Source organism: Mustelus asterias, chromosome 4 (genome assembly GCF_964213995.1).
Source record: "Mustelus asterias chromosome 4, sMusAst1.hap1.1, whole genome shotgun sequence".
NCBI lineage: Eukaryota > Metazoa > Chordata > Chondrichthyes > Carcharhiniformes > Triakidae > Mustelus > Mustelus asterias.
In genome coordinates, this window is record NC_135804.1 from 38,619,092 (window position 1) to 38,691,180 (window position 72,089).

At 44.7% G+C, this 72,089-nt stretch overlaps 1 protein-coding gene across 5 annotated transcripts; it reads left to right on the top strand.

Annotated features, from left to right (window-relative positions):
• The first annotated feature begins 2,782 nt into the window (after positions 1-2,782).
• Positions 2,783-54,030, top strand: heatr3 (HEAT repeat containing 3). Of its 5 annotated transcripts, none has more exons than XM_078210862.1 (17): positions 2,804-2,861; positions 2,995-3,324; positions 3,417-3,613; positions 9,448-9,620; positions 10,743-10,830; positions 12,685-12,797; positions 13,726-13,835; positions 23,620-23,760; positions 24,588-24,880; positions 26,984-27,074; positions 36,354-36,499; positions 47,399-47,481; positions 47,574-47,710; positions 51,319-51,407; positions 51,616-51,762; positions 52,279-52,455; positions 53,663-54,030. In XM_078210862.1, the coding sequence occupies exons 3-17, from the start codon at positions 3,482-3,484 to the stop codon at positions 53,774-53,776; spliced, it is 2,034 nt and encodes a 677-aa protein (XP_078066988.1). In that variant the 5' UTR covers positions 2,804-2,861; positions 2,995-3,324; positions 3,417-3,481; the 3' UTR covers positions 53,777-54,030. The 5 variants fall into 5 exon arrangements, with proteins under 5 accessions (XP_078066985.1, XP_078066986.1, XP_078066988.1 ...); XM_078210861.1 differs by having other exon boundaries at positions 2,813-2,861; positions 2,973-3,324; XM_078210859.1 differs by having other exon boundaries at positions 2,783-3,613.
• The last annotated feature ends 18,059 nt before the right edge of the window (positions 54,031-72,089 follow it).

Below are 72,089 nucleotides of genomic sequence, written 5' to 3' on the forward strand. Positions count from 1 at the left end.
CTTGAACAACATCTTTTTCTTCAGCATTTTGTATCTGTGTATGGTGATGGGTCCATGCAGACGCTACGACAACGGATGAATGAACACCGCTTGACAATCACCAGGCAAGAGTGTTTTCTTCTTGTTGGGGAACACTTCAGCGGTCACAGGCATTCGGCCTCTGATCATCAGGTAAGCGTTCTCCAAGGCGGCCTTCATGACACACGACAGCGCAGAGTCGCTGAGCAGAGACTGATAGCCAAGTTCCGCACACATGAGGACGGCCTCAACCTGGATCTTGGGTTCATGTCACACTATCTGTAACCCCCACGACTTGCTGGGCTTGCAAAATCTCACTAACTGTCCTGTCTGGAGACAATACACATCTCTTTAACCTGTGCTTAACGCTCTCTCCACTCACATTGTCTGTACCTTTAAGACTTGATTACCTGTAAAGACTCGCATTCCAACCATTATTTTGTAAATTGAGTTTGTGTCTTTATATGCCCTGTTTGTGAACAGAACTCCCACTCACCTGACGAAGGAGCAGCAAGCGCTCCGAAAGCTAGTGGCTTTTGCTACCAAATAAACCTGTTGGACTTTAACCTGGTGTTGTGAGACTTCTTACTATGGTGATGGGTGTCAGGGTGTAGGTCTGATGAGAACAATACTATGCTCTTTTTCATAGGCACTCATTGACCGCAAAATGATTTCTAATGACTGATATCATTATTAGCTAGTGAGGCTGAGAGGACAGCATGGCATAATGTTGAGGGCAGCATCATAATAGGCACAGGTCAGATCCAATAGGACACTTCAAATGGCATACTCTCCAACTAGAATCCCTATAGTGCTGAAGAGGTTATTTGATGCATCTAGTCTGCACCAACTTTTTGGCAGAGTATCTTACCCAGTCCCTCTCCTCATCCTTGTAACCCCATGCATTTCCCATGGCTAATCCATCTAACTTACACATCTTGGGATACTAAAGGGCAATTTAGCATAGCCAATCTACCTAACCTGCATATCTTTGTGGCGGGGAGAAACCAGAGCACCCGGAGAACACCTACGCAGAAATGGGGAGAACGTGCAAACTCCATACAGACCGTCACCCAAGGCTGGAATTGAACCCGGATTCCTGGTGCAGTGAGGCAGCAGTGCTAACCACTGTGCTGCCCCGACTGACAAGTAACCAATGGTAGGGTGACCATTTGGATCTGGCAAGCCTCGAATTGGTTGATTTTGATATCATTCAAACTGGTCGGGGAACGCCCATAAATGAATGAACTGTCTTTCAGGCTGGCTCTCAGCCTTGTGAACAGTGTGAGGTTCAGAATACCGCACCTAAGGGTGTCTGGTATTCGAACAGGGCTAAATGCACTGAAATCCAAACCGTCCATTACAAAACTGAACATCTGGGCACCCCAGATTGGTAGCTGCAGACTTTCTGTGGCAAATGGAGGGCAAAAAGTTAGACAGTTAGAGTTTCGAAAGCTGTAAGTGAATTGAGAAAGAGTTCTTTTCTCAGGGGCATACACACAAAAGGAATCAGGTTTGGGAGGGAGAAAGGAGAATATGAACTTAGCCTGATACAAAGCCTGATCTAAAATAGGCACCAACTCTAATGAAGCATCACGCTGACTTGAAATGTTGGCTCTATTCCCTCTCCACACATGCTGTCAGACCTGCTGAGATTTTCCAGCATTTTCTGTTTTGGGATTAATAATAGGTCTGTCTGTGATTGATAAAACATGAGTAGTGAGGCCACGTGTTATGATAAGGAGGTAACTGTGGAAATGGGTTGGGGGGTTTATATGAGGGACATATTAAGACAAGATAGGAGGGCAGTGAAAAGAGAGAGAGAGAGCGTGATGAATTAAGATGGAAATTACCCAGGATATTTCTATTTATTTCACATGTAAACTTGTGATTGGTGCCTTGGTCATAAAATACATCCATCCAGACCAGTGAAGATTTTGAGAGTGAATCAACCAACCAGTTTTTCTTGGTGCATCTTTATTCACATGTCTTACCAGGGTTCGAATTAGGAAAAAGCTAATTTCGCTGTTTTAGTCTTTGAAAGTCACTCTTGGGAATAGTCACCTCGAGATCCTAAAAATGTGCAGGGCTGTGGGGAGAAGAGTGGCACTCGGTGAATTGCTCCTTCAGAGAGCCGGCACAGACACTATGGGCCGAATGTACTGCACTCACACTGCAATGTGATAGAATTTCCTACTTAGATTTGCGCTAACTTTGCAATTTCCATTTCCCATGGTGGGATTTGAGTCAGTGACCCCAGAGTATTAGCCTATATTTGTAGTTTACCGGTTCAGTGGCCAATCCAGCCACAGGAGGAACCGGCACAGTGTTTAACGGTGGGATTGGGAATCTTCTCGCTGTCACATCACATCCGGATCGTGTTAACTCAGCGGAATGGTATTTCCCCCTCTCCTAACAAGGGCAGTAAGAGTCCCCCACTCAGTGAGGGCGCAGAGCCCCCAACTCAGTGAGGGTCCCCACAGTGAGTTTGCAGGCTCCCCTCTCGGTGAGGGTGCAGAGTCTGCCCTCTCAGACAGGTTACTCTCTGTGTTGCATTTTGAATATTCGCACGGTGTCAGCATGATAAACATGAAGCCGGGACCAGCTTCCCCCTGCCTCTGCCCCTCATTCTCTGCCTGTCCCTCAATCACTCCCTCAGCCCCTCACCTCCCACTCTCACCCTCTCCCTCACTCACCCTCTCCCACTCTCAGTATCTCCTCCCCATTCATTCTGTCTCCTCCCCGGTTGTGACGTTCCTGTGATTCCTGGAGCTGCGGCACAGAGACCGAGTCCACATGGTGTAGCCCAGCCCGGCCGCCCCGTGTCTGCCTCCCGCTGCCCAGTCTCTCCCTTCCCGCTGCCCAGTCTCTCCCTCCCCGCTGCCCAGTCTCTCCCTCCCCGCTGCCCAGTCTCTCCCTCCCCGCTGCCCAGTCTCTCCCTCCCCGCTGCCCAGTCTCTCCCTCCCCGCTGCCCAGTCTCTCCCTCCCCGCTGCCCAGTCTCTCCCTCCCCGCTGCCCAGTCTCTCCCTCCCCGCTGCCCAGTCTCTCCCTCCCCGCTGCCCAGTCTCTCCCTCCCCGCTGCCCAGTCTCTCCCTCCCCGCTGCCCAGTCTCTCCCTCCCCGCTGCCCAGTCTCTCCCTCCCCGCTGCCCAGTCTCTCTCCCCCCGCTGCCCAGTCTCTCCCTCCCCGCTGCCCAGTCTCTCTTCCCCCCGCTGCCCAGTCTCTCCCTCCCCGCTGCCCAGTCTCTCCCTCCCCGCTGCCCAGTCTCTCTCCCCCCGCTGCCCAGTCTCTCCCTCCCCGCTGCCCAGTCTCTCTCCCCCCGCTGCCCAGTCTCTCTTCCCCCCGCTGCCCAGTCTCTCTTCCCCCCGCTGCCCAGTCTCTCTTCCCCCCGCTGCCCAGTCTCTCTTCCCCCCGCTGCCCAGTCTCTCCCTCCCCGCTGCCCAGTCTCTCTCTGCCCAGCAGTGATGGGCAAGAAGAAAACCAGCAAATTCCCCCGCTCGCAGTTCTCCCCAATCGGGCCACCGAATGACACCCACCAGGAAGAGGAGGAGGAGGCTGGAGAAATTTGCTCGCCGGCCCGGGATTTACTGGAGAAAGTAAATTTAAAACTGTTCACTCTTGGTTTGTGTTGGTCCCAGCTGCTCCCTTTTGGACTGAAGGTGGAACTAACTTTATCCCCTGCCTCATTCCTTTTCTGTCCCATCCCTTTTTAAAAACTCATTCGTGTATTCAATTCTCTCTCCCACAAGCTCTTCAGGCGCCAACAGTTAGAAAGTAACTTTTAAAGTTAGTTTCTTACAGTTTTAGATGGTAAATAAGATATCCAGTACTGATGGGAGAAGGGGTTATATAGAAGTAGGCATCATCAAACATGTCAGTTTTGTGGAGGGGTGATGGGGTACAGGCATTCAGAGCGGGCATGCCAGCATGTGGCCTGAGTACGACTAACAACTTTGTGAATAGCATGTTTTTTAATTTGATTTATTACTGTCACATGTATTAGTGTACAGTGAAAAGTGTTGTTTCTTGTATGCTATACAGACAAACCATACCGTTCATAGAGAAGGAAAGGAGAGGGTGCAGAATGTAGTGTTACAGTCATAGCTAGGGTGTAGAGAAAGATCAACTTAATATCAGGTAGGTCCATTCAAAGGCTTGATGGCAGCAGGGAAGAAGCTGTTCTTGAGTCGGTTGGTATATGTCCTCAGACTGTTGTATCTTTTTCCCCGATGGAAGAAAGTGGAAGAGAGTATGCCTGGGGTCCTTGTTTATGCTGGCTGCATCCTTGGCCTGCAGGATATTGCTGCGGTTCATGGGCGACATGGTGGCACAGTGCTTAGCACTGCGGCCTCTCAGCGCCAGGGACCCGGGTTCAATTCCGACCCTGGGTGATTGTCTGTGTGGAGTCTGCACATTCTCGCCATGTCTGTGTGGGTTTTCTCCGGGTGCTCCGGTTTCCTCCCACAGTCCAAAGATGTGCAGGTTCGGTGTATTGGTCATGCTCAATTGCCCCTTAGTGTCAGGAGGATTAGCAGGGTAAATACATGGATTAAGGGGATAGGGCCTGGGAGGGACTGTTGTCGGTGCAGGCTCGATGGGCTGAGTGGCCTCCTTCTGCACTGCAGGGATTCTAGGATAATCTGGCCATTGAACAGAAGGTACATTGGCTCAAATCTCTCAATCAGTGTTCAAACCCTCATTTCCAGCCCTGAGTAGGCAAAAAAGTTCCCACTTACTTTCCTCCAATTTTTCTGGCCAATCATCCAATGGAGGATCCTGCAGAACTCCCAGTCAGCACGGAAACCTCGCAGACATCAGTGAAGGGAATCCATGCAGAAACCATGGCCCCTTTACACAGCAGTAGCTGCGATATTCTGATAAGTGCTCACTAATACACTGAAAAACTTTAGGACAGTTAAACAGGCCTTCAGTGTGTTAGTGAATGAGTGTTGTCGGGCGGGTGTGGTAAGGGGGGGATAGGGTAGCAGCTGGATAAGGTGGGGAGTCAAGGGACAGGGAGGTGGGATGTGTGTGTCGGGGGAGTCGGGTGATGGGGGAATAGTCATGTCACGTCAGGGATAGCTGGGCAGTCGAGGAGGTGTCGGGGGAGTCAGTTGTATAGTTACCCAGAAGTTACACTTGGATTTTTTTGTCCAACATTTCCTCGGTAACTATTCAGGTAAGTAAGTTGGAACCATCCAAAGTTTCTGCCTCTAACTCAGAGTTGGAAACTTTTTCAGAGAGACCCCGGGAGGAGGGGAATTGCTCGTCGTGAGTTCAAATTTCTCAGGCAATTCACATGGAGTCGGGAACACATTCTGGGAGATACGTCTGGTCTCTGATGATCTGGAGACCGGAAGATCTGGACCAATATCAATTAAGGTCTTCTATCTGCATCTGACAGTGAATCACTAGGCCAGTTGTACAGTCTCAGTGGCATAGTGGTTAGCACTACTGCCTCACAGTGCCAGGGACCCAGGTTCAATTCCTGGCTTGGGCCACTGTCTATGTGGAGTTTGCATGTTCTCCCTGTGTCTGCATGGGTTTCCTCCCAGTCCAAAGACGTGCTGGTTAGGTGCATTGGCCATGCTAAATTCTCCCTCAGTGCACTCGAACAGGCACCGGAGCGTGGTGACTAGGGAGTTTTCCACAGTAACTTCATTGCAGTGTTAATGTAAGCCTACTTGTGACACCAATAGATAAACTTAAAAAAAACTTTTATCCTCGACATTCTTATAAGGTTGCAGGCCTCAAGTTTAGGAATGCAAGGATAGAATTGCCCAAGGTAGAACTGTGAGGGAGTTAAAAAGGATACGGAAAATGAGGGAGGTGTTAAGGGAGGTGAACAGAAGCTGCAGTGTAATGGTTTGTAGAAGGCCAGAGAAGAGGATGCTTGATAGATTTTTCAGAATAAAGCTTTGGAAATGGGTGGTGAGCTGTCGATGCTGAAGCAAAGAAATGTGATTTGGGGTAAAACAAACGTGTATTTATGTGTTGCTTTTCACATCCTCAGGATGTTGCAATGGACACACCCATTTACCCAGGTTTAATAGGCTTCGGGGCAGATTGGCATAGCCAATTTTTAGGAAGCCTCGATTGTGTTGGGGGTACTCCTGGAGTTTAGCAATTGCATAACTGTCACTGAAGTACTTTTGAAGTCTAGTCATTGTTATAATGTAGGAAATGTCGCAGCTATTTAGAACGCAGTATGTTCCCAGAAACCGCAATGTAATAATGACCAGATAATCTGTCTTTTTAGGTGCTTGAGGATAAATATTGGCCTGGACAGCAGGGATAATCTCACCACAGAGGGTAGACCAGTCCTCAGTTTAATATCTCATCTGTAAGATGCCATCTTGATGGAGATCACTATACTGCGTTGGAGTGTTGGACTAGATTTTTGTATTCAGGTTTCTAGAGTCAGACTTGAACCCACAATCTTGTAATTCAAGCAAGATTGCTACCAACTGAGCTACAGCTCAAAACCTTCTCAACAATAGAAAAATGAAAGGTGGCAAGATCTTGCAAGGTGGCAAAAGTGGTTGCAGAAGTTAATCTATAGTCTTCGGTTTGTGTGAGGAGAATGCAGATTAATTGGAGGAGAAGAGATGGGAAGTGTTTAAATTGAAATCGTCAAAGACAAATTGTTGCTGTATCAGAGAGTATAATGAGACGAGTTTCAGCAAGGAAATAGCTATGAAATTTGGAAGAAGTATTAAGTGGTGCTCAAAGGGCCTGTGGAATATTAGAGGGAGATGTGGACCTCTGTTACAGAGCAACTGTTCTATTTGGATCAGTTTGCGTTAAATTCATACAATTTGTCTTTGCATAATAACACAAAATGACAAGTAAGTTATGTTTCACCACATTAGTTGTCTGTCTCGACTTAAGCAAGTTGATTTTTAAACTTTGGTTCCAAAGAAGCGTCATATCCGACTCAAAACATTAACTTGGTTTCTCTCTCCACAGATGCTGCCGGACCTACTGGGTTTTTCCATTATTTTCTGTTTTTAATTCCTAAATACCCTCCTGCATCATAGTCTTACGAACCTGAGAATGTGAAACAAAAACAGAAAATGCTGGAAAATCTCAGCAGGTCTGACAGCATCTGTGGAGAGGAATAGAGCCAACATTTCGGAGCTGGATGACCCTTCGTCAGAGCTCTGGCGCTATGTGTCTCTGTTTCTGTTCATCTCCCTATGTTCATCAGAGAGCCAATGCCAGACTACCCCTAAAAAGCACCTGATACCAGAGAGTTCCAAACAAAATGGGTGTGTGTGATATGATTATCCATTATTGAAACCAGTGAACCAATTGATTATTGTTTTTGATCTTTGGAGAAAATTCTTCAATGTGTACCTCAGGAACATGTTTGTTTAACATGTTTTTTAACATCAATTGCTCTGTAACCCTACAATGGAGGTCTGAGGGTCACAGAAAATAGTTTACACTTTTATGTGTTCATCAAACCATCACAATGTGTAGATGATCCTGAAACAATACTTGCTGTAATTTTCTATGGTTCTATAAGTGCAGGTCAGTGGGACTAGGCATAAAATGGTTCGGCACAGACAAGAAGGGCCAAAAGGCCTGTTTCTGAGCTGTAATTTTCTATGGTTCTAATACTCAAAATCATTTTTAATGTCATCTAAATCTTCTGCTGTAATTCTTTCTCAACACATTTCTTGGTGTCTTGTACCTGCTAAGTGGAGTTCATTTTTGTTACCCCCTAGTCTAATTTGTCTGAGCTGAGGGGGATTACTTAACTTACCCAAGTTTAAAGGGCTTAGGTGCAGATTGGCATTGACCGTGAAGGGGGTACTCCTGGAGTCTAGCCAGCTAAAACTGCGTGACTCACCAGTGCAGAGCATTGCTGCCAGCCAGTACCATCCCATACTATTTTCTGGTCGTCTACGAATGACAGCTTCATTTTTAGTTCTGGCTTTGTCTGAAGTATAAGCAGTTTGCATACTGTACGACAAACACACGTGAGAGCAAGTGCAAAAATACACAATATCCATCTTTCCAGGGGACATGTTGTTTCTCCTAAGTTAAGCTATCGTATATGAAAATATTGGGCTGAACCTGGCAGTTCAGGATGGTAAACAACAGTTACAGGAGGGGCTGTAACACTGAACCTAAAAGGTATCAGTGGCAGGTTCAAAGTGATAATGGACACATCTATTTAAGGGCTTAGGCACAGATTGGCAGAGCTGAGCTTTAGGAACTTTTGACTGTTAAGGAGGTACTGCTGGAGTCTCGCCAGCTAAAACTGCATAGCTTACCAGTACAGGGCTTGGTATGCTTGTTCAGCCTGTGCCATCCTAGCCAAGAAGCCATTGGAGTAAAGGAGTTAAGTGAAAAGTTCCTGGGAGGAGGTCTATCTCCTCAGTTTGGAGCCCAATTGGCAGAACGGTGATCAACAGTGCTCTGGAGTATTGTGGATCTGTCTAAATATCTGTTACAAAAGATCACAAAAGAATGACATGGTTATGAGTTTACTTCACTAGTTACGTCACCTTTTAGCCACCTTGACTAAAGAGCTTACCAGACTTTGTCTAAATTACAGTAGTTACTTACATTTATGTAGCACTTTTAGCATAATAAAAACCCCCAAGCGCTGCACAGGAGCATTATCTAACGAGGAATGACACCAAGCCACGTCAGCAGATATTGGGTCAGATGACCAAAATGCATGTTCAAGGAGATATATTTTAAGGAGTGTCTTAAAGGAGGAATGCAAAGTAGAGAAGTGGAGAGGTGTTGGGAGTGTATTCCAGAACAGGGCACTTAGGCAACAGAAGGCACAGCCACCAATAGTGGAGCCATTGTAAATCAGACAGAAAACAAGAGGAGAAAAATGATGTGCATCAGCAAGTTGAAGAAGGCTGGATGATAATCCATTTAATAGAATTGGTGATGTCAGCGTAATCCTTGTCTATATCCAGGTCTTAATTGTAGTCCTAACATTTCCACCAATCATATCAAAACCAAGAATTTCTCACATGAATAATAATTGCAGGGGAATTTTTAACTTTGATTTTTGATGCATCTTTTGTGAAAGTTACTTCAGAAATTAAATGTGCACTGACCAGTACAATGTGAAAGGTGTTCTCTGTGTAAAACATTAATCAACATTAAGCTTTAATTGGATGAACTTGTTGTCAGCAATATCCTTATCTTGGATCCACAACTGCTTCCAGAAATAAAGAAATGTGGAATACCCTGTACCACAAAAGGCTTGTATCAATGTAAACGCACTTTACCATCATAGCCTGCATACTCCTAGAATGTTGGATCAGAAATAAATTACACTAAAATCTCACAGCATTTCCACAAGTTATATTAAATGAGAATCGATTGTACAAGCATGTGTAAGTCGGGTACATGACTGTCCACTGTGATGAACTAAAATCCTATTCTCTGGTAGTTACAGAGCGCGTCTCCTGATGTCCGAGAATTTGCATGTGCGAATATTTCAAAACTTGTCCAGGAGAAAAAGGTGATCCCTTCCTTTCTGCAGAAAGACGCCGTTCGGTGTTTGGGGCCAATGCTACTTGATCCAAGTGTGGGTGTCAGGGAAACAGCTGCTGGTGCACTCAGGTGAGTGGCAAATGTTTTAAACAACATTGACCATGCATCAAATCAGAAACATAGAAGCCCTACAGTGCAGAAGGAGGCCATTCGGCCCATAGAGTCTGAGCTGACTCAGCATATTACCCAGTCAACCCAGTCATCTCTCTCTCTCTCTCTCTCTCTCAGAAAGGTGATGGAAGCAACATCAATTGTGGCTTAGCACCTGAGGGAAAGCATTTGAGGGGCTGTGGGGTAAGGGTAGGGGAGTAAGGCTAACTCAATTGCTCTTGTAGAGAGCTGGTATGGGCTGTATTTTAACAGTGCCTGTCCTTTCCTACCTACTCCTAACCTGTCTCCCATTTTATGGTGTATGGAGGAGGCGTCAGGCAGTCAACTTGCCCTTAGGCTTATTGAGGCCCTTCAGTAGCCAATTAATGACCACTTAAGTGCCTCATTCTGCCTCTGCTACTATTTTACACACAGCAGGGGAAGTCTGAGTGGGTAGCCCAGCAGTTTTCACTGCCAAGGATGTTGTTGGACAAGAAGGAGTGAGTGAATGTCCTTTGGGGCAACCCCTGTGACTACTGGAGGCCCTCTTCCCTTGCTGGAGCCTAACAGCCAATCCCTGCCTATACCCTGGACATAGCTGTCAGCCTGGCCTCCATAACCTCCTCTTCAGGAGTACCTGTGGTCCCATCAGCGGCAGGTTTGAGTGGTAGCCACACCTGGACTTCAGAGCTGCCAATCAATCAGGCTGACCAGTGGCTCTCTAAGGTGGAAGACTTAGAAGAAGAATCATGGAAACCCTACAGTGCACAAGGAGGCCATTTGGCCCATCAAGTCAGCACCGCCAACAATCCCACCTAGGCCCTATCCCCCAGGTGGGACGGAAGTCTCATCCTGGAGCCAATTAACACTGCTTCCAGGGTAAGATGAATGCAGAGCAGGCGGTTTTTAGGTGGGTGGGCTCAAGATCGACTTTTCACTTGGTGGATTGGGAATGGGGGGGTTAGAATGCGGCATTGTGTAAGATCCGCTAGACTTGACAGGTGACTGGCCTTTTCTTGTGTTGTAACCTTTGTATGATATGCTGAGAGGAGGGGATTGTAAAGATGCAAATAAACAATATGAATTGCTTGTTTTGAACAGAAACCTTAGTGCTTGTGGGGGATACGATGTTTGTGATGAGATGGTGAAACAGGATGTTCTGACTCCACTTACTGCATTGTTGCGGGAGGTAAGCTCTTTGTGTAAAATTGAAATCCATCTGCTCTTGTTTCACTTTTTCCATAACTTCCCTCCTTTGGCCTTTTCGTCCGTAAAAAATGTAAATAGGAGCAGGAGTAGGCCATTCTGTCCATTAAGCCTGTCCTGTCATTTAATACATCATGGCTCATCACCTGCCTCAGTTACACTTTCCCACGCAATCCCCACATCCCTTAATTTCCATAAATCCGTCAATCTCTTACTTGAACAGCACTCTGCCATTGAGAATTCTAAATATTCACAACCCTTTGAAGAAATTTCTCCTCATCTCAGTGCTAAGTGGCTGACTTTTTATTCTGAGACTGTGGTCCCTAGTTTTTGACTCGTCAACTGCAAAGCATCCTCCCAGTATCGAGCCTGCTGAGTCCCTTTTAACATGCCTGAGTGAGCTCTCATTCTCTGAGATGCACACAGTACTCGAGGTGCTGTCTCACCAAGGTTCTATATAATTGCAAGAACATTGCTTCCGTCTTATACTCTAAATTCTTTAATAAAGGCTAACATACCATTTGTTTTCCTAATTGTTTGCTGTACCTGTATGTTAACTTTGCGTTTTATGTATCTAAGGACACATAAGCCCCTCTGAATACAATGTTTTCCAGTCTCTCACCAATTTAAAAACTATTCTGTTTTTCTAATTTCCCTACCAAAGTGGATAAGTTCACATTTCTTCATTCTGCTGTGTTTGTGCCCACTCATTTAATCTATCGAAATCCTTTCTGCAGCCGCTTTGCATCCTCCTCACAGTTTACTTGCCCACTTAACTTTATATTGCTCGCAAACTTAGATACATTACCTTGGGTTACCCCATGTGTTGTGTTGGTAATGATTTGATTTGATTTGATTTATTATTGTTACGTGTATTGGTATACAGTGAAAAGTATTGTTTCTTGCGCTATACAGGCAAAGCATACTGTTCACAGAGAAAGAAAGGAGAGGGGGCAGAATGTAGTGTTACAGTCATAGCTAGGGCGTAGAGAAAGATCAACTTAGTGAGAGGTAGGTCCATTCAAAAGTCTGATGGCAGCAGGGAAGAAGCTGTTCTTGAGTCGGTTGGTACTTGATCTCAGACTTTTGTATCTTTTTCCCGACAGAAGAGAGAATGTCCAGGGTGTGTGGGGTCCTTAATTATGCTGGCTGCTTTTCTGAGGCAGCGGGAAGTGTAGACAGAGTCATTGGATAGGAGGCTGGTTTGTGTGATGGATTGGGCTTCATTCACAACCCTTTGTAGCTTCTTGTCGGCTTGGACAGAGCAGGAGCCATACCAAGCAGTGATACAACCAGAGAGGATGTTTTCTATGGTGCATCTGTAAAGGTTGCGGACATGCCAAATTTCCTTAGCCTCCTGAGAAAGTAGAGGCATTGGTGGGCTTTCTTAACTATAGCGTCGGCATAGGGGGATCAGGACAGGTTGTTGATGATCTGGACACCTAAAAACTTGAAGCTCTCAACCATTTCTACTTCATTCCTGTTGAAGCCACTATGCTTTCTGAAGTCGATGACGAAGTCCATGTTTTACTGACATTGGGGGAGAGATTATTGAGCGGTTATTGATCTCTAATTTGTTATTATGGAACGTTGCTCTTTAACCTCTAGCAATTCTGTCAAATTGACAACCATTGAGAGAAGCAATTGGGGTAGCCTCCCTCTATTGGGGGGGGTGTAACTGGCACAATCCTTGTGGGGAATTATTTGAATGGAGCGCTCTATGGCTCAGATGTTTGAATTTTATAGCATACTACTTTTTAAATTGATGCTCTTTAAGTACATGCTGAGAAAAGCATTGCTAACTTCAATCTCAGTTTCTGTTGCTCCTTGATTGCAGTGTTGTACGGAATTAGATGCAAATGTGGTCATTCCACGAAAACAGAAAGGTACAGATAAAACCTACGTGGAAGACATAGCTAATGAAGCCATCAACCTTCTCTGGAATTTATGGTAAGTTTATTTTTCACCAAGCTCAAACACTTTCAGAGTAGCTAACTGCAGGTTTTCATGAATCTGTGAGTACTGTCAGTGCCAATTTTCCTTAACAAAGTAGGCGCTGCAGAATCATTGATGGCGTTTAAGATGAACAGTTTATTTTATGGAAAATGTCCATGATGGCATTTGGTAAGAAATGAAGCGGAAGTCTTCACTTTATCTCCTGCAGTTCCTCTAATAAATTCTTTAATCGTTCTTGGCAAAATGCTGCAGGTAGAATTCCTCAGCCCTTTCACTGGGTGCACTGCTTACTGCTCCCGTTCATTGATTTCAACGGGATAAAGGTTTGTGGGTGGCACACTTGTAGTTTTCAGATCTCCACCCACAGACAAGGCACCTTAGTCACCGAAGATTCGGAACATCTGCCCTAGGAATTTTGGATTCTGTCCATGCTTCTGCTCAAAACAGCCTAATGGAACTAGGAGACTTTCGCAGTAGCTTCATTGCAGTGTTAATGTAAGCCTACTTGTGACAAATGAATGAACTTTAAACTTTTGGAATAGTCAAGTAATGCCTAAATTTAGACATTGATGAATTGCTACTTTCTTTCACGTTACCCACTAATATAATTGTCCTGTAAGCGTCCGGCAGGATTTGTTGCTTCTGATAAAATAGTTGCTGTCAAAGTGACTTCCATTTTCACCAATTAATGTAACCATCACCTTGTTGCTTACTGTTTTCCACTGACTGCCCTGTCGTTAGTGCGTGTGCATTGTTTCTCAGAGAAATGTGCCTGGTGATGAGGTGTCTGCTTCTGTAAGCTTAGATTGTAATGGTGAATCGCTAGTATATAGACATGAATGGGTCTCAGCATTGTAAACATTGTACGGACAGTAATTGTTTGAAGAGAAGGGCTAATCAGCTTTTTTTCTCATTTTCTTAGTGAAAGCAGCAGCACGGCAGTGTCTGTCTTTAACAAAGAAGGTTTATTGGACGTCTGCATTCAGTGTCTGAGACGGTTTAACGTTAATGTTGAACTAGCTATTTCTGCAGGTGAGTAATCTCAATTAAAATGATTCAGAATGTGGTACTTGTGCTGGATTTCTGGTCAAATTGTAAAATCTGACTCGTTCGTACCATAGTTCAAACTAAAAGAATTCTTTAGATGAGTTCCATCAACAACCTGCAGTAAATTTTGGACCATTTTAATGTTGAACCCAGTTTAATTATTCTCTAAGATAATAAGATGCTGGAATCTGACAAAGGGTCATCCAGACCCCAAACGTTGGCTCCATTCCCTCCCCACAGATGCTGTCAGACCTGTTGAGATTTTCCAGCATTTTCTGCTTTTGTTGTTAATTATTTTCTATCTTTTTTTTAATGTTTCAATGATGCGTCCTGATAACTGCTTTAGAAATATAGACAATGAGAGTTTAATGATTGGATGGCACCAATCTGATTGGGACGTTGGAACGTCTCGCACTGGAAAAGACAAGTTTGGTCCGTCCTGCAGCCTCAGTCTTCAAAATTAGGCTATTCTTCTGCCACTTAAGTCCCTCCATTGATTTTATCACCAACTCCCTCTTGAAACTTATGTTATCAACTTCATTTCTTTCCCTGAGGAGTCCATTCTAAATGCTAGCATGCTGTTATATGGTAGGGTGGCAGGGTGACAGTGGTTAGCACTGCTGCCTCACAGCACCAGGGGTCCGGGTTCAATTCTTGGCTCAGATCACTGCCTGTGTGGAGTTTGCACATTCTCCCCATGCCTGCGTGGGTTTCCTCCGGATGCTCCGGTTTCCTTCCACAATCTGAAAGATGTGCTGGTTAGGTGGATTGGCCATGCTAAAGTCTCCCTCAGTGTACCCTGAACAGTCCCTAGTGTGGTGACTAGGGAATTTTCACAGTAACTGCAGTGTTAATGTAAGCCTACTTGTGACACTAATAAATCAACTTTATCTTATCTATTCAGTTTTTATTTCTTCTGAATGTCATCCTTCTCCACTTGGTGTCAACCATGGGGCCTTGGTAAACAGTTTCTAAGTATCAACTTGTCAATATTCTTAAGGATCTTGACTGCTGCAATAATATTCATTCTCATTTTTGTCAGAAACAAACTCAGCTTTTGGAATCTCAATCAGCTGGATAGCTTTTTGCTGAACCCTTTGCAGTCTTAATGTTTGCTCCTGCAGTACAGCGACAAGAATGACACAACAGTGCGGTTATGTGTGTCAGCATCTATATTGTGCTTTGCATTTTCTAAAATTAAAGACTATGATCTGTATGTATCTTACTGCGTAACCTCATGGAACCACCTCTTTTGTTCTTCACACGATTCAATTCAATTACTGTATTTTCTAATGCCAATTCTGTTCATGCTCTTAAGTGCCTGCACATGCTTGCTTTGTTTAATTGAGACCAGGAAACTATAAGTCAAGGCTGCTGACCGTAAAGTGCAGTGTGAGTAATTGTGAAGTTGCAACATATATTTCAGTGTTCTGCATGTGGTCATTTAGTGCAACAGGTCATGGCTTCTTTGGAACACTGATTACATGAGTAACTCGCTACATTAATGTAGTTATATTTAATTGTGCAAGGTGACAGGTGAGACTAGCATTTTTACAATGCGTTTTCATGTATTGTCGAAAGCGCCTAAAGCATTTTGCATTCAATTGATTGCCTGTGAAAAAATCCTTATTTATGTTAGACAAATGTGGGTAGCAAAAGATCCCCAACACAGCAGCGAGATAAATGGTCAGTTCATCTGTTTTCAATGGTTGAGGGAAGAGTGTAGGTCCACTCACTTGGGTGAGCTCACTGTTATACAGATAATGCTGAACCACTGGAATTGGTAGCTTCAGTTATATTTCTGCTTCAAAGAACACTGTGACAAGGCAGCACTCCCTCAGTACTGCACTAAAGTGTTAACCCCTTAACCTTCTGACTCAGGCAAAAATACTCCCAGTGGAGTCAAGCTGACACTTAATATATGCAAAGGAGAGAGATTTTAATTTCCCTAATGGGAGGACTGCCTACACCAAATGTGTAGATAGGGTTTCTGTACTCGAGTCAAATTTGCATTTGAATGCTGGATGAATGAATTTTAGGATGATTTGCAAGAGGGAAGCTCCTTACTGGAACTACGCTGGGGAATATTACTCGCGTATCTTCCTAGGTAGCTGTTTGATTGCCTGATTACAGTGTGCCAAATGGCCTCATCTGAATAGTCAGTGCCTGATGACAGGAGTAATACATCTTACAAATTGTCCACACTGAAAAAGGAGGTGGTTGGTTTAACAAGTGACAGTGCACTTGCATTTCACTTTAGTTATTTTAGCAGCAGTAGAACCTAGAAGAGAAATTGTGTTCAAGCAAAGGTATTTGTTGAAAAGATGAAAAATGTCGAATGGGAGTATTGGTTCAGACTATACACTAACCAGTTAACACCATGACTGTTTTGCAGTTATGAACGTTTAGTGTCAACCGGGGCTCAGTTGCTTACATTCTGACTTCTGAGTCGTAAAATGGCGGGTTTGAGTTGGTTTCCAGAGGCTTGAGCCATAATCCAAGCCAACGTTTCAGTGCAGGCCTGAGACACTGCTGCGTCGTCAGAGGTGCCATTTTTTCTGGGAGAGGATCCCTCTCCCCTCTCTTGGGTGGAAATAATGGCATGGCTTTACTCAAAGGTGACCGGGCAGACATTTATCCCTCAACCAACATCATTGAAACAAAATATCTGGTCATAAACACACTGTTGTTTGTGGAACTTTGCTATGAGCAATTTAGCTGTCATGTATCCAAAAAAGACCTAGTTGGCTGTAAAATACTTTGAGATATCGTGGGGTCATGAAACGTGCTGTATAAATACAAGCCTTCCTTTATCCTTCACAGCTTACTGTGCTAGACACACTGTGCACATGACCATCATCAGACTAGATGTATTTAGAGTCTTGTTTAAAACCCTGTCCAAATGCACATTCAATATTTGAGGTGGTCAGAGAAGTATTGTGATTTCTTTCAGTATTTCAATCTGATTCATGAGATTGCATTTTTAATGGTTGTTGCAAGTTCCAATTCTTGAATTTCAAACATGATTGAGAAGGAAGTATTGACACTACCTTTAAATCACACCTTCATTGATTTTTTTCCAAAAATCAGTCTTGTTTTATATTTTACCTTTTACATTCTGCCTCCTCTTCCTCCTAGCCTAATCTTAGTATCAGCTAGTATCTCGGATAGCCTTATATAGATAGGCAACGCAGTGGCACAGTGGTTAGCACTGCTGTTTCACAGCGCCAGGGACCTGGGTTCAACTTCTGGCTTGGGTCACTGTCTGTGTGGAGTTTGCGCGTTCTCCCCGTGTCTTCATGAGTTTCCTCCGGGCGCTCTGCTTTCCTCCCAAAGACATGCTGGTTAGGAGCATTGGCCATGCTCAATTCTCCCTCAGTGTACCCGAACAGGCGCCGGAGTGTGGCGACTGGGGGATTTTCACAGTAACTTCATTGCAATGTTAATGTTAGCTGACCTGTGACACTAATAAATAAACTTCCTTTAGATTCTTGCTGATCTTTGGCTTGAGGGGAACTGCTCTGTAGTACTGGAAAAAGAAATCTGCTGCTTGCATTGACCATTCAACTATTCCCACAAGCCTAGAGCGTGAGAGTTGAGCTGCTTTTGTAACCAATACAGGCATCTAGAGACTGAAGGAGAAATGTTGATTAGCAAAAAATTTGTGACCTTGAGTTGTAGCTGAAAATTTGAAAGCCAAGTTGTCAAACAGACCTGTAGGCAGATGAGTGTCATGGTTTGTATTTTAAATATTTTCAGCATTGGAGTGCTAGTAAGTAGTTGAATTATTGGGTAAGTTATTTTGAAATAGTTACCGCTGCCAAAGCTTGCGCAGTTGACTACAGGGGTTTCTGTCTATTGATGGCTGCTAAGCTACTTTTAGAACTGGGGCAGTTGCTTTCCAAACTGGGTTGCACCTGCAACACTCCAGACATTATCCAAAGCAATTTAGCTCTTTGCATACCTTCAAATCCATTCTTCAGTGACTTGCACTTTTGAGTTAGGCACTTTGGAAAATGGGATTATTTTTAGACTGAAGATGTTAAATTCAGGTCTGAAATATAAAGTTAACAGCAGATGCCCCATGACGTGACACCTGGGTAGTCTGATCCTGGGGAATATTTGCAATAACTGCTAACCTGTCCTAACCTTGTAAGGCCACTGTTCAAACGCTCGCTGAGTAAACCCAGATAATTTTAGGCACTTGTTAATTCCTCATGTATATTTTTCAAATATCAAGCTGTGAATTGGATTTGCTTTAAAGTTATGTATCTGCAACAGAGTATCACAGATGCATGATAGATGCAAGACTTTGAAACCCTACAGTACAGAAAGAGGCCACTCGACCCATCAAGTCTGCACTGACCACAATCCCACCCAGGCCCTATTCCGTAACCCCACACATTTACCCTTGCTAATCGCCCTGACACTAAGGGTCAATTTAACATGGCCAGTCAACCTTACCCATACATCTTTGGAATGTTGGAGGAAACCGGAGCACCCGGAGGAAACCCATGCAGACACGAGGAGAATGTGCAAACTCCACACAGACCGTGACCGGAGGCCGGAATCGAACCCGCGTCCCTGGCGCTGTGAGGCAGCAGTGCTAACCACTGTGCTGACTTTTAGTTACACATGCTAGGTGTGCTGTGAGACTGCTGACTTATGAAAATAAACCATTCAGCCTTCAAGGTGAAATGATAAATTCCATGATAGATCTTGCTGTTTCTCCTTGAATACAATGGGTTTTATTTAGGAATGAGGTGCAAAGTGCAGTGTAAGGAATTGAAATTTGACCTGATCGGCTTTGGTGCCATCTAGTGGTTCAAAGCATAATACATTTACCAAAAGTTGTTTATACCTGAAAATCTAGTGGAAAGAATAAATGCAGAAAACCTGAATGATGGCATAAGTCCTGGTGAATTGAGTTCAGGTGATTATTTAAAATAAGACGATCCTATATTGGTTTGAAGTTACCAGGACTCTAGTATATGCTTATGACATCACAGCAAGGATACTGTGGACCTGATGATATGCTAGCCTCGGTAACCCCCTTAAGAGCATATCTGCTGTTTTCATTGGTGTCTGTGAAACCTGTCTATTTTGACACTAATTGGTGAATGTTTATTTGCTTGGTCTCTGCTGGGTGCCATATCTTAACAAATAATTGTGTGGAAGGAACGTTGTGTGTTTAAATAGAAAAGCAGCAACGGTTCTCAGGGTGAGGGGTTTGGGATGTGTGGGTAGAATCAACAGCCAAAGTAAGGAGAGAATGCTTTATTTTGCTGGTGATGCTTCTATTAAATGCATGGTGGGGAGTGGAGGGGTAGGGAGGCAGTAGTTGATCAGTAGATTAGTGTTTATCTGTTTCCTTCTATTAATCATAAATTATATGCAGTCTCAACTCAGTTGTGTATTCAATAGCTTTCATGTGTTGTTGTGACGATTAATGAACCAGTTGTTTGGATTGCGTTTCTAGGTCGACCTGAATCAGAATTCCCAAGTGAAGCTGTCTAAAATACACGGCAGCATTTTTATTACAATCGTTTCAGAAGCTCATTGTAGAATAAGTTCCATCTCCTTCTCTTAATTATAAGCCTGTTAATTCATTACGTGCTGCACAAACCCCTGATAAAAATCTTCAAAGTATCCATTACTGGTTGTTATGCGACAGAATCATAGAATCCCTACAGTGCAGAAGGATTTGGCCCATTGAGACTGCACTGACAAAATCCCACCCAGGCCCTATCCCTTAACCCCAAGCATTTACCCTGCCAGTCCCCCTGACACTAAGGGGCAATTTAGTATGGCCAATCAACCTAACCAAGAACAGCCGCCGGACTATGGCGACTAGGGGATTTCACAGTAACTTCATTGCAGTGTTAATGTAAGCCTACTTGTGACACTAATAAATAAATAAAACTAAACTCTTTGGAGTGTGGGAGGAAACCCATGCAGACACGGGGAGAACATACAGACTCCACACAGACCGTGACCCAAGCCAGGAATCGAACCTGGGTTCCTGACGCTGTGAGGCAGCAGTGCTAACCACTGTGCCACCCCATACTGTTAACTTTCAGGCCCACTATTGCCGTTACCAGTAATGCTTTGGTTTGACAAAGCTCTGCTGGCTAAAAAGCTTTTAAAAATGGAAATGTCCATATAGATGTTTAATAGGATTCTGTACAATGTAATAGAGAACCTGGGAGTGAGATCAGTAATATAATTCAGTGTGTAGGCACAGATGACATTTGCAAACAGTTGGAGCTACATTCTTGTGATTTGCCTTGCTTGAGCCAGCATTATAATTCTTTAGATAAAGGCAAAACACCGCGGATGCTGGAATCTGAAACAAAAATAGAAAATGCTGGAGAAACTCTTTGATTTGATTTATTATTGTCACATGTATTAACATACAGTGAAAAGCATTGTTTCTTGCGCACTATACAGACAAAACACCGTTCATAGAGAAGGAAACGAGAGAGTGCAGAATGTAATGTTACAGTCATAGCTAGGGTGTAGAGAAAGATCAACTTAATGCAAAGTAAGTCCATTCAAAAGTCTGGCAACAGCAGGGAAGAAGCTGTTCTTGAGTTGGTTGGTACGTGACCTCAGACTTTTATATCTCTTTCCCGAAGGAAGAAGGTGGAAGAGAGAATGTCCGGGGTGCGTGGGGTCCTTAATTATGCCGGCTGCTTTGTCGAGGCAGCGGGAACTGTAGGTCTAAACAACATCTGTGGAGAGCGATAGAGCCAATGTTTCAAGTCAGGATGACCCTTCATCAGAGCTGAAGAGAAGGAAACTCGGACAAGATTTATACTATAGGGGAGGGGGAGGGGCTTGTAATTGGACAAAGGAAATGTCAATGGTGATGATAAAGGCTGAGAAAGGTGCTAAAAGCGTCCATTAAGAGATCGGAATGTGTGAATGGCAGAACAAGGTTATAATTCTTGAAATGTTTAGCCTTGTGGTCGAAAGAAACGACTAGCTTTAAACTTGTAAATTTCAGAAGTGATACAATAATTTTACCTCCAGTATCCTCCATACGTATTCTTTCTGAACCTGCATGTTTATAGAACATTTTTTATCTGCTGAATCGAATATGAATGGTTAATGATTGAACATCCGTTGTATTCTGGAGCTTAGATACCTCTCCTTTTCCCTTTTGAAGGATATTGAAAATATATTTCTCATGAATCTAGTCAAAGGATTGCAAACGTAGATTATTTGTATTGGTGGACTTTTGCTTTCAGCTGCTCCCAATGATTAGCTTCCTGGGATCTAGGTTTCACCTCTTCTCACTTGCCGATCAATAGGATGATGCATCTTCAAGTCTATCTATCTTGTCTTGATCTTGGATGTGCTTTTGAATATTATTAATGACAACAGAAGGGAAGGAATTCACAGGCTACCTTGCTGTGAAATAGGCCCAGGTTCAGATGATTTACATCGTTCCAAATTGCCAGATTCTGCCCATCAAGCAATAAACGAATTTAAATGACCACCAATATTCCATCGGCCTCGCTCGTCCCAAAACCGTAAAATCCCGCCCGAGGTCAACGGACCTTCCCGTGCTCCACCCCTCTCCCACTCCGATTCCTGTGGCGTGTGGGCTGGTAAAATTCTGGCTATTGTCTCTAATGCTGGTTTGAAATACAGTAGATTTCTTTTCACTTGACTCGAAACCCCCTCCCCGAGAGGTGCCTGTCATTTTATTAATTTGTGATGACTGAGAAATGGCTGCCCTAGCATGGGCAAGGTGCAGTGTGGGGTTGGTAGTCAACAACATTGAGTGTCTGTGACTGCCCCATGCGGATGACACAGTGGTTAGCACTGCTGCCTCATGGCGTCAGGGACCCGGGTTCAATTCCGACCTCGGGTCACTGTCTGGAGTCTGCACATTCTCCCATGGGATTTCCTCCGAGTGCTCCGGTTTCCTCCCACACTCCAAAAGTGTGCGGGTTAGGTTGATTAGCCATGCTAAATTGACCCTAGTGTCAGGGGGATTGCTCAGGGGGATTAGCAGGGTAAATGTGTGGGGTTACGGGGATAGGGTCTGGTTGGGATTGTGGTTAGTGCAGATTCGATGGGCCGAATGGCCTCCGGCACTGTAGGGATTCTGTGACTACTGGACAGAGTGCACTCCCTGTGAGCCTTTTCAAAAGCCCTCTTGGCGAGGGTGAGGAGTGATTACCAAGTGGAACTCTGTCCCGTAAATATTGCAAATGCTGGAAATCTGAAATAACAACAGAAAATGCTGGATAAACTCAGCAGGCCTGTCATCATCTGTGGAGAGAGAAACAAAGTTAATGTTTTGCTGGATAAATGGAATGTTAACATTTATTGCAAAAGGACTGGTGTATAAAAGTAGAGAAGTGTTGTTGCAATTGTATAGGGCGTTGGTGAGTCCACATCTGGAGTATTGTGTCCAGTTTTGGTCTCCTTATCTGAGGAAGGATGTGGTGGCACTGGAGGCAGTTCAGAGGAGGTTCACCAGATTGATTCCAGGGATGAAAGGGTTGACGTATGAGGAGAGGTTAAACAGTTTGGGCTTATACCTGCTGGAGTTTAGAAGAATGAGAGAAGATCTGATCGAGGTATATAAAATTTTAAAAGGGATTGATAAAGTAAACTTAAACCAAATGTTTCCCCTTGTGGGCGATCTAGAACAAGAGATCACAGATATAGGTTGAGAGGTGGTTTATTTAACACTGAGATGAGGAGGAATTACTTCTCGCAGAGGGTGATGAATTTGTGGAACTCGCTGCCCCATAGCACGGTGGAGTCTGAATCATTAAATGGTTTCAAGAAGGAGATAGATATATTTCGAATAAACAAGGGGATATGGGGAACAGGTGGGGAGGTGGATTTGAGACCAAGGAGAGAGATCAGCCATGATCTGATTGAATGGCAGGGCCGGCCAGAAGAGTTGAATTGCCTACTTTGCTCCTAGTTACTATGGTTCCATGTGACCCTTCTACTGAACTCTTTCTAGTCCTGCTTAGTTTGCACAATGTGAGCTCTCCTGGACAGTTAGGTAGTGAGTGAATTTTGGTAACACAGCTCTGCACACCTCTGCTGGTTTAGCTGCAAGCACATTAAACTCCTGCCTGGAGGCAGCCTGGCTCAGTGTCTCCGGGTGGATAGAAATCTCTGATGAAGTATAATGGAAGCAACATCTGCCGCAGCTACTGCCAATGACTTGGCAGTCGATGGGCTTCCTCTCCCAGCTTTGACCTCGTTTTTAAGTAGGTTATGCAGAACTTCCTCATTTAGATCAAATGATGCAGTTGGTAAAATGTTCGTTTCACATGAGCCCAATTTTGTCCTCTGCCACATTGTACACCAGTGTGTTGGCAGCAATGGAATCCACTGGATGGCAGTCAGCTTGGGCTCAATTCCTTTCTTTAATCCCAGAGCATTGAGACTAAATTGCAGCATCCCTATTGCCATCTGCCTGATACCAGCACAGACTGGGACTGAACCTGGATCCTTACTGGTGGTGGGTAGCTCTGATACTGACCGCATACGTTTGCCAAGGTGCAGAGCTAATTTTATAGCACGAGCCTTCAAGATTGGTGTTACAGGAACTGTGTGTGTGTGCATCGAAATGCAGAGTCTGACAGTTAACAAACCACACTTCCAATTCACATAAACTGGCTATAATGATGCATAAATTAGCCACAGCATTTTATTCTTGGTTTAGGCGTTGACTTTTTATGCATGAAACTGACTGTGACTGAGGTGGATTTGATGCTTCCACCCACAGCTTATTGTTTGCAGACGATCACCGAAGACAACATCGAGCTTTTGCCTTCTTTAATCCCATCAGCCCTCCAAGTGTTGGAAATGTTGCTTCTGTCCTCGGAAGATACCACAGAACATCTGCTGCTGAGGACACTTGTAGCAGGTAAAATGTACAATGGAAAAGGAAGTTGCAATCCTCTCGAGGCCTTCCATCCGAGATGAGGAAACATTCATTTTGCTTTATTTGATTGAACATTTATCTACACGGTGCGATATTTGGATATGGATTTACTCCCAAAAGCCTGTTTTTATTAGATACTGCAGGTCAGAATAAGTCAGTACAATAGTTGAGAAGTGGTCTTATCTGTAAATGGCTGTGGGGTACAGAAAGGTGGGGAAATTAATGGCTGCTTCAGCGTGACACCTTCTTTGATTTGGAACCTAATTTTATTTTTTTATCCTAAAAAGCTGTCGGCAAAGGATCATGTTCAACCAATAAAATCTAGAAAAGTCATTTCCTTAGTTCAGCCAAGCGGAGAAATAAATGACTAGCACCAATTCAGGATGTAAAGGAGATTTTAAAATCCGTGCAGAAATTATGAATTTCTAAGCGATATGCTTCCTTTAATTTCAGGAAATCTGGTGGAAATGCTTTTGAAATAATCGCAGCTTCTGGCAAATTCTGTTTTCCGTCATTGCTGAGTATTGCTAAGTGGTTGAGAAATCTGTGCACCTCATTCTCTGCATTCATTTGTGTCAGTGCAGTTTGTCAATGTGGTCCACAAATGGTAAATTGTTATTATAGGAAGTAAAGAAGGCGCTATAGGGTGCAGTGCATTGCTATAGGCAATGTAACTGTTATGCTGCACCAATTGTGGGTGGTGAGGGACAATGGTATCGAGTGGTTTGAGGAGTTTCAAATCTGCAGTCGCTGGAGTGCCTTGGTTTACTGTATACATTTTTATGATTGTAAATGACACTTGCCTTTAGGTACTGTGTGGAATGTGAAGAGTGTTGTACCTGCCAGCAGTCAGGCAGACACAATAAATGCCGTGATAAGGATTCTTTCAGAGACTTTGGAGAGGAACGCCAACCAGGTCATTCAGAGACTCAGGGAGGCTGCCTGCGCAACGCCCACGGCTGAGACGGAGACTGAAATGGAGGAAGACATGGTTGATGCAGAAGAGGATGGTGCTTCCAATCTGGAGGATGGGGTGCAGGAGGCTGCACACAAAGGAAAAGCAGAGAATGTGAAAAATGATGACATTTCAGACCTTCTACCAGTAAGCATAGAGTGAAGCTCGTCCTAAAATGCTTTGAGCCAGGCTTCATCTAAGAATCAAGCTCTGCTACACCCCTCTGATGTTTGTCAGCCCCCTTTCTCACATCCTTTTTGTTACATAACACGAGGTAGTCCGCATAGCTTCAGCTCATCTCATGGGCAAAATCTAACACGTCTGAAAAATACATTTGCTTTTATTTAAGGGTGGTTGTATTCCCATAAGCCCTATTAGGTTTCTTTATGTTTTTCGTGTTTTGTTTTGGGAAAAGAAGGTTGGGGGGGAAACCAAACACAATCTGCTCCTCTTAACATTTTTTCACCTTTTTCTTACTTTTAGGATACTTACTTTAGGCTCTTTTTTGTTTGCACCCTAAACGGTTTTAACCTTTTAGTGTTTATAACTTGTCATGCTTTTGGTAACTGTTGAAATGATGGAACACATTACATGGAGGTTAATTAGAATTAGTGCTGCAGACACAGTGGAATATCTAATCCAGTAGAGCGTTGGTCTGGGAACAGTTGACGGGATTTTATGGCCTCTCTCGTCCCGAAGCTGTAAAATCCCACCTGAGGTCAACAGATCTTTCCATGGCCTGCCCCTCGCCCAGCTCCGATTCCCGTCGCAGACGGGACGGTAACATTCCGGCAAATGGGTCTTGTAAATTCAAATAGGATTTATCCTTTACCATGCTGCAGGAACGGGAAACTTTCTGACTTGCAGTAACAAACACTTTGCAGGTCAGTTGGCCTTTTTAAAATTCCTCCTATCCTGAAATAATTGAAGTAGAATTGTATAATTGTCACTCTAGTTAGTTTGAAGTACAAATGTTTGACAGTATAAATGTATCCATCAGCATTGTCTTCCTTCAACAGAAGAGCAGTGAGGTAGATTTCAGCATGCTTTACAATGCCAGGGACTCGGGTTCAATTCTGGCCTTGGGTCACTGTGTGGAGTTTGCATGTTCTCCCCGTGTCTGCGTGGGTTTCCTCTGGGTGCTCTGGTTTCCTCCCACAGTCTAAAGATGTGCAAGTTAGGTGGATTGGCCATGCTGAATTTCCCCTTGGTGTTCCAAGATGTGCAAATTAGGTGGATTAGCCACAGTAAATGCATGGAGTTACTGTGTGTGTGCGCGTGTGTATGTTCGTTTGTGTTCGTGTGTGTGTGTGTGTGTTCTGCACTGTAGGGATTCTATGGGTCTTAATTCTGCTCTGTCAGCAGGCAGAAAGTGGAACGATAAACTCCTTGTTGGTATAGCTCCCTTTGCATCTTCTCTCCCTTCACCCCCTCAGTGGCAAGCTGAGAACCTGCACTGACATTCACTCGTCTCACAGATCATACTTTGTCCTCATTTGCCACAAGTTGCAGCACGGCTGGAATAACCATTCTTAATATTTTTTATAGTAAAAGGGTGTAAACAGTTAAATGTTGTGATAGATAGGAAACCGATATAATTTTATTATATAACTGGACAGATGCTCGAGTTATCAGAAGTTAGTCATGCAGAACAAGTGACTTCTGATGACTATTAACATCTGCTCAGTTAGGGCGTTAACAAACCCACTCATTTGTGCTGCATCTTCGCAAGCCTTTCGAAGCCATTAGCTTTTCTATGTAAACCAGGCATGGGTGTTTTTTAAAAATCAATTTTATGAAATATAAAATATTGACATACATCTACTCGGTGATGTTCACCGACTTTATAAACGTCTGTGTAGAATTTCCTCTGGCATCTTTACGACAATTACTGATGCACGGGGGATTGAACTTGGCACAGACTATTGCAAGGTGAAGACCAAACTTGTTTGTTTTGAGATTTACTCTGGTGCAATGCATTATTTTCAGGCTGAGAAATTAAAGGGCAGAATTACTTTGAATTACTTCTCTGGTGCAGATCTATTCCGACCTGACGATTTTCACTTTGAAGTGACAGACCCAAATCTGTGGTGGACATTTGTGTAACGATATTGCATGTGCTGCACAGAACGCTGATGAAATTGTCCTTGGCCCACTCAGTATTGGACAGTTGCAAAGCGTGCAGTCTCATTTGGTTTTCAGTAGCATATCTGCAATGTGTTGATTTTTAATATGATTATTTATTGACAGGTCCGGAGTGAGGAGCTAAGGCATGCCACTGCTCTGCTTGCTGCCCAACAGACAGCCTTAGAGATTATTGTAAACATGTGCTGTTCGGAAGGTACGAACTGAAATCTCACTGTTTCCAAAGTTGCTTTTCTTTACAATTTCTTACCCATTTGGGATGACTGTCCTGATTTTTTTGGATTTGATTTATTATTGTCACATGTATCGGGATACAGTGAACAGTATTGTTTCTTGTGGGCTATGCAGACAAATCAGACTGTTCAGAGTACATAAGGGAGAAGGAAAGGAGAGGGTGCAGAATGTAGGGTTACAGTCATAGCTAGGGCGTAAAGAAAGATTGGCTAACTATTCGGTAGGTCCACTCAAAAGTCTGACGGCAGCAGGGAAGAAACTGTTCTCGAGTCGGTTGGTACGTGACCTCAGACTTTTGTATTTTTTTCCCGTTGGAAGAGAGAATGTCCGGGGGGTGTGGGGTCCTTGATTACGCTGGCTGCTTTTCCGAGGCAGCGGGAAGTGTAGACAGAGTCAGTGGGTGGGAGGCTGGTTTGTGTGATGGACTGGGCTACGTTCACAATCAATTAAGAGAGAGAAGATCAATTAGAGGTTTACAGCATGGAAACAGGCCCTTCGGCCCAACTTGTCCGTGTCACCCTTATTTTTTTTAAAAACCCCTAAGCTAATCCCAATTGCCCGCATTTGGCCCATATCCCTCGATACCCATTGTACCCATGTAACTATCTAAATGCTTTTTAAAAGATAAAATTGTACCTGCCTCTACTACTACCTCTGGCAGCTTGCTCCAGACACTCACCACCCTCTGTGTGAAAAAATTGCCTCTCTGGACACTTTTGTATCTCTCCCCTCTCACCTTAAACCTATGCCCTCTAGTTTTAGACTCCCCTATCTTGGGGAAAAGATATTGACTATCTACCTTGTCTATGCCCCTCATTATTTTATAGACTTCTATATGGTCACCCCTCAGCCTCCTACGCTCCAGAGAAAAAAGTCCCAGTCTATTCAGCCTTTCCTTCTAACTCAGTCCATCAAGTCCCGGGAACATCCTAGTAAATCTTTTCTGCACTCTTTCTAGTTTAATAATATCCTTTCTATAATAGGGTGACCAGAATTGCACACAGTACTCCAAGTGTGGCCTTACCAATGTCTTTTGTACAACTTCTACAAGACGTCCCAACTCCTGTATCAATGTTCTGACCGATGAAACCAAGCATGCCGAATGCCTTCTTCATCACTCTGCCCACCTGTGACTCCAATTTCAAGGAGCTATGAACATGTACCCCTAGATCTCTTGGTTCTGTAACTCTCCCCAGCGCCCTACCATTAACTGAGTAAGTCCTGCCCTGGTTCAATCTACCAAAATGCATCACCTCGCATTTGTCTAAATTAACCTCCATCTGCCATTCGTCAGCCCACTGGCCCAATTGATCAAGATCCCGCTGCAATTGGAGATAACCTTCCTCACTGTCCACCATGCCACCAATCTTGGTGTCATCTGCAAACTTGCTAACCATGCCCCCTATATTCTCATCCAAATCATTAATATAAATGACAAATAACAGTGGGCCCAGCACTGATCCCTGTGGCACACTGCTGGTCACAGGCCTCCAGTTTGAAAAACAACTCTGAAGCCAATTTTGTATCCATTTAGATACCTCACCCTGGATCCCGTGAGATTTAACTTTATGCAACAACCTACCATGCGGTACCTTGTCAAAGGCCTTGCTAAAGTCCATGTAGACAACATCAACTGCACTGCCCTCACCTACCTTCTTGGTTACTCCTTCCAAAAACTCAATTAAATTTGTGAGACATGATTTTCCACTCACAAAGCCATGCTGACTGTCCCTAATCAGTCCTTGCATCTCTAAATGCCTGTTGATCCTGTCTCTCAAAATACCTTCCAACAATTTACCCACCACAGATGTGAGGCTAACTGGCCTGTAGTTCCCAGGCTTTTCCCTGCAGCCCTTTTTAAACAAAGGCACAACATTTGCCACTCTCCAATATTCAGGTACCTCACCCGTGACTATCGATGATTCAAATATCTCGGCGAGGGGACCCGCAATTTCCTCCCTAGCCTCACACAACATCCTGGGATATACCTCATCAGGTCCCGCAGATTTATCTACCTTGATGCGCATTAAGACTTCCAGCACCTCCTCCTCTGTAATATGTACACTCCTCAAGACCCCAATATTTAATTCCCCAAGTTCCCTAACATAAGCTGCTTTTCTCAATAGTAAATACTGATGAGAAATATTCATTTAGGATCTCACCCATCTCTTGTGGATCCGCACATAGATTATCTTTTTGATCCTTAAGAGGCCCTATTCTCTCCCTTGTTACTCTTTTGCCCTTTATGTATTTGTAGAAGCTCTTTGGATTCTCCTTTGCCTTATCTGTCAAAACAATTTTGTGTCCCCTTTTCGCCCTCCTGATTTCTCTCTTAACTCTACTCCTACACCCCCTATACTCTTCAAGGGATTCACTTGATCCCAGCTGCCTATGCACGTCATGTGCCCCTTTCTTCTTCTTGACCAGGGCCTCAATATCCCGAGTCATCCAGGGTTCCTGACTTCTGCCAGCCTTGCCCTTCACTCTAAGAGGAATGTGTTTACCCTGAACCCTGGTTAACACACTTTTGAAAGCCTGCCACTTACCAGACGTCCCTTTTCCTTCCCACAGACTGCCCCAATTAACTTTTGAAAGTTCCTGCCTGATACCATCAACATCGGTAATTTTGCCTGATACCATCGAAATCCTTTGTAGTTTCTTGATGCCTTGGTCAGAGCAGGAGCCATACCAAACTGTGATACAACCGGAAAGGAGGCTTTCTCTGGTGCATCTGTAAAACTTTGGTGAGAGTCGTGGCTGACATGCCAAATTTCCTTAGTCTCTTGAGAAAGTAGAGGCATTAGTGGGCTTTCTTAACTACGATGTGGAGATGCTGGTATTGGACTGGGGTGGACAAGGTGAGAGGTTACACCCAACAGGTTATAGTCTAGTGGGTTTATTTGAAATCACAAGTTTTGGAGCGCTGCTCCTTCATTAGGTGAAGTCATTGTGTTGATCGTTTTTATTAAGTGTGAGCCAGTTTTGAACTTTAACTGAAGTATTTCTTTTACACTGAATAGAAGATGTGATTAAGCACTGAATTGTATGGTTTACACTGGGGAATTTTGCTTGGTTAAGTCTTTGAAGAGCGGCCATCCAGTAAATATGAATTTAGGGAGCATTCTTTTCATAGTCAAAATATTGCTCCCCATTTTTATTCTGAAATGATACTGCTCCCCAGTGGACAGATTGTTTATCGCATCCAGAAGCTCAAAGCGAAATTATTTAGTCAGAAAATAATTAAACATTTATGCTTTAAAGTAGATCCATTTTTTTTCCACAAAGTTTAATCTAAATTTTCTTGTGGATTTCACTTCCTTAATCATTTTGCCTGCTCTGGTAGAGATTGTGTAATGTCATGTTCATGACTGCAGCATTTAAACTTTTTTGCAACATTTCCGTTTTCACATTTATCACTAAATTCTTACCGATATGAATGAGGACATGTCTGTGTAGAACTATTCAAAAGCAAAAAGGCCATCTCAGCTACTTAAATGAGCTAATTTTAAAAATTGCATCTTGGGATGGGGAGAATAAATTAGTTGTCAGTCAGAATCTCAAGTCAATCGTTTGCATATAATCCAGGAGACACAATTTTCCAATATTATTTTCCTTTTTTAGGCATATTTTTCCTTCCCACGTATCATGATATGTAATAGAGTTCTTCTCTTGGCTTCAACCTGGTGACTACCAGAAAGAGTGTTTTATGAATTGTATTTTTTTTGTTGCATATAAGGTATCTTGTGTCTATTCAATCTTTGAATTAAGAGACATCAGAGGATTGTTTGCATGCATTGTCTTTTAAACATGAAAGCAGAATCTGAGATGTGTTTCTTTTTCATTCTTCTTTGAAATTGGTTGTGCACAATATGCTTGGAGGATTGTAGCTCTTCCAACATTGTCCCAGTCCGTACTTCAGAATAGTCCAACCCTTTGAGGGAGCAAATTGAAACAAAACTGATTTTACCTTGAGTTTTCACAGCTTTTGAGTTTATACTGATGCCTCTCGTAGGCAGTTCAGTCATGTGTTTCTGGACCTTTGGATACACTATGTCTTGAGATTTATCATTATACAATCCAATGTGCCACCCTCTGCTCCAGAAAGTCAATAAAGTTGATCAGGCAAAATCACTCCCTGTGAAACCATGTTGTTTCCTTGAATCTACAGCCCCGACATTCGGCCTGACTAGTCTTAATGCTGCTGCACATGAGGGTTCCACCTCGTGCCCCTCTGTCTAACCCTATCAGCAAATCCTTCTAATACTTTCTTCATCATGTGTTTATCTAACTGCCCTTAAATACATCTATGCCAGTCACCACAGCTACCTTGTGTGGTAACAAATTTCATGCACTTTATAATCCTTTGGGTAAGCCTGAGTTCCCTATTGGATTTGTTGAGAGTAACTTTTATTGACGCCACTGACTTTTAGTCTCCCCGCAAGTGGAAACATCATTTTGATTTGGGTTTAACAGCCACAGTGTCAAAGTTTACAGATGACATGATTCTCAGAAATGTAATGAACAACAAAGAGGATGGTAGTAACTGACTTCAGGAGGGCATAGATTGGGGAAATGGGCAGGCACATGGCAGACAAAGTCCATTGCAGAGAGGGTGAAGTGATACATTTTGTTAGGAAGAATGAGGAGAAGCAGCATGAACAAAATTGTACAATTTTAAAGGGGGTACAGGAACATAGTGACCCGGAGATGTGTATGCACAAATGTTTGGTGGCAGGACAAGTTGAGAAGTCTATTTTTTTAAAAAGCATGTTAGATCCCGGGCTTTATTAATAGAGGAATGGAGTGCAAAAGCAACAAAGTTGAGCTAAACCTTTTATAAAACACTATTTGTGCCTCAGTATTGTGCACTTCAGAAAGAATGTCAAGATTCCAGAATGAATGCAGAGAAGATTTACTAGAACTGTACTAGGGATGACAAACTTCAGCTATCGGGAGAGACTGGAGAAAGCTGGAGCTTTCTGCTTTGAGCAGAGAAAGTTCGGAAGCAATTTCAAAATTATGCACGGTTTTAGAGCAAATAAGGAGAAACTGTTTCCAGTGGCAGAGAAGGATCAGGAGGCACAGAACACAGGTTTAAGCTGATTGATGTAACTATTGGAAGCGACATGAGGAAACATTTTTTATACTGTGACTTGTCATGTTCTGGAACTCTCTGTCTGAGGTGTGATAGAATTCGATTCAAATAGTAACGAGAATAAAATTAGATAAATACCCGAAGGAGAAAATTCACAGAACTGTGTGGAGAGAGCACAGGAATGGGACCAATTGGACAATTCTCCCAAAGAGACACGATGGACCATGTGACTTTTTTTTTGCTCTGTATCCTTCTATGATCTTCTCCACATTACTTCATGTAACTTCAAAGACCTCTGTTAAGTGTTGAACTATGAGGTTTATAAGATTATTAGGTTTTCAGGTGGTATCTTTAAATTTAGGGTAAATTAAGGGGTTGTGTGACCTGTTCTGGAATCCCAAGAGATGACCTGTTCTGGAATCTGACAGTAAGCCTTGGTGATTTCATAGAATCATAGAACCCTACAGTGCAGAAAGAGGCCATTCGGCCCATCGAGTCTGCAGATAGCAGCAGAATTTACAGGGAATAGACTCTGAGTCTCCCAAAGTCCCAGAATGGTTTGTGGGTATTGGGTTGTGAACAGTTATGCTGTAAAACTGGCAATTGATTTCTAAGATGAAAGAGAGTTGGGATCAAGGATAGCTAGTCAGCAGTTCTACCTGGATGCAAATTTAACATGTTTCATGTTGCCATGGGAAAGAAGGCAGAGGAAGCCATTTTTGAGATCAGCTAATCGAAGAGACACAATCTGCAGCTGTCTATGCATTGCGGGAGATTTGTCTTGTCAAAAAGAACAAAGAAAATTACAGCACAGTATTAGGCCCTTCGGTCCTCCAAGCCTGCACCGACCATGCTGCCCGACTGAACTAAAACCCCCTACCCTTCCGGGGACCATATCCCTCTATTCCCACCCTACTCATGTATTTGTCAAAAGAACAAATCTTCTTATCCCTGGTCTTGGTCTGACCAGGGATAAGAAGAATCACAGGAACAGGCTTTACTGCTGTTGGTGGATTTTAAAAAACCTCCTGAAACTGAGGAAGGTGCTCGGAGACAGTCGGGCAAAGTTACTACTTGTGAAATAGGGGTAAAGGAACCCACTGGAAGCTGAGAGAAATTATGGGCCATTTCCTAAAAGGGCTGCAGTTACATGGAGAGTGTGATAGATGACACGTATAAAAGGGGAATGTTCCTTTCCGTAGTTTAAAGTATAAGTTGCCTACTAAATGAAATTTGTGTCCAGTCAATTGTGCTTTTAGTCATTTGTTACAGGACAAATTTTAAAATGGCAAATCTTGTCATCTCTATGGAGATTTTAACACAAGTAATTCTTCAATCTTCTCTTTTCTATAAAATCGAGCCCATGACCTATTCAGCTTGATAGATATAACCTTTCAGTTCTGTTATCACCTTTGTGATTTTTTTTTAACCTCCTTCAGTGCCTCTATATCCTGTTTATAATTCATTAAATCACAGAACTGAAACCTGAATTAATGATCTTCTATACTTGAGAATTATTTGTGTATTGATACTGTTAGGATTCCTGTAGAGACCAGTAAATTTAAAAAGACATTTGAATTCCCAGTGGAATTCCCAGTTTGAAGAATTGCACAAGATTTCAAGTTTTAAGACTTACTGTAAAAGCAAATGAAAAGCTACATCCACTAAACATTACCTAGTTGGCTACTCTAAATTACAGAAAAGATGACCATTATTAATGTTTTAACGCGACCGATTCCCTCACGCCGCATACGTAAACATTACAACAAAAGAAAATAAATTACTCCCTCATTTGTGTTGTATTCAATTTGAAAGTAGTCAGTGTACGATATGGGTTGGATGGATGTAAGTAATATTGTAGTAAAGGAATCCAACTGACATAAACAAGAATGAAACTGTTAACACATCAGCTCCCCTTTAAAGACAAACATATTCAACCTCTTTGTCGTTGCCAACTGCAACCTCTTCCTCGCCAAAGTCCTTGAACATGTTTGTGCCTCCTAAATCCATGCCCAATTTTTCCAGAACTCCAGGTCCATTTTTGTTTTTCTATAGTCAAGCTTCTGCTCTACCATGCCACCAAAACAGCCCTAAGCAAAGGCGCAAATTATATCCATGGTGTCCATTGTGCATTATTCTGTTTTGCAGTCTTTGCAGTGGTCAACTGGACCATCCCCTTCAGCTCATAGGAATTGCCCTGGATTGATTTCAGCCTTATTTATCCAAACATAGCCAGATCATCTCAAGCTATGCCTTTGATTCCCTCATCTCCCCCTCCAATTCTACCCCTAACTCCTAAACATCCCCTCCAAAACACTGGCTGTCTCTTCCCAATCCTTCTGGACAATTGCTGGGATTAATCCTTCCCCCAACCCCTTCACCTTCTTCCATTTATATGCTGATATCATCTGCACAGATGGGAGTCAGTCTCCACATGTGTAGTAACAATATCTAGATCTAACTCTCCATCACCTCTTGACCCTTCTATTGCCTCTATGTTGTTAGTTCATCTTGGATAAGCGACAGTTTTTTTCCATTCCACAACAATGACGTGCACCTATATCATTGGCACTTCACAAGAGTCAAATTCAAATAAAATTTGACACCATGTCACAAAGAGATATTACAACAAAGGTTAGTTGCAGAGGTTAGTTTGAAGGAGTGTCTTAAAGAAGGAAAGAGAACTGGAGAGGCATTCCAGAGGTTGCGACTTAGACAACTGAAGACATGGCTGTCAATGGTGAAGCAAAGAAAAACAGGGATGTGCAAGAAACCAACGCCACAATTTTCAGTCAACATTAACTCACCACTAACTCCACACCCTGGCCACTGGTTCATGCTACTGCCTTCAGCTGGATCAAGCTATTTGCAGCTCCTCTATTCTATTCAACCTCGAGCTGAAATTCTGATCCCACATCCTGTCCAAGAACAAAAGAACCGGAACTTTCCAGCTGTTCACGTTGGCGGGATCTTCTGGTCCCACCAATGGTGTACCCTTGCCGTGGGTTTCCCAGTGGCGTGGGGTGGAGTCAGTGGGAGATTCCATTGACAGCAGCAGGACCAGAAGATCCCACCATTGGCCAATGGCGAGCTGCCTTCTACCGTGAGAAACTGCTGGAGAGGCCAGAGAGTCCCGCCTGACTACTTCTAACCAATGTCAGATGGACTGCTTCAGCCCCACTCATCCTGGCTGCTGCTGAAATCCTCATCTATACATTTGTCAGCTCAATACTGAACCATTTCATTTATCAGTTGGCTGGTTTCCCATCCTGTAATTGTGATTTATGCCAAAGAGAAGAGACATTAACTGCCCTCCTCCTTGATAATTCCGTCACCAGAGATCACAACCTTGTGAATAGTCCAACTTGTAAACTAATGTACATTTACATTTGAGAGTAGGCCCTAGCTATCGGGTAATATTTGGTCTAATTAATTTCTGAATTAAGAATGTTGACCAAATATGTGGATAAATCTTGAGAGGTTAATGTGTGTTAGCAAGAAAGAAATGTTTTCATCGATACATTTAGATGAAAACATTCCAAAATTATAATCATCCTACCTGATGCTACATGGATGGCATGGTAGCACAGTGGTTAGCACTGTTACTTCACAGCACCAGGGACCCGGGTTCGATTCCCGGCTTGGGTCACTATCTGTGTGGAGTTTGCACGTTCTCCCCTTGTCTGTGTGGGTTTCCTCCGGGTGCTCCGGTTTCCTCCCACATTCTGAAAGACACGCTGGTTAGGAGCATTGACCCGAACAGGCACCAGACTGTGGCGACTAGGGGAATTTCACAATAACTTCATTGCAGTGTTAATGTGACCCTAACTTGAGACGAATAAATAAACTTCATAAAATAAATATAGAAATCTCCCAAAATATCCCTACATTGTAGACATGAAACCAACTTGTTACGCATTTAAATTTGAATCAATCACAAGTGAATGTAATGAAAACATGAATGTAATTGTCTTCTGTCAAGTATCCAACAAGAATAAGTGCAACAAAATGTTGCATGTTCAATAAGTATGCACTTGATTGATTAGAGTGTTAAACAGCTTTGCTGTTCCTGATTTTTATCAGTGGCACCAAAGCCCTCTCTGTTAACTTTATAGTTTTGGCACTTTTATCCCTGTTTGCACGCAGATCCTTCAGATGATGAATGGGAGGAAATGTCAAGCAGTGATGAAAGTGATAACTCTATGGCTGAAGGGTCTGGGACACTCTTTTCTCCCCTCTGCCTGTCTGCGGAGGTCCTCTCTGGACTTGTGAACTACCTTATTCCAAAAAAGGTAAACACACAAATTGTTTGATCATGATGTTAGAATAATATTTCATTTTCCTTTGGCAGTGCTTCCTCACAGTAAACATGAATAATGGTTCTTGTTGTGGAATGTTTGGAATTCCTCATGATTTAATCTTTTACTGTACGGTATGTTTTACTTGTTGACCATAATTCTTTTTGTATTGCCTGCCACAACTGATTTGTGGCCATTTTGTTAGAAAAGAAGCTTCCCTCCATATTTGGTGCTAAGAATCTTGGTGGGAGCATGGGGCTCAGATTTCACTTGAAGCCAGTGAGCTGAATGTTGACACAAATATTGGATAAATGCTGAAAATAATAGGTTTGTGTCAATTAAAGCAGGAGCGTATCTGACAACGGGATGTGTAAATTAGAGGGATTAATGGGTAAATGTAGGGGGTTATGGGGATCGGGCCTGGGTGGGATTGTTGTCGGTGCAGACTCGTTGGGCCGAATGGCCTCCTTCTGCACTGTAGGGTCTCTATGACACACAAATGGTCTTCTTAAAGACTACTGCAAGTCACATTTGAAGATGTTCTTGATCACGCATGATGAGAAGAAATTATTTACAGAAAGGAATTGAACCAATTTCAGTTAACCCAATCATTGGCTATAAAGTCGAGAAGTTTAAAGTTTATTTATTAGTGTCACAAGTTACATTAACACTGCAATAAAGTTACTGTGAAAATCCCCCAGTGGCCACACTCTGGCACCTGTTTGGGTACGCCGAGGGAGAATTTAGCATGGCCAATGCATCTAACCAGCATGTCTTTCGGACTGTGGGAGGAGACCAGAGCACCCGGAGGAAACCCACGCAGACATGGAAACATAGAAGATAGGAGCAAGAGGAGGCCATTTGGCCCTTTGAGTCTGCTCTGCCATTCATTACGATCATGACTGATTGTCCAAGTCAATAGCCTAATCCTGCTTCCTCCCCATAACCTTTGATCCCATTCACCCCAAGTGCTATATCTGGAAGCCTCTTGAATACATTCAATGTTTTGGCATCAACTACTTCCTGTGATAATGAATTCCACAGGCTCACCACTCTTTGGGTGAAGAAATGTCTCCTCACCTCCGTCCTAAATGGTCTATCCCAAACCCTCAGACTGTGACTCCCCCACCATCGGGAACATGCTCCCTGCATACTTGACATACTGGATACTTGACAGAAGACAATTACATTAATGGTTTCGTTACATTCACTTGTGATTGATTCAAATTTAAATATATACAACAGACATGGGGAGAACCTGCAGACTCAGCACAGATGGCCAGGAATCGAACCTGGGTCCCTGGCGCTGTGAGGCAGCAGTGCTAACCACTGAACTGCTTTCGATTGAGAGTTGACCTCACAGTATTATGCTATTTATCCCATTTTAAGTAGCAAGAACTTGTTTTGTGATTGCATCATGGCTACCTGACAGAGTAATATTTTCTTTCAGTGAGGTGGAGGAAATGCCTCCCTGGTTATTGCTGATAAGGGTGACAGTGGTACAATAGTGAGGGAGATGACCTTAGTTCTGGAGATCATGGTGTAGAATGGATTGAAGATTGACCAACTAACAGGAAACTGAGAGTTGGCATAAATGGGTCTTTTTTCTGATTGGCAGGAATTGATGAGTGGTGCGCCACAGGGATCAGTGCTGCAGCCTCAACATTTTATCATTTTATATAAATGACTTGAATAAAGGGATGAAGGACTGGTTGCTAAATTTACTGACGACACAAAGATAGGTGGCAAAGAAGGCTGTGAAGAAAATGCAAGGAGGCTGCAAAGGAACATAGATTAAGTGAGTGGGCAAAAATCTGGCAAATGGAGAATAATGTGGGCAAATATGAAATTGTCCATTTTGGCAGGAAGAATTTAAAAAAAGCTTATTATCTAAATCAGTGGTTCCCAAAGGGTGCGGCGCGCCACGCTGGTGCGGCGAGAGAGGATGGCAAGTGTGGCGGGAAGATTCAAGGACAATCAAGGAGACATTTAAACATGGTTTAAACAAGCATTGTTTTATACTTTCTGGATGTCCCATGATCATATTATAAAATAGTTGTGTTCTATGTTATGAATCGAGCACTGTTTTTTTTTGTTTTTGAATGTATTTCTTATTAATAAAAAATTCGGTGTGGCGCGAGCAAATTTTTATTCCGAAAGTGTGGCCCAGTGAAAAAAGTTTGGGAACCACTGATCTAAATGGTGAGAGATTGCAGAGCTTTGATGGTTGACGAGGGAAGGGCCGTGGATGTCGTCAATATGGACTTTAGTAAAGCATTTGACAAAGTCCCTCATGGTAGGCTGGTGAAAAAGGTTGGATCTCATGGGATAAAGGGGGAGGTGGCTAGATGGGTGGAGAACTGGCTTGGTCACAGAAGACAGAGGGTGGTAGTGGAAGGGTCTTTTTCCGGCTGGAGGCCTGTGACTAGTGGTGTTCCGCAGGGCTCTGTATTGGGACCTCTGCTGGTTGTGATTTATATAAATGATCTGGAAGAAGGTGTAACTGGGGTGATCAGTAAGTTTGCGGACGACACAAAATTGGCAGGACTTGCAGATAGTGAGGAGCATTATCAGAAGCTACAGAAGGATATAGATAGGCTGGAAATTTGGGCAAAGAAATGGCAGATGGAGTTCAATCCTGATAAATGCGAAGTGATGCATTTTGGTAGAAGTAATGTAGGGAGGAGCTATACGATAAATGGCAGAACCATAAAGGGTGTAGATACGCAGAGGGACCTGGGTGTGCAAGTCCACAGATCCTTGAAAGTGACGTCACAGGTGGAGAAGGTGGTGAAGAAGGCATATGGCATGCTTGCCTTTATAGGACGGGGCATAGAGTATAAAAGTTGGGGTCTGATGTTGCAGATGTATAGAACGTTGGTTCGGCCGCATTTGGAATACTGCGTCCAGTTCTGGTCGCCACACTACCAGAAGGACGTGGAGGCTTTGGAGAGAGTACAGAGGAGGTTTACCAGGATGTTGCCTTGTATGGAGGGGCTTAGTTATGAGGAGAGATTGGGTAAACTGGGGTTGTTCTCCCTGGAAAGACGGAGGATGAGGGGAGACTTAATAGAGGTGTATAAAATTATGAAAGGCATAGATAGGGTGAACGGTGGGAAGCTTTTCCCCAGGTCGGTGGTGACGTTCACGAGGGGTCATAGGTTCAAGGTGAAGGGGGGGAGGTTTAACACAGATATCAGAAGGACATATTTTACACAGAGGGTGGTGGGGGCCTGGAATGCGCTGCCAGGCAAGGTGGTGGAGGCGGACACACTGGGAACGTTTAAGACTTATCTAGATAGCCATATGAACGGCGTGGGAATGGAGGGATACAAAAGAATGGTCTAGTTTGGACCAGTGAGCGGCTCGGGCTTGGAGGGCCGAAGGGCCTGTTCCTGTGCTGTATTGTTCTTTGTTCTTTGAGGTGCAGAGGGATCTGGGTGTCCTAGCACATGAATCTCAAAAGGCTAGTATACAGGTACACCAAGTAATTATGAAAGCTAATAGAATGTTATCATTTATTGTGAGGAAGTTGATTACAAAAGTAGGGAGATTATGCTTCAGTTATGTAGGACACTGGCGATACCACATCTGGAGTATTGTGTACAGTATTGGTCTCCTTATTTAAGGGAAGATGTAAATACATTAGAAGCAGTTCAGAGAAGGTAGATTCGATTAATATCACGAATGGATGAGTTGTCTTATGAGGAAATATTGGAGAGATTAGTTTTAGTATCCACAATTATTTAGAAGAGTAAGGAGCGACTTGATCAAAAGCTTTAAGACCCTGAGGGTTATTGACAGGGCGGATATGGAGAGGATGTCTCCTCTTGCTGGATAATCCAGAACTAGGTGTCACTATTTAAGACTGAGATGAGGAGAATTTTTTTTTCTGAGGGTCACAAGTCTCTGGAACTCTCTTCCTCAAAAGGTAGTGGAAACAGACTCTTTGAATATTTTAAGGGAAAGCGAGATAGATTCTTGGTTAACAAGAGGGTGAAAGGTTATTGGAGGTAGGCAGGAACATGGGGTTGAAGTTTCAATCAGATCAGCCATGTTCTTACTAAATGGTGCAGCAGGCTTGAGGGGCCGAGTGGTCTACTCCTCCTAATTCGTTTGTTCATATGAGTCAGTTTGAGTGGAGATGCGAAAAGTAAAAGCAAGAAATCACTTGTGGGAATGATTTATCTAACCCCTAACAGTAACTACACTGTAGAGTAGGTATACAGGAAAGAAAATGGGGGCTTGCGGGAAAGGTATGTTTGTAATCAGAGTTTACAGAGTACTGGGCTCATCATAGAAACCCTACAGTACAGAGAGAGGCCATTCGGCCCATCGAGTCTGCACCGACCCCAATCCCCCCCAGGCCCTACCCCCATATCCCTACATATTTACCCACTAATCCCTCTAATCTATGCTTCTCAAGACACTAAGGGGCAATTTTAACATGGCCAATCAACCTAACCCGCACATCTTTGGACCGTGGGAGGAAACCGGAGCACCCGGAGGAAACCCACGCAGACACGAGGAGAATGTGCAAACTCCACACAGACAGTGACCCAAGCCGGGAATCGAACCCAGGTCCCTGGAGTTGTGAAGCAGCAGTGCTAACCACTGTGCTACCGTGCCGCCATGGGTTGATTTTAGTCTACATATAGATTGGACAAACCAGATTGGCAAAGGTAGCCTGGATGATGAATTCATAGAGTGTTTCAGGGACAGTTTCTTCATGCAGCATATTCTAGAGCCACCCAGAGAGCAGGCTATACAAGATGTGGTAATGTGCAATGAAACAGGATTAATTGATGACCTCAGAGGAAGCAATGATCATAATATGATTAAATTTCACATTCAATTTGAAGGAGAGAGGAGTAGATCTAAGACTAGTGTATTAAACTTAAATAAGGGCAATTATGGGGTCATGAAGACAGAATTGGCTAAAGTGAATTGAAAATTAGGCTGAGGGTTAGGTCAGTAGAAATGCAATGGTTGACATTTAAGGAGATATTTCAGAATACTCAAAAAATATATATTCCAATGAGCAAGAAAAACACTGTCAGTGGCTAACTGAAGAAGTTAAAGATAATATCAAACTGAAAGAGAAGACGTATAATTCCACAAAGTTGAGTGGCAGGTCTGAAGATTGGACAGGATATAAAGAATAGCAAAAAGTGACTAAAATATTAATAAGGAGGGAGAAATTGGAGCACAGGAGCAATCGAGCGAGAAATACAAAAAGCAGATAGTTAGAGTTTCTGCGGGTATTTCAGGAAATGGGTATGTAAAGTGAGCATTGGTCCTCGAGAGAGTTTGGGGAATTGAGAGTGGAAAATAAGGAGATGGTGGATGAATATTTTGCATCTGTCTTCATTATACAGGATATAAATAACATCCCAGAAATAATTGTGAATCAAGAGGTGAATGGGAAGGAGGAACTTGAATCAATTACAATCATGAGGGAAAGGATACTAAGAAAATTATTATGACTAAAAGCTGACAAGTCTGGAGATCTTGATGGATTTCATTCCAGAGTATTAAAAGAAGCGGCTGCTGAGATAGTTGATGCATCAGTTTTAATTTTTTATTAAATGTTCTAGGTTTCATCAGATTGGAAAATAGCAAATGTGACTCCACTATTCAAGAAAGGAGGGAGACAGAGTGGGAACCTACAGGCCAGTTAGCTTGACATCTGTCAACAGAAAATTGCTGGAATCTTATTAAGGAGGTTATAGCGGGGCATCTAGAAAATGTTAATGCAGTCAGGCAGAGTGAACATGGTTTTGTGAAAGGGAAATCATGTCTGACTAATTTATTGGAATTCTTGGAGGAAATAACAAGCAAAATGGATAAAGGGGGACCTGTAGATGCACCGTACTTTGATTTCCAGAATGCATTTAACAAGGTGCTGCACCAAAGGTTACTGACAGAAATAAGAGTTCATAGGAGGTAACTTGTTAGCATGGATAGAGGATAAGAGAGTAGGCATAAATAGGTCATTTTCAGGTTGGCAAGATGTGATACAGAGATAAGTGCTCGGCCCTCAACTATTTACAATTTATATCAATGGCTTCGATGAAGGGACTGAATGTACAGTTGCTAAATTTGCTGGAGACAAAAATAGAAGGTTATAGAACATTACAGCGCAGTGCAGGCCCTTCGGCCCTTGATGTTGCACCGACCTGTGAAACCAATCTAAAGCCCATCTAACCTACACTATTCCAATATCATCCATATGTTTATCCAATGACCATTTAAATGCCCTTAATGTTGGCGAGTCCACTACTGTTGCAGGCAGGGCATTCCACGCTCTTACTATTCTGAGTAAAGAACCTACCTCTGACATCTGTCCTATACCTATCACCCCTCAATTTAAAGCTATGTCCCCTTGTGCTAGCCATCACCATCCGAGGAAAAAGGTTCTCATTGTCCACCCTATCTAATCCTCTGATCATCTTGTATGCCTCTATTAAGTCACCTCTTGACCTTCTCTCTAACGAAAACAGCCTCAAGTCCCTCAGCCTTTTCTCATAAGACCTTCTCACCATACCAGGCAACATCCTGGTAAATCTCCTCTGCACTCTTTCCAATGCTTCCACATCCTTCCTATAATGCGGCGACCAGAACTGTACGCAATACTCCAAGTGCGGCCACACCAGAGTTTTGTACAGCTACAACATGACTTCATGGCTCCAAAACTCAATCCCTCTACCAATAAAAGCTAACACGCCTTCTTAACAACCCTATCAACCTGGGTGCCAACTTTCAGGGATCTATGCACATGGACACCGAGATCTCTCTGCTCATCCTCACTACAAGTATCTTACCATTAGCCCAGTACTCTGTATTCCTGTTACTCCTTCCAAAGTGAATCACCTCACACTTTTCCGCATTAAACTCCATTTGCCACCTCTCAGCCCAGCTCTGCAGCTTATCTGTGTCCCTCTATAACCTGCAACATCCTTCCGCACTGTCCACAACTCCACCGACTTTAGTGTCATCCGCAAATTTACTAACCCATCCTTCTACGCCTTCATCCAGGTCATTTATAAAAATGACAAGCAGCAGTGGCCCCAAAACAGATCCTTGTGGTACACCACTAGCAACTGAACTCCAGGATGAACATTTCCCATCAACCACCACCCTCTGTCTTCTTACAGCTAGCCAATTTCTGGTCCAAACCGCTAAATCACCCTCAATCCCATGCCTCCGTATTTTCTGCAATAGCCTACCGTGGGGAACCTTATCAAACACTTTACTGAAATCCATATACACCACATCTTTACCCTCATCCACCTCTTTGGTCACCTTCTCAAATAACTCAATAAGGTTTGTGAGGCACGACCTACCCTTCACAAAACCGTATTGACTATCCCTAATCAAATTATTCCTTTCTAGATGATTATAAATCCTATCTCTTATAATACTTTCCAAAACTTTGCCCAAAACAGAAGTAAGGCTCGTTGGTCTATAATTACCAGGGTTGTCTCTACTCCCCTTCTTGAACAAGGGGACAACATTTGCTATCCTCCAGTCTTCTGCCACTATTCCTGTAGACAATGACGACATAAAGATCAAAGCCAAAGGCTCTGCAATCTCCTCCCTAGCCTCCCAGAGAATCCTAGGATAAATCCCATCCGGCGCAGGGGACTTATCTATTTTCACACTTTCCAGAATTGCTAACACCTCCTTCTTATGAACCTCAATCCTGTCTAGTCTAATAGCCTGTATCTCAGTATTCTCCTCAACAACATTGTCTTTTTCGTGTGTGTATACTGACGAAAAATATTCATTTAGCGCCTCTCCTATCTCTTCGGACTCCACGCACAACTTCCCACTACTGTCCTTGACTGGCCCTAATCTTACCCTAGTCATTATTTTATTTCTGACATACCTATAGAAAGCTTTAGGGTTTTCCTTGATCCTACCTGCCAAAGACTTCTCATGTCCCCTCCTGGCTCCTCTTAGCTCTCTCTTTCGGCCCTTCCTGGCTAACTTGTAACTCTCAAGCACCCTAACTGAGCCTTCACGTCTCATCTTTACATAAGTCTCCTTCTTCCTCTTCACAAGAGATTCAACTTCTTTAGTAAACCACGGTTCCCTCGCTCGACCACTTCCTCCCTGCCCGACAGGTACATACTTATCAAGGACATGCAGTAGCTGTTCCTTGAACAAGCTCCACATTTCAATTGTGCCCATCCCCTGCAGTTTCCTTCCACATCCTATGCATCCTAAATCTCGCCTAATCGCATCATAATTTCCTTTCCCCCAGCTATAACTCTTGCCCTGCGGTATATACCTATCCCTTTCCATCGCTAAAGTAAGCGTAACCGAATTGTGGTCACTATCACCAAAGTGCTCACCTACCTCCAAATCTAACACCTGGCCTGGTTCATTACCCAGTACCAAATCCAATGTGGCCTCGCCTCTTGTTGGCCTATCTACATACTGTGTCAGGAAATAGGTAGGAAAGTAAGTTGTGAAGTGGACATAAGGAGTCTGCAAAGGAGTCCCATATTGGCCCTGGGGTTTTCACTCTGGGTTTTCGCCTCTCCCTGGAGATCACATGGTCTGGAATGGGGGGGTGGGGGTGAGTTAATAGGTTGTGATGAACAAAGCATCGTAGCTGTGAGGGACAGCTCGGTGGATAGGATATTAGGATGTAGATAGGCTGGAAAATTGGGTGGGGATCCTGGATTCAGGATTCAGTCCTGGACCGGGGAGTGGCGCGGGCTTGGAGGGCCGAAGGGCCTGTTCCTGTGCTGTATTGTTCTTTGTTCTTTGTTTGTTCTTTGTACATGGATAGGTTAAGTGAGTGGTCAGAAATTTAGCAGATGGAGTATGATGTGGGAAAGAATAGAAAACGATTTAAATGGAAAGATATTGCACAACTCGATGATACAGAGGGATCTGGGTGTCCTGGTACTTGTATCGCAAAAAGTTGGTATGCAGGTACAGCAAGTGATTAGGAAGATAAATTGAATGTTGTTTATTGCAAGGGGAGTGGGATATAAAAATAGGGATGTTTTTCTTCAGTTATAGAGGATGTTGGTGAGGCCACATATGGAGCACTGTGTGCAGTTTTGGCCTCCTTATTTAAGAAGGTACATAATTGAATTGGAAGCAGTTCAACTGATACTTGGTTGGGGGAGAGGCTACCCTATGAGAAAAGGTTAGGCAGGCTGGGCCAATATTCATTAAAGTTTAGAAGAATGAAATTCACAGTAACTTCATTGCAGTGTTAATGTAAGCCTTCTTGTGACTAATAAACTTAAACTTAGAAGTGATCTTATTGAAATGTATAAGGTCCTGAGGAGTTTTGACAGGATGGATGCTGAAAGGATGTTTTCCCTTGTGGGAGAGACTAGAATTAGGGGTCTCCCAATTAGGATGGAAATGAGCAGAATTTCTTTCTGTCGGCAGGTCATCATGAGTCTTTGGAACTCATCTCCAGAGAGCGGTGGAGGCAGGGTCATTAAATATTTTTAGGGGAGAGATTGATTGATTCTTGACTAACAAGGGAGTCAAACATTATTGGAATAGGCAGTATGTAGAGTTGAGACCACACTCAGATCAGCCATGATCTTATTGAATGGTGCAGTAGGCTCGAGAGGCCGACTGATCTCTTCATTTGTATCTTCCTATGTATGAATAAACAATTTCCAAATTGACGATTTCCGGCTTATGGCTCCAGTGAAATTAATCTGTCTTGCACCAAGGTTTTCAGTTTTATACATGAAGGCACATCTGCATAGCACTTAAAGGGATAATTAAGTGCTGTTCAAACAATGTCCAATCATTCAAGAGTTCTGATTGTTTCCTTCCAAAGCAAACTTGTCCTGTGAAAATGTTGAATGACTGCAGACATGTTTTCCATTTAATCAGCATCATTTCACAGCTCTTGCTGCCGATTTATATCACTTCAGTTGGGAAAATATATTTGCCATTTGTTGGAGATTACAAAAACTGTCAGAACGTTTCAATATTTAATCAGTTCCCCAATCGGCCAGATTTAAAGGCAATATATTTTCACGTTGGATAGAGTTTACTAAATTTGGATTTAAAAATTCTGTTCTTAGCAAGCAGAAACTGTGCAGACGAGACCTGTGCGTTTATGAAATGTAGTTTTGTCCTTGGGGTCATTGATTTAGAGAGAGGCAGATTTCTAAATAAAAAAAATCAAAGCTTGGCAATTGGAAAATTAGGACATGTGTGAAAACCACTGCATGCATCTGCAGTGTGTCAGGAAGTCAACCTTACTGGCTTTAATGAAGCCATCAACAAGGAACATTGATTAGTTTAGCAGTGTAGTGAGGCAGCACCATCTGTCAACTCGAGTCAACTCCATCAGCTATGGCTGATCAATAATATACCTGCCTGCAATCATAGCATAAAATTAAACTATTAGGTATTTACCAGTGTTAGAGAATAATGTACTTTAATAGAAATTTCTCGGTTGAATATTTCTTTGTGCTCATAGCCGTGTCCCGAATTTGTGTTGTCAAATAACCCTTTCCAGAATATGTCAAGTTACGCCACAACGATTACTGTGCATGCGATGTAGCTGGCATGAGTTGATGTGTTTCTCTTCCCTGGGGTGAATCTTCTACCAGTGTAAAAATCAAACTGTTACCTTGTTAGTGTTTCTCACTTGCTGTGCGAGTGTGAATCTTCAAAACATTTACATAGAACATTAGTTAGGTTAATGTGGTAAAACTTTATACGTCACAGACATGAATCTGAAATTAAATTGCATGTACAGATTTGTTAAATATTTGGCCTAATAATGAATTAAGAGCTGGCAGTGATGGATTGGAAAGAGGCATCAGTTCATGCTCGGAGCTGATGGGTTGCTCTTCTTTTTAATAATGCTTGTCTTCACTGATAAATCCTTAGGTTCTGGAAAAGACTGAATTCATAGACAATGTTACTGTAGATGTATGTATGAAAAGTCCACCGTGGCGACATCTGATTGCAAAGTAAGTAAAGCCCATCTATCGTACAATAAAGGAAAAGAGCCAAAATAAAGTTTAAAAATTAAGATCTTTTGCTGTGGATATTTTTTTTGTAGAATGAAACGGATACAGTGTAGAGCCTTGACCTGCCTCCATAACCTCTTATCAGTATTGGATGTGGAGGAGCTGGGAGGACCAGCCACACTTCAGGCTATTTCACAACACCTTACAATGCTTGTTTTCTCCCACTCAGGTGAGTTAATCGGACAACAATAGCTACATTTAAGCACCCTATGTTTCCACTTTTGTTCTTTCTGTACTGTTGCTGTAAGAATATTACTATTCTGTGTGTTTTCCCAGTATAGAACTCTATTTAAGCAAGACAAAATGGCCCTGACCAGATCTGGGAGGCCACAGACTGAATGTAGCCTGAGGGACCCCTCAGAGGTTCCAATGCAAGGACTCCGTGTGAACTGCCCAGGAAGTTTGAGCTTCAGATGGGCAAGTTCCCCCCACCCCCCTGGAGACTGTGGTCGGTCTGAAGGGGTTCCCCCTCCAGCAATCGTTCATACTGATCCCTCCCGACTCCCCCCCCCCCCCCCCCCACAACCCCCCCCCCCCCGAAACGCCCCCTGATCTGACTTGACTGCCCCTGATCCATCTACCACCCGACCCACTTCACCCACCTGCTACCCGACCCACCTGTGACCCTACCTGCTTACCTATCCTACCCCCTTACACTTACCTCATCTCCAAAGCTTTCAGACACTTGAACTGTTTGTTTACAGAATATGGCAGCTAGTGCTGTAAAAAGTGGGTGTGGGGTTTATACACGGATTCTCTCTGAGGATTCCTGCGCTGCATCATTTCTGTTGGATCTTCCATTGGGAGACTGCCTTGAAAAACCAGCGGAAAGTAAGTGTGTGTATTTTTATGCACTGCAGAGTCGCTTGCATGTATAAAATTGAAAATCAGTGGGCAGGGCCTATTCCCACTGGAGGGGCTGGCAGCATAGCACTGAGCGGGCCACCGTGCATGCACTGATCTGTCAGCACCGGGATCGACGCATGCGCAGTAGCCCCGCACTGCCGGCCTCCCAATTGCTGGCCGGGTCGATCGTTGGCCAGTCCCAAGATCCCCGCATTGCTGGCCCTCCTCACCCCCCACCCCCCCACGGCCCGATCGTTGGTCCCCCAACCATTCCCGGGCCAGCCCAGACCCCACCCCCTCCTGGCCCACCCCAATCTCCAGCCCACTCCCCTCCCCCACAGTCCTGGACACCCCCCCCCCGCCGCCCCCCAAAAGCAGGCTGAACCACGATCACTGGCCTGCCTCCCTCCCTTCCCACTGATCTTGTCCTCAGAGTGGCAGCGGGACCCCCCACTCCCACCGGTTGGCCCACCAGGCCCCCGCCCCATAGGGCCCACCCCCTTGTCACTGCCCCATGCCCGATGGGCAGTGCCAAAGTGCCCTCTGGGCTAGTGGGCCCGGAGACTTCAGTCCTGGGTCTGCTAATTGTATTTAAATTATATTAAAATGACCATTTAAATGGTCTTGGCGCCTCTGCACCGATTTCTGGCACAGAGCTGACAGTGCTGGAAATCCAGTGCTGGGAGATGCTATCGGGGCAGGAACACAGGCGCGAACCCCGCGAATCAGCCGGCGCCAGAATCTCCTGGCCCACTGTGCTAGAAAAATTAACGCAGCGAGATGGGAGAATCCGCCCCCCACCGATTTTGCACCCACCAATTTGGCAATCTGGGTGCAAAATTGTGCTACTTTTCCATAGTGAGGTTAGGCAAACTTTTTTGGATGTTCACAAACATAATGGATGGGACCTTCCCTAAAAGGTAGAGTGGCGCAACAATTGGGAAAAACCACGAGGAAGCCTCCAGCCCTAAAGGTAGGCAGCTTTTCCTACTGTATCGATCGGCTCATAGCCAAGGGGCGGGTACCACGGTGCCACGCTGGCGGGGCGGGCTCTGATTGAGGCTGCCCTGTCAGCAACTTAGGTTTCAAAAGATCAGAGTACCCTTTCTAATGGACGCCCTGATACACAAAATTGAAATTCCCTCAACACACAACAGCCCCCCACCCCACCCCCATCCCGGGCAGGGGGGGCAATGCTTGGGCACAACCCATCACCGCCGGAGCCAAGCATTCACCTGAATTCCTGTGGTGGGGTTCTGCCTGCGAGATGCACACTGTGGGAAACCTGTCATGATTCACACACTGACTTGAATGGGCAATCTAATGGTGGGGGGAGACGATCAGGCGTAGAAGTCTGATAATCACATTTAAATATATTCAAATGGGAGTCCCAAAGTTGAACATCGGGATTCCTGTTGCGTCACTGTGGGCGGGGTGGGGGGTACAATTGCTGTGAAAAATCCCTCCGGCATCAATCGTGCTTTGGAACTCCCGTGGGATTTTCTGCACCTGCTGCTGATTCTTATTTTTCTTTGTCTTTGCATTAAAAATATTCTTTGACGTATTAGAGAGTGTTAACATGGTGGAGTTTTCGGAACACAACTGAAAACAAGCATTTTTATTAATAGCATTGAGTCTTATCACCTGTGAGTAATCTGTTTTTAAATCACTGAGCAGAACATTAAAAAGCTAATGAACCATTTACAAGTTTTGTTGGTGTTCCCTTGTCAGTTTCTTAAATTATTATTTTTTTTACTATTTAAAAACATACATACAAATGTTTTTGCACCAAAAGAGTACAATGTAATTTGAAGAGCTTCCTCGAATGGACACAAATAGGCCATTCACAGAAATTTGTCATAAACATTTAGTTGATATTGGGCTTTGGCCCAGTTTTGTACTGGGCCTAACTGCCAGCAGAATGTATTTTAAACCATCATCAAAGATTGTGAAGACTTGATTTATAGTTATGAGGATAGATTGGAGAGGTTGAGTCTGTTTTCCCTGGTGAAAAGAAGGCTAACGCTTGATAGAGATATTCAAGATCTTGAGAGGTATGGACAGCGTAAATAGTGAGAAACTGTTCCCACTCGAGAGAACATCAAGAACGAGAGAGTATGGATTCAAGATGGGTAAAGGAGTAGAAGTGATGTAAGGAAAGAATTTTTTCACCCAGACACTGGTTGGAGTCTGGAACGAGCTTCCTGAGCAGGTGGTGGATGCAGATTTGATTAAGGACTCAAAAAGGAATTGGATTGCTATCTGAAAAGAGAGAGTGTGCAAGGTTACGGGGATCAGGCAGGGGAATGGGACTGAATAGAATGCTCTTTCAGCAGGCAGTAAAGACCTGATGGGCCGAATGACCTCCTACACTGTAAAGATTGTGTGATTTATTCTTAACTTGTGTTCAGTATTTCTTGACCTTTTTCGCTGGTTTGGCTGATTCCTGGATAGTTTTGGGAAACGCTAGGCCATAATGCCCACATTCTCCACTTTGATTTTGGGTGGACGGTGGCACAGTGGTTAGCACTGCTGCCTCACAGAGTCAGGGACCCGGGTTCAATTCCAGCCTCGGGTCACTGTCTGTGTGGCGTTTGCACATTCTCCCCATGTCTGCGTGGGTTTCCTCCGTGTGCTCCAGTTTCCTTCCACAGTCCAAAGATGTGCAGGTTAGGTTGATTGGCCATGCTAAATTGACCCTAGTGTCCGAGATTAGCAGGTTAAATATGTGGGGTTATGGGGATAGGGCCTGGGTGGAATTGTGGTCGGTGCAGACGCGATGGGCCGAATGGCCTCCTTCTGCACTGTAGGGATTCTATGATTCGAAATGTCAGCCTTGCTGCAGTGAATTTAATGTTTGATGAAGACCCAGTTTGCTTGCCTCGTGATAGACGTGTTTTACATGTTTGTTTTAAATTATACTTGATGCAGAGTTGCCAAAGGATTCAGAGTTTTTAGAGGCTGTGACAAGTGCAATAAGGTCCTTGCTGCAGAGAATGGCTTCCCAAAATCTCCCTCAGGTAAGACATTTTAAGTTCAGTTACTGCAAATGGGAGTCGCCCCAATCAATAAAACTGAAGTTACTATGAAATACTGGTTTAAATCTAAAGCTAACTTGTGATTGTATTTACCAAGTAGCAAAGATGAATGCTTTCCATGTTAATAATTTTTTTCCCTGCCCCTTCTCTTAACACCCACTTCATTTTCACTCTCTTTTCCAACATAAAGCAAGATATGAGTGCGGAGCAGCTCATGATATTGTGTGAGGCCGGAGCTCAGTGTGAAAATATCAGTACTCGAGTCAACGTGGTTGCCATGATGGGGATTAGTGGCAGTGCCCTCGCCAAGGGAGATGGCACAGCCGAAACCCTCAAGGTATCAGGATAAATATATACTCGTAATATGCCTGTGACAGAGTTTAAACATTGTGACACATTCAATAAGGCAAAAACAGTGAAGAAAAAAATATGCAACTCTCTGGCTGGGATTTTCCAGCCACCTCGTGGTGGGTTTTTCTGTGGCAGGTGGAGGTGAACATCAGCCACCGGCGGGATCTTCCAGCCCCGTCAAGTTTATGGACCTTTGTATGGCTCACCTGCACTGCCATCGGGGAAACCCCGTTGCAAGGGGGTCGACTTCGGCCGCTGGTGGGAGGGGCCAGAAAAATCCCACCCTCTGTTTCCCAGTCCACCACCTAATTAGTGGTTAAATATTTCTATTTATGCAGTTGAAAATGTTACGTCATCCATAAGTGTCCGATACAAAATATTTTGAACCAGTTTTGCAAAAACTGCTTACAAAGTTATTGGCAAGGTGTTCTTGCCTGCTCATGTTGTATCTTTCTTACCTGTGTATGTCTTTTCTATCTTCCCCTGTGTTTGTCAATTCCAGATGGTCGGGAGCTTTTTGCTTCACGTGGCCACTAAGGATTCTTCTCTCGTGGTCGTAGGTGAAGCCCTGGATGCCATCATTGATGTGTTTGCTGATGGAGAAGAGGCAGACAAGGCAGCAGACCAGATAAAACTCGTCCAGGCCCTCAAGACCTTTCAACCAATTTTCAAATCCAGGGTAATTGAAATAAAATGCACTGTAATAATGGTAATTATATCTAAAACTGTAATGATGCTCTGAAACTTTTGACCAGGGCTTTGTGATTTATGATCAAATGAAAGCACAATAATGTGGATGCTGCAGGCCTGATATTAAAACAAAGTGCTGGAAAGATTCAGCATCTATGGAGAGCAAAACGTTAACATTTCCAAGTCCAGTAAGACTCTTCTTCAGAGCTGAAGAGAGGTAGAAATGTGATGGGTTTTATGCTGTTGTAAAGGGGCGTGGGGCGGTCAGGTTGAACAGAAGGAAAAGTCACGGATAGGTTGAAGGGCATTGCCACTTAAGGACCAAAAATATTAGGGGACTAAAATCTAAGAAAGTGGCACAGAAACAGAGCATTTGCCCAGAGCAGATGTTCATAGCAGAACAAAGGTAAGCTCTGTCGGAAAGCAAAAACATGAAAACAAGATCTCGTACAAACAGGCAGTTGAGGACAAGAAGAAAACAAAATGGAGGTCAGAGTTCACAGTCGTAAGTTGTAGAACTCGGTGGTGAGTCCAGAAGGCTGTAAAGTGCCTAATCAGAAGATGAGGTGTTGATCCTCCAAATTGCATTGAATTTCATTGGAAAACTGCAGCAGGCCAAGGACAGAAATGTGAGCACGAGAGAACATTCTTTCTGCACTTAGCATTAAGTTCAATAACTTCAGACCATGAACCCAGTCCACCATTTTGATTTTAATTGCCAGTTTGCATCTTAGAATTCTGTCATGGAATCTACAGTGCAGAAGGAGGCCATTCGGCCCATCGAGTCTGCACTGACCACAATCCCACCCAGGCCCTATCCCCATAACCGCATGCATTTACCCGAGCTAGTCCCCCTAACACTAAGGAGCAATTTAGCATGGTTAATCCACTTAACCCGCACATCTTTGGACTGAGAGAGGAAACCGGAGCAACCGGAGGAAACCCGCGCAGACACGAGGAGAATGTGCAAACTCCACACAGACAGTGACCCAAACCGGAAATCGAACCCAGGTCCCTGGCGCTGTGAGGCAGTAGTGCTAACCCGCTGTGCCACCGTGCCACTCTTGTTTTCATGTTTTTGAATTATAATTGAGGTTCCCTGAAGTTGCAGTGGAACAAAAGTTCGTAAAAATGAAGGTATTTTTTTAGTTATATTTTAAAGCTTACTTTTAATAATAAATATATTTTTTTATTAGATCCAAAAGGAAGGCAAAGATAACCTCACTCCAGATCGACGACTGGTCCTTGACAATGTGAAGATTAATCTGAAACGATTTATTGCCTACCAAGAGGCTTTAGCAAAAAAATAAATGGAACACCACAAAGGCTGCTGCAAAGAAATTTGTATTTTTCAGTTGAGTTTCTTTTTCCGACATTCGAATCTTAAAAAGGTTGATTACCAGTAAAATATTTTTTTTAAATTTGGATGGCGCAGTTATTTTTTACTCTTGAAACTCATTGGAAAAAAAATTGTCTGGGTTGCTGCAATATATTTTATTTAAAATAATGTGGTGTAACTGTGTTAATACTGAAGGCAGTTACTTCAATAAAATTTTAAAAAGTCTCTCAAATTTGATTATTTTGTTGAAATCAGCAATATTGAAACACAAGCAACAAAGTATTCTCTCCCCTTGAGAAGTAAATCATGACAGGCTATTGTAACATGATAAATGATGCATTGGGTGAAGGTGTCATAACTTCTATATAATTCATCTGGAAGGCAGTAGATTGTAATAAAGCAAGTGCATTTGTGTAAAGGTTTTATTTATTCTTCAGCTCCACTTGGTTCACCAACAACTGTGGAAAATCATCAGGGAAAATACAACTTTTGAATTGATGAATTAGAACACACTTGGGAACACAGTAAAGGGAGCCCCCAAATAGTCCAGGGGGGTAGAAATGTTTAACTTTTGTTAACACTTGGCATCTTCCTCACAATGGACATCAGAATCCCAAGGGGGAGGAGAGAAGCATAAAGCTTGAACCATACCAAGAATCAACCCTTGTATGGTAAGCATATTTGAAAATGGTTTAAATGTCAAATTATCTGGCCAATCTCCACTACTGTCACTTGCAGTAATGGCAGGCGCGTTACAGTCCTTTATTTTTGCTGCCTTTTCTGATTGAAGAGATTTGTAACCGGATCTCTGCATACCATAATCTTGAGGATGCGAGGTGACTGACATTTCTGCTCCACAAAGGTGACATCGAATTTGTGAAAGGGAGGTATGCTCAGTAGTCTCAGTGTAGGCATTATTCCTCGCTCTTAACGTACATTAGATACATCAGCATCCTGGAATCCCAGCTGTATTTGGATCCTTGGGAATTATTCCAAGTGGCTGTTTGCCAATCTGTCAGTAGAGCTGATGGTCTCCAGCCAGGTGCAGTGCTCGGTAAAGAAATCCCATGAACCAGACTTTCACAAGCTGCTGCTAATCGTGGAGTTGTCTTAATTTCTTAAGAGCAGTGGGTGTAGAATGTTTTGTAAAAACGAAGTGCAGTTGCACATTGCCACCTATCATGCACTTCTACACAAGAGCATTGGACCCACGTTAATCTGATGAATGAGGATCAGAGAAATTGTGATGGATATTTCTATCTTTCATTCCAAGGTTATCACATAAAGCTCTCCAAAATACTTTGTTTTCTAGTGATGAACAATAATATCAGAACAAGTTGCTCTTGCCTCAAGTCTTCACGCAGTTTGCAATTTTTGCACCAGATTTAGGGATCTAATTTCAAAAAACTATTCGTCGAAATGCAAACATTCACTTTAACCAGCTCCTCCAAAACCAGGGGCCCAATTTTTCCAGATCGCTGCACTGCTTGAGTAGCGCAGCGGGTTGGGAAATGTCAGTGGGAGGCCAAAAACGTGAATCGTGACCGGCGTCTGGCCCGGTCACGATCTTCCCGAGCCATTTTTTGGATGCAATCTGCCTTGTGGCAGGGAACAGCATGAAGCTGATTACAATATGCAAATCAGCATTTCCATCTACTTAGCAAACCTGGGACGGTATTGGCCGGGCTTGCTAAAGTTTCTGATCCTGCCAGTGGAGGTCCAACCAGTGGGGAATATGTATGGTCTCTGACAATGGGGATCAGACATGATGGCCTAGCTGGTGCGACCTGAAGCCCCCTGGGGAGTCGGGAGTGGGGGGTGGTTGCTCCCTGGACTGAAGTAAGAAGGGAGAAAATGAGGGGAACTCTTCTCTGGGGGCTGATGTGGGACTGGCAGTCAGAGGCTGGGTCCAGCCACCAGGAGGCTGACCACCTGGTGGGGTCTCTGAGCTGGTGATGTCGAGGGGGAGGGGTCTGGGTTGGTGATCGTGAGTCGGGTGATGTCCTGGGGGTGGGTGGTGGGGGGGGCGGGGGGGAGGCTGCATGTTAACCGATCTGCCAGTATACTGGGAGATCGACACATGCGTACTGGCCCCCGAACGCTCTGCTGCCGGCCTCTCTGGTTTGTTTAGGCTCCACCCCCTCCTTACCGGTGTATATCCCCTGACAGCCTCTGTGACGCACAGAGTGCCGGAAATTCATTTCACTAAACTTGCCCAAAGATCAGGTGGGAAAAACTCCTATTTTCCCACCCATTGGGCACTTAAGTTTTCTGGGGGGGGAAATTGGGGCCCTGGATCTTACTCAGTTAATGGAAGGATATTGGGGAGAGTTATAGAACAAAGAGATCTAGGGTACAGGTTCATAGCTCCTTGAAAGTGGAGTCACAGGTGGACAGGGTGTTGAAGAAGGCATTTGGCAAGCTTGGTTTCATTGGTCAGAACATTGAATACAGGAGTTGGGACGTCTTGTTGAAGTTGTACAAGACATTAGTGAGGCCACACTTGGAATACTATGTACAGTTCTGGTTGCCATATTATAGAAAGGATATTATTAAACCAGAGAGTGCAAAAAAGATTTACCAGGGCTTGATGATTTGAGTTATAAGGAGAGGCTGGATAGACTGGGACTTTTTTCCCTGGAGCATAGGAGGCTTAGGGGTGATCTTATAGAGGTCTATAAAATAATGAGTGGCTATAATCAGCTAGATAGTCAACATCTTTTCCCAAAAGTACGGAAATCTAAAACTAGAGGGCATTGGTTTAAGGTGAGAGGGGAGCGATACAAAAGGGTCCAGAGGGGCAATTATTTCACACACAGGGTGGTGAGTGTCTGGAACGAGCTGCCAGAGGTAGTAGTAGAGACGGGTACAATTTTGTCTTTTAAAAAGCTTTTAGACAGTTACATGGGCAAGATGTGTATAGAGCGATATGGACCAAACGCAGGCAATTGGGACTAACTTAGTGGTTTAATGGAAAGTTGGCATGGACAAGTTGGGCCAAAGGGCTTGTTTCCATGCTGTAAACCTCTATGACTAGTTATGGTTCCAACTTTTCCATGATACTAACTTCATTGGTTCCATGTGGTGTGAACTGGAATATTCCCAGACTTCTGCGATCTTTATGCAGTCAGTATCACATTGCAGCCATTGAAAGAGGTGCTCTCAGTTGCTGTATTTGTCTTGCCCAATGCTGAAGTCTTTGCGTGACTTGGAATTGAACTCTCTTTAGTAGTTGATGTGAAAAGAGTCAGTATCAGTGAATGCTGCCTGGATGTGGGATTTGCATGTGTAACAAGGTATACCATTGTAAATACTGCCTTTGGCTTTCTTTCTCCAAAACAGCACTTGCAACTCGTTTTTCAATCTTAATATGAATGGCGCCCACCAAATTCCTGTATTGAAAGGTGCCTTCATCTTATTTTGCAAACCTTGGTTTCATTGAAGTGAGAAGTTTTTAGTGCTAATACTTATTAACCTGTCCACATATAACAGAGACAAAGAATCTTTAATAGCATTAGGCACTATGCATTTCTAATATTAGAATACTAGTAGGTTCATTTAAATTTTCATTGTACCGGCAGATTTTGAAGTATGTTAATCCGAATTGCAGTCTGATTTCAAAAACACTCTCACAACCAAAATTGTTGCTTGTTGCAAACTTTGTTCAATTGAATTAATGGTTAATTATAACTGAATTTCCCCCACTCCAAATCACTCCTGACCATTTGAGCCTCAGCTGGCTAAGATGTGGAGATGCCGGCATTGGACTGGGGTGGGCACAGCAAGAAGTCTCACAGCACCGGATTAAAGTCCAACACGTTTATTTGGAATCACGAGCTTTTGGAGCGCTGTTCCTTCATTAGGTGACTCGCCTGAGGAAGGAGCAATGCTCCGAAAGCTTGTGATTCTAAATAAACGTGTTGGACTTTAACCTGGTGTTGTGAGACTTCTTAGTCAGCTGCCTAAAGTAGGCCACAGCACCTAACTTTTCCTGAACAATCTGAACTAAACAATTTGTTGCAGAACAGTAATTGTGATACACATCACATCCATGATGGATCAAGATCACATGCTAACTTGGCTAAGCAACATACCGATTGAAAAGTGTTAGCAATTGGAGACAGCAGAATGCTGAAAATTTACCTCATTTCAACTGATGGTACAATTTGCCTTTTTTATAAACTGCTATTGTGCAAAATAACATGTTTCATTTATTTTTTTTAAAAGGCACAGCTGGGGGAGAAATGCTAAAGACCAAATTGCTGTTGTAGAATCTGCTATCGTGGGATGGTGGAGGGGTGGGTAGAAGATAGCTGCTGGTGACTGGAAATTCCAGAAATCCATCACTCATTTATAGCTCTCTTCTTTTACCTGTGATCTACAGGAAGAATGGTAGACTGGTGATTCTTTTTTGAAGAGTGTCTACGTTTCTTTGACCGACACTTGGTTTTGCAAGGTAGAAAAATTGCTTTTATAGTTGACAGCTGAAATGCAGCACCCCACACATGAAATCTCTGCACCTAAAAGCAGGATCCGTTGGCAACCGCACTATGAATCCATACCACCACCAGCAGAAGCAGCTGCGTTTGACACAATTGAGGATCCCACACAGGCAACATTAGCTGACGCAGAAGCCTCACTCCTCATTGAGCACATGAGCAATCTTGCGATTGAGTTCTGAATCCATTACTGGTGCTGATGAGGAAGGCCCGACATCTGGATTGCTGACCAAATCAGAAATTGCTGCTGTGTGGGAGGATGCTGGTGATAGTTGGAATGAGACTGAGAAGAGGCCAAAGCAAGTTGATTCAGCAGGCAGATGGAGGTAGACAAATCAACTCCCGCCGTGGGACTAAGTCCAATTCTATGCGATTGCTGGGGAACTGGCTGACGACTAAGCCAGATGTCCCTGTGCCACTTTTGTCTGTGCTAATTATTTTGCAGACAAATGTGCTGTCAGCAGGAAGCAAACCACTATCAGATTATTTTCGAAATGCCTGGACTTTGTGCTGCTTATACAGTGCTCAAGTTTCTAGTCCATGCATTTCAATAGTTGCTTTGGTGTTTTATGATGCATTTTGGTGTTCCTGTTTTTTTTTTGCTGCACTGTCTCATTGAAATTGCTTTTTTGGTAACTACTGCATAATGTCTTTCAAAATTCAAAGCAGAAAACAAATGAACAAGAATAGATTATGATATCATGCAACAGATTTTGAAACAGTTTAAATTCTGAGATGCCTTGCTTTCAAATATACGGAGTAATTTGCAAAGCAAGTTCCAGAAGGTGTGATTAATGACCGAAGCATTGGCCATTAATTGTGGTCGAGAGGAGGAGGAAACACTGTGGCAGCATCCCTATGTGTGCTGGGACATAGCGGGAAAATTGCTTGGAGGAGAGCACTTGAGGTACAAAAGGGCAAGTCTGCAGATGGATTTATGTATGAGGACAGGGTACTTGAGATTTCTCACACAGCGAAGCAGGGACAGAAGCTTGCAAGAATAGGGGTAATGAGAGTGCATCATCTGACTCGGGCGGCACGGTGGCACAGTGGTTAGCACTGCTGCCTCACAGCTCCAGGGACCTGAGTTCGATTCTCGGCTTGGGTCACTGTCTGTGTGGAGTTTGCACATTCTCCCCATGTGATGCGCGACAATCAAGCACGAGGTACAAGGCTTCAGCTATTGAAGGCTTTTATTAGCAAACAATGGAACTAACTAACACGAGTACACCAATTCAGACTGGAGGGGTCCCGCCTGAGCAGAGGGTCTTATACCTCTCCCCAGGAGGCGGGGCCCGACCGGGATGTGCCATAACAACATCTACCACAGGTAAACACCCTAACCCAACAACATTATAACAACCCCCACAGTGGCAACACCCTAACCCAACAGTAACATTGGAATAACCCCACAGTGGTAACCAACGATGGTTCACCACATTCACCCCTCCTTTAAAAACAAAGGCCGGCGGGGTGCGAAAACAGGTCACATATATACAAAATTCACAAGTCCAGACGGTCTGGAGGACCGCACCATCGCTGTGATCTCCTCAACACCGGTTGCGACACCGGAGCAGGTGCTTGCGGTGGCGTTCTCTCCAAAACAGCGTCCGGCTGTCCCCTCGAGGACTCCCGGGCCGGTTGACCCTGGTGAGGCGATGGTGCAGGGGATCCTGGAACCTTCTGTGGTGGCGCCGATCTCCGAGTCTCAGGCAAGCTGTACATGGGAGTATAACTGTTATGCACTGGTCCCGGTGCTGACCGCGCCACGTCTGGGGAAGAAAGAAGTGAAAGGGGGTTCGTGACGGGGGGTATAGGAGCGACAGGAGTTGCTACGTCCCCTGCGGGCGCCAGGTCTCGAATCGAGACTGTGTCCTCTCGCCCGTCAGGATATGCCACATAGGCATACTGAGGGTTGGCGTGGAGGAGTTGGACCGGTTCGACCAAGGGGTCGAACTTGCAGGCCCTCACATGTCGCCGCGGAAGGACGGGTCCTGGGTACGTCAACCAGGCTGGTAAGGAGATCCCCGAGGACGACTTCCGAGGGAATGAGAACATCCTCTCGTGGGGAGTAGCATTGGTTGCCGTACACAGGAGGGAGCGAATGGAATGAAGCGCATTTGGAAGGACCTCCTGCCAACGGGAGACTGGAAGGCCCCTGGATTTCAGCGCCAGTAGGACAGCCTTCCAGACTGTAGCATTCTCCCTCTCCACCTGTCCGTTACCCCTCGGGTTGTAGCTCGTGGTTCTACTCGAGGCAATCCCGTATGAGAGCAGGAATTGCCTCAAGTCGTTACTCATGAACGACGAGCCCCTGTCGCTATGTATGTAGCAGGGGTACCCGAACAGGGTAAAAAGATCACTGAATGCCTTAATCACTGTGGCAGTCGACGTGTCTGCACAGGGGACAACAAACGGGAACCGGGAGTATTCATCTATTATATTGAGAAAATAGACATTCCGGTCCGTTGAGGGAAGGGGGCCCTTAAAATCCACACTCAGCCTCTCGAAGGGGCGAGTGGCCTTGACCAATTGTGCCCGGTCCGGTCGATAAAAGTGCGGTTTGCATTCCGCGCAAATCCGACAGCTTCTTGTTACTGACCTGACATCCTCCACCGAGTAGGGCAGGTTGCGGGCTTTTACGAAGTGGTAGAGTCGGGTGACTCCAGGATGGCACAGGTCATTGTGGAGGGCCTTCAAGCGGTCCTCCTGCATGATGGCGCATGTTCCGCGCGAGAGGGCATCCGAGGGCTCATTGAGCTTCCCTGGACGATACATAATATCGTAATTATAGGTGGAGAGCTCAATTCTCCACCGCAAGATCTTATCATTCTTGATCTTGCCCCTCTGCGTGTTACTGAACATAAACGCCACGGATCGTTGATCCGTGATCAGGGTGAACCGCTTCCCCGCCAGGTAATGGCGCCAGTGTCTGATGGCCTCCACAATGGCCTGAGCCTCCTTCTCCACCGCTGAGTGCCGAATTTCGGGACCTTGAAGGGTGCGGGAAAAAAACGCGACGGGCCTGCCTGCCTGGTTTAGTGTGGCGGCCAGGGCGAAATCCGATGCATCACTTTCCACCTGAAAAGGGATGGATTCATCCACCGCGTGCATCGTGGCTTTCGCAATGTCGCTTTTCAAAGCCTTGAAGGCCAATTGGGCCTCCGGCATGAGTGGGAAGGTCGTGGACTTGATGAGCGGACGGGCTTTGTCCGCGTAGTTGGGGACCCACTGCGCATAATACGAAAAGAAGCCGAGGCATCTCCTCAGTGCTTTTGTGCTAGCGGGCAAGGGAAGTTCAGTAAGGGGGCGCATACGGTCTGGATCAGGGCCGATGACCCCGTTTTCCACCACGTATCCAAGGATAGCTAACCTGCGCGTACGGAATACGCACTTCTCCCTGTTATAGGTCAGATTCAGGCGAGATGCAGTGCGCAGAAAGTTTTGGAGATTCGTGTCATGGTCCTGCTGGTCATGGCCGCAGATGGTGACGTTATCCAGGTACGGGAAGGTAGCCCGCAACCCGTTCTGGTCCACCATTCGGTCCATAGCACGCTGGAAGACCGAGACCCCATTGGTGACACCAAATGGAACCCTAAGAAACTGATATAGACGACCATCCGCCTCAAAAGCCGTGTATTGTCGATCCTCTGGGCGGATGGGGAGTTGATGGTAGGCGGACTTAAGGTCTATGGTGGAGAACACCCGGTACTGCGCGATCTGATTGACCATATCAGATATGCGCGGGAGAGGATACGCATCCAGCTGCGTATAACGGTTAATGGTCTGACTGTAGTCGATGACCATCCGGGGTTTGTTCCCGCTCTTAACCACCACGACCTGCGTTCTCCACGGACTAGCACTTGGCTGTATGATCCCTTCTTTGAGGAGCCGCTGAACCTCAGATCTGATAAAGATCCGGTCTTCAGCGCTGTAACGCCTACTTTTAGTAGCGATGGGCTTGCAGCCTGGTACCAGATTCTTAAATAAAGAAGGTGTGGTGATCTTCAGTGTGGAAAGATTGCATGCGGGGCGCTTTGGGCAATTTGGAGGCTGCGGCTGATTCCCTACTGCCAGTGAAGGGAGTGGCCCACCGTACTGTAGGATCACACTCTTCATGTGGACCATAAAGTTTAGTCCGAGGAGAATTGGCGCGCAAAGGTGCGGCAACACAAGGAGCCTGTATCGCTTGTAAATTGTGCCCTGCACCTCTAGGGTTACCATACAACGTCCTTGGATCGGTACAGACCGGGACCGTGATGCCATAGAAATTGTCTGCTTGGCAGGTAGAACCCAGAGTCCACACCTTTTTGCAGTGTCAGGGTGAATAAAACTCTCGGTGCTCCCACTGTCAAACAGACAATACACAGTACGACCATTTACCTTGATGTTCATCATCGAACTGTCAAGCCTGTGATGCTTTGTCTGGTCCAGAGAGATCGACGCCACCATTGGCCCCCGGGCGTCACTGCATGCAGCCGATGTTGATACTGAGGACCCCTGCTGGTCGCTCCTGGTCATCGTCGACCATGATGGCCGCCCCCATGAATCGCACGTGGGCGAGGGCGCCAAGCGTAGCGACTCCTGGTGGTCATCCTCCTCCTCCGTCAGCCACGATGGCGCCGTCCTGGATTCGCACGTGGTCGGGCCTCGCGGGTACTGCGACGTCGAAGGAGCTTGTCTCCGCTCTGGAGGGTCACAGGCTGCACTGCCGTTCTTGGGCTTTGACCTGCAAACTTTAGCATAGTGCCCCTTTTTACCGCACTGACTGCAGATCGCCGTTTTTGCAGGACACTGTTGCCGTGGATGCTTGGCTCCGCCGCAAAAATAGCATCGCTGGCCGCCTGGAGCTGCCGCCGTCGTCGGATCGATATGGGAGCGCGAGCCCGTGGGGCGAGGAGGGATTTGTGCTTGCTCCTGCCACGTTGTCTCCACGTGGTCTTCGGGGTACAGAGCCAAGCTTTTCGACGCTGCCTCCAGCATCTCAGCCATCTCCATCGCTTGGGTCAAGTTGAGGTTCCCTTTCTCTAATAGCTTAAGCCGGATGTACGAGGACCCTACCCCTGCTACGAACGCATCTCGGGCGAGGGCGTACATATATTGCTCAGCCGACACATCTTTGCAGTCGCAGCCCCTGGCAAACTGCAAGAGCTCATTGGCGTAGTCCTCCATGGTTTCGCCCGACTGCCGACGTCGTGTAGCGAGGAGGTAACGAGCGTGGATCTCGTTGGGTGGTCTCGTGTATCGTTTCTTCAAGAGCTCGATGGCCCTCGGGTAAGTGGTGGCCGCACGAATCGCAAGATAGACCGTGTCGCTTACCCTCGCGTGGAGGACCTGGAGTTTGTCGTCATCCGTAGTAACAGCTGCAGAGGCTGCCAGGTAGTCCTCGAAACACTTCCACCAGTGGTCGAAGGTGTTAGCGGCACCGACCGCACGTGGGTCCAACGTCAGACGCTCTGGTTTTAGTATTTGTTCCATACTCCCTTTACTGTCGAGAGTTTTATGTTTGCTAATAAAATTGATGCGCGACAATCAAGCACGAGGTACAAGGCTTCAGCTATTGAAGGCTTTTATTAGCAAACAATGGAACTAACTAACACGAGTATACCAATTCAGACTGGAGGGGTCCCGCCTGAGCAGAGGGTCTTATACCTCTCCCCAGGAGGCGGGGCCCGACCGGGATGTGCCATAACAACATCTACCACAGGTAAACACCCTAACCCAACAACATTATAACAACCCCCACAGTGGCAACACCCTAACCCAACAGTAACATTGGAATAACCCCACAGTGGTAACCAACGATGGTTCACCACACCATGTCTGCGTGCGTTTCCTCCGGGTGCTCTGGTTTCCTCCCACAGTCCAAAGATGTGTGGGTTAGGTGCATTGGCCATGTTAAATTGCCCCTTAGTGTCCTGGGATACATAGGTCAGAGGGATTAGTGGGGTAAATATGTGAGGTTACGGAGATAGGGCCTAGGTAGGATTACAGTTGGTGCAGACTCGATGGGCCAAATGGCCTTCTTCAGCACTGTAGAGTTTCTATGATTTCTATGAAAAGGACTTGGGCTGCAGATACTTGATTTCTTGAAGTTTGTGAAGGGTGAAAGAGGGGAGATCTGCAAAGAAAGCAATTGAGAAGTTGGTCACCAGCTGTCCAGAGAAAAAAAAATCATTGATGTAAAGAAGCAACTGCAATATTGGATGTTGATCATTTAGACATTTTGAAGCTAGAAACCATCTAATCTGGTCCAAACAGGAGGCTAGGACGTTATTAGAAGCAGTGTCAGATAGTAGGTGCTGGTAGGAAGTAAAACATATGATGTCAATTTTGTCAACTTTGAACTGAAAGAAAGTTACAACTCACTGGAGCCTTGATATCAGTGAAGCAATCAAATAAACGTGTGACCTCAAATAGAACTGTGACACCAGATGGAACTGTGACAGGTACAGTAGGCAGTAAAGAAGGCAAATGGTATGTTGGCCTTCATAGCGAGAGGATTTGAGTATAGGAATAGGGATGTTTTGCTGCAATTGTACAGGGCATTGGTGAGGCCACACCTGGAGTATTGTGTGCAGTTTTGGTGTTCTTATCTGAGGAAGGATATCCTTGCTATAGAGGGAGTACAGCAAAGGTTTACCGGACTGATTCCTGGGATGGCTGTCTGTCATATGAGGAAAGACTAAGTCCATTAAGATTATATATTCACTGGAGTTTAGAAGAGTGAGGGGGATCTCATAGAAACCTATAAAATTCTGACAAGGTAGATTCAGAAAGAATGTTCCCAATGGTGCGGGAGTCCAGAAATTCAGGTCATAGTTTGAGGAGAAGGAAATGTGGAAAATTGACCAACTATATTGTGCCCACAAAAAGCAGGACAAATCCAACCCAGCCAAATACCACCCATTAGTCTACTCTTGATCATTTGAAAAGTGATGGAAGTGCAATTCTATCAAGCAGCACTTCCTCAGCAATGACCTGCACACGAGTACTTAGTTTGAGTTCTACCAGAGAAACTCAGCTCCTGGCCTCATTACAACCTTTTTTCGTCCAAACAGGGACTGAAGATCTGAACTTAAGAGGTGAGATGAGAGTGACTACCCTTGACATCAAGGCTACATTTGACCAAGTGTGGCATCAAGGAGCCCTGGCAAAATTGGAGTCAAGGAAAATTGGGCATATCCAGCATGGTAGCACTGCTGCCTCACAGCTCCAGAGACCTGGGTTCAATTCCCGACTTGGATCACTGTGCGGAATTTGCAAGTTTTCCCCGTGTCTGCGCGTGTTTCCTCCAGGTGCTCAGGTTTCCTTCCACAGTCCAAAGATGTGCACATTAGGTTGATTGGCCATGCTAAATTGCCACTTAGTGTCCTGGGCTGCGTAGGTTAGAGCGAATAGCAGGTAAATATGTGGGGCTACGGGGATAGGGCCTAGGTGGATTGTTATTGGTGCAGACTCGATGGGCTGAATGGCCTCCTTCTGCGCTGTAGGGATTCTATGAATCTGTGATTCTATTTGGAGTCATACCTAGCAGAAAGGAAAATGGTTGTAGTTGTTTGAGGTCAGTTCTCTCAGTCAGAGGACGTTGCTGCAGGAGTTTAACTACCTTTAGCTGCTTCATCAATGATTTTCTCTCCATCATAGAGTCAGAAATGGGGATGTTCATTGATGATTGCACAATGTTCAGTATCAGTCGTGAACCTCAGATGCTGAATCATTGCATGAGTAGATGCATCAAAACTTGGACCACATTCAGCCTTTCAAGATCAGAGGATAGGGATTCTTCAGCGAGTAACTCACTTCCTGACTCCCAAAGCCTGCCCACCACCTACAAGGCACTATTCAAAACAGTGTGATGGACTAATCTCCACTTGCCTGGAGAAGTGCAGCTCCAATAACATTCACAAAGATTGACACCATCCAGTACAAATCAACTAATTTGATTGGTACCCCATTCACCACCTTAAATATTTACTCCCTCCACCACTGATGCACAGTGACAGCAGTGTACACCAGCAGCAACTCACTGTCGCTTCTTCAACAGCACCTTCCAAACCTATGACCTCTACCACCTAAAAGGACTTGGGCAACAGATACACGGGAACACCACCACCTACAGGTTCCCCTCCAAGCCACTCACCATTCTGACTTAGAAATATATTGCCATTCCTTCACTGTCGCTGGGTCAAAATCCTGGAACTCCGGCCCTAACAGCACAGTGGGTGTACCTACACCACATGGACTGCAGCAGTTTAAAGACAGTAAGAAGTTTAACAACACCAGGTTAAAGTCCAACAGGTTTATTTGGTAGCAAAAGCCACACAAGCATTCGGAGCTCTAAGCCCCTTCTTCAGGTGAGTGGGAATTCTGTGTGTCGATATGCGCGATCTTCTTGGCGATCCTCTCCACTTGGAGCCGGCAGCTCACCAACACCTTCTCAAGGATAATTAGGGGTGGGCAATAAAAATACTGGCCTAGCCAGTGGCACCCACATCCTCTGAAAGAATTAGGACAATTATCCTCCTTTTTTCTAAGTAAAGCTTTACCCTTAAGGAATCAAACAATTTCCATGACAGCAAAACAAGATAACATTGTGTCTGAATGGACTTTAACACAGAGGAATAAATTTCAAAGCCTCTGAAATGTATTGGTGGTCTGCTTATCCTGCTTATCCTTCCAGCTTTAACTATGGTGATCTTTGCTGGAGACAAATATATGTTTGATGTATATTTTCAGAATGCTAGTTAGGGATGTTTTATTTGCATTCCATCTCAGACCACATTCTAGTTGCAATAGGACCATTCAGTGCTTTTGGTTATGGGATTGTCCCAACTTGACATTTGTTTTGTCGCACTGTCAGACCATTTGGTGGTTATACTTGGCACAGTCTTGGTTTTGGGCAACTTGGCACAGTCTTGGTTTTGGGCATATACTAACCATTTCTACTGGGTTCCAGGTGCCATCAGTTGTACTCAAATGTTCTGTCGATTCTCAGGTTGGGTAATTCATTGCCCACGTACCAGTCATAGGCATCTTTCATCTTCTCCTGCATCTCCGAGGAGTATTAACTATTGATAACTGGGGAGGCTTGTTTGCACTTGTCTACCGAATAGCCATTCCACATTGGTTCTTTAGTGTGATGTTTGCAAGTTCAGAATGGGTAGGTATATTCAGTTCAAACAGCATCATGTAGCCTATTGGCTGATTATCAGCATTGCCGATTTAGGCAATCTTCTCCCAGTGCAAGTATAGAGTTTCCGATGGTGGGTTCCTTCTGGTTTCTGGTCCTTGCCATTGTCTTGATGTTGCTATGGATGGTGATCGAGGAGAAGTGCTTGCATACTGGTAGGCCTGTGATCATTAGACCCACATTGTCCACTGTTGTACCTGTAAAGCCTCAGATACTTTTGACCAGTTCACTTACCCAAAAGTTTTACCCCGGTGCCCTTATTTGCAAGATGGACAAAGGACAAACACAAGTAAAAGTTCAATAAGTTTATTAATAATAATACAATTAACCCTTAAATTACCCGCATAAAACAAGAGGAAACCCCAGATTCAAGTATACTAACCGCAAAGATGGTTTGGTTAAACTGCAGGCCTGATTCTCTGAGTCCCTTTGGTCTGTCTTCACAAAGGTGAGTCTTGATGGCAACTTCTTCCTCCCTTCCTTCTCTGGTCAGTCTTCTGGATGGTCAAGGTCACCTCCCTCGTCAAGTCTTCGCTGCTGGTGTGTCTGAAATGTGTATCTTTATCCCCCTCCCTCTCCACCTTTCCAGAAACTTCTCTGGCTTCCAGCAAATGAGAGCTCGGGAGGGGGTCCCAATATCCAGTGGGTTTCTTGATGTCTGCCCCAGGTGTCCATCCCCATGGTGTTGCTTATATGTAACCCGTTGCCAGATAAGGTAACTGCAGGAACTCGAGGTGACAGAAAGTCTGGCCCGATCTGGGCTTCTAACAATAGGCTGGTGCAATTCAGTGGGGTGCAATGATCTCCTGCTGGGTCTCAGTAGAGTGCAATGATCTTTGATGGATGATTGGTGGACCAAAGAACAAAACAAAGAACAAAGAACAGTACAGCACAGGAAACAGGCCCTTCGGCCCTCCAAGCCTGTGCCGCTCCTTGGTCCAACTAGACCAATCGTTTGTATCCCTCCATTCCCAGGCTGCTCATGTGACTATCCAGGTAAGTCTTAAACGATGTCAGCGTGCCTGCCTCCACCACCCTACTTGGCAGCGCATTCCAGGCCCCCACCACCCTCTGTGTAAAAAACGTCCCTCTGATGTCTGAGTTATACTTCACCCCTCTCAGCTTGAGCCCGTGACCCCTCGTGATCGTCACCTCCGACCTGGGAAAAAGCTTCCCACTGTTCACCCTATCTATACCCTTCATAATCTTGTATACCTCTATTAGATCTCCCCTCATTCTCCGTCTTTCCAAGGAGAACAACCCCAGTCTACCCAATCTCTCCTCATAGCTAAGACCCTCCATACCAGGCAACATCCTGGTAAACCTTCTCTGCACTCTCTCCAATGCCTCCACGTCCTTCTGGTAGTGCGGCGACCAGAACTGGACGCAGTACTCCAAATGCGGCCTAACCAGCGTTCTATACAGCTGCATCATCAGACTCCAGCTTTTATACTCTATACCCCGTCCTATAAAGGCAAGCATACCATATGCCTTCTTCACCACCTTCTCCACCTGTGTTGCCACCTTCAAGGATTTGTGGATTTGCACACCTAGGTCCCTCTGTGTTTCTATACTCCTGATGACTCTGCCATTTATTGCATAACTCCTCCCTACATTATTTCTTCCAAAATGCATCACTTCGCATTTATCCGGATTAAATTCCATCTGCCACCTCTCCGCCCAATTTTCCAGCCTATCTATATCCTGCTGTATTGCCCGACAATGCTCTTCGCTATCCGCAATTCCAGCCATCTTTGTGTCATCCGCAAACTTGCTGATTACACCAGTTACACCTTCTTCCAAATCATTTATATATATCACAAATAGCAGAGGTCCCAGTACAGAGCCCTGCGGAACACCACTGGTCACAGACCTCCAGCCGGAAAAAGACCCTTCGACCACTACCCTCTGTCTCCTATGGCCAAGCCAGTTCTCCACCCATCGAGCCACTTCTCCTTGTATCCCATGAGCCTTAACCTTCTTAACCAACCTGCCATGTGGGACTTTGTCAAATGCCTTACTGAAATCCATATAGACGACATCCACGGCCCTTCCTTCATCAACCGTTTTTGTCACTTCCTCAAAAAACTCCACCAAATTTGTAAGGCACGACCTCCCTCTTACAAAACCATGCTGTCTGTCACTAATGAGATTGTTCCGTTCTAAATGCACATACATCCTGTCTCTAAGAATCCTCTCCAACAACTTCCCTACCACGGACGTCAAGCTCACCGGCCTATAATTTCCTGGGTTATCCCTGCTACCCTTCTTAAACAACGGGACCACATTCGCTATCCTCCAATCCTCAGGGACCTCACCCGTGTCCAAAGAAGCGACAAAGATTTCCGTCAGAGGCCCAGCAATTTCCTCTCTCGTCTCCCTGAGCAGTCGAGGATAGATGCCATCAGGCCCTGGGGCTTTGTCAGTTTTAATGTTCCCTAAAAAACCTAACACTTCCTCTCTCGTAATGGAGATTTTCTCTAACGGGTCAACACCTCCCTCCGAGACACTCCCGGTTAACACGCCCCTCTCCTTCGTGAATACCGATGCAAAGTATTCATTTAGGATCTCCCCTATTCCCTTGGGTTCTAAGCATAATTCCCCTCCTTTGTCCCTGAGAGGTCCGATTTTCTCCCTGACAACTCTTTTGTTCCTAACGTATGAATAGAATGCCTTAGGATTCTCCTTAATCCTGCCTGCCAAGAACATCTCGTGCCCTCTTTTTGCCCTTCTAACTCCCCGTTTGAGATCTTTCCTACTCTCTCTGTATTCCTCCAGAGCTCCATCTGTTTTCAGTTGCCTGGACTTAACGTACGCCTCCCTTTTCATTTTAATCAGATCCTCAATTTCCCTGGTTATCCACGGCTCTCGAATCCTACCTTTCCTATCTTTCCTTTTTACAGGCACATGCCTATCCTGCAGCCTTATCAATAGTTCCTTAAAAGACTCCCACATGCCAGACGCGGACTTACCCTCGAACATCCTCTCCCAATCAACATCCACCAATTCCTGCCTAATCCGGCTATAGTCAGCCTTCCCCCAATTTAGCACCCTGCCCGTAGGACAGCACTCATCCTTGTCCATTACTATCCTAAAGTTAACAGAGTTGTGGTCACTATTTGCCACATGTTCCCCTACCGAAACTTTGACGACCTGACCGGGCTCATTTCCCAGAACTAGGTCCAGTATAGCCCCCTCTCTAGTCGGGCTATCTACATACTGTTCCAAAGAACCTTCCAGTACGCATTTTACAAATTCCTCCCCGTCCGGTCCCCCAGCTCTAAGCACTTTCCAGTCTGTGCCAGGGAAATTAAAGTCCCCCACTACAACAACCCTATTTTTTCTGCACCTATCCAGAATCTCCTGACATATCCTTTCCTCCACTTCCCATGGGCTGTTGGGTGGTCTGTAGTACACCCCCAGCATAGTGACTGCACCCTTCCTGTTTCTGAGTTCCACCCACAGCGACTCAGTACATGACCCCTCTAAGTTGTCTACCCTCTGCACCGCGGTAATATGCTCCTTAACTAATATCGCTACTCCCCCACCTTTTTTAGCCCCTCCTCTGTCTCGCCTAAAACACTGATACCCCGGAATATTCAGCTGCCAGTCCTGTCCTTCTTTTAACCAAGTTTCCGTCACCGCAACCACATCCAAATTCCGCACAAGCATTAAGGCCCTAAGTTCGTCTGTTTTACCCGTTACACTCCTCGCATTGAAGCAGATGCACTCCAGACCTCCAGGCCCAGTCAGGTCCTCCTCCTCCAGAGTGCTCCTCTTCTTAGCTAGCCTTGCCCTGGCCCCCAGCTCGACCCCAGCCTCGGTATTTACTGACCTCCTGTTTTGTTCCCCATCCCCCTGCCACACTAGTTTAAATCCTGCCGAAACACTCGAGCAAAACTCCCAGCCAGGATATTTGCTCCCTTCCAGTTAAGGTGTAACCCATCCTTTCTGTACAGTTGCCATCCTGACTTGAAGATTTCCCAGTTATCTATGAATTTAAAACCCTCCCTCTTGCACCAGTCCTTTAGCCACCCGTTCAACTGTAGAATCTCCCTGTTCCGAGCCTCACTTGCACTAGGCACCGGGAGCAGTCCAGAGATTGCTACACTGGAGGTCTTACTTTTTAGCCTAGCACCCAACTCCCTGAATTTCTCTCGTATGACCCCCCTGCTCTTCCTACCTACATCATTTCCCCCAATGTGTACAATCACATCCGTTTGACTACCTTCCTTTTTAAATATGCTTCCTACCCTCTCGGAGACATCCAGTACCCCGGCACCAGGGAGGCAGACTACCATCCTGGATTCTCGTTCAGTCCCACAGAAGCGCCTGTCCGTGCCTCTAACTATTGCGTCCCCCACAACTATCACTCTCCTAAACCCCTTCTTTCCCTTCCGGACCCCTGAGCCTGTCTCCGTGGAGGCGATCTGGTCCTCGTGGCTTACCCCTGGAGGGTCATCCCCCTCCACAGAATCCAAAACAATATACCTATTGTGGAGGGGGACAACCACAGGGGATCCCTCCACAGACTGCTCACTCCCTTCCCATCTCCCATCTGTTGCCCATCCCTTTCTCTTATGGGAGACTGC

What these genes read in the sequence shown, in the direction of transcription:
- heatr3 (XM_078210858.1), top strand. Translation starts at nt 3,482, where the DNA reads ATGGGCAAGAAGAAAACCAGCAAATTCCCCCGCTCGCAGTTCTCCCCA. An exon ending in ACAGCTGCTGGTGCACTCAG is followed by an intron (nt 9,621 to 10,742) that starts GTGAGTGGCAAA and finishes TGTTTTGAACAG; the next exon opens with AAACCTTAGTGCTTGTGGGG. An exon ending in AAACATGTGCTGTTCGGAAG is followed by an intron (nt 27,075 to 36,353) that starts GTACGAACTGAA and finishes GTTTGCACGCAG; the next exon opens with ATCCTTCAGATGATGAATGG.